Source organism: Alosa pseudoharengus, unplaced genomic scaffold (genome assembly GCF_046254945.1).
Source record: "Alosa pseudoharengus isolate Yale_2024_CS ecotype anadromous, Long Island Sound unplaced genomic scaffold, YU_APseudo_1.1 YU_APseudo_1.1_scf_16, whole genome shotgun sequence".
NCBI classification, from domain to species: Eukaryota; Metazoa; Chordata; class Actinopteri; order Clupeiformes; family Clupeidae; genus Alosa; species Alosa pseudoharengus.
Window position 1 is genome coordinate 36,613,009 of NW_027468630.1, and position 60,948 is coordinate 36,673,956.

Here is a 60,948-nt window from a genome sequence, read left to right on the forward strand (position 1 = left end):
GATCCTTTAACTGAGAGTCTGAGAACTCCAGTTGCTTCTGTAAACTGTTGACTGTCTCCTCTCTTTTGCCAAGTAACTTTTTCAGGTGATCACATTCATTTGTCTTTTCCAAAAGACTCTCTGAGAAGGACTGTTTATTCTGTTCCAGAACAGTGTTTAGTTCTTCTGTTCGTAAGGACAACTGCTCTTTGTCTTTCATCAGACCGTCTATAATCTTGCGGTTTTCTGAATGTTGCATTTCTAGGCAACTTAATTTGTTTTGTAAAGAAGAGTTCTCTTCACTTGCACTGGAGATCTGCTTTGACATGTCATCATTTTCTTGTTGGAGTTTTCTGCTTTGCTCACAAAGACTAGAGACCTGTGAGTCAAGGTTACCATTTTGCTCATTTAACAAGGTAATCTTATTATTAAGCTCAGATGCAATCTGTTGAAGTTCATTCAATTCTTTCTCTTTGTTGTCATAAAGAGCTCGCAACTGCTGATTCTGTGCAGTCACGGCCTGAACGTGGCTTTGTAATGCAACAGCTTCAGCATGTCTCTGGGCCACTGCTTCTTTCAACTTATTGTTATCAGAGACATGCATATCTAAGGAACCTTTCAAGCTGGTATAATCAGACTCCAACTTTAAATTGCTTTCATTAACATTAGCCAACTGACTGCTTAGAGAAACCATGGACTCGTTCCTTTTGTTCAGTTCCTCTGTATGGCTTTGACACTCCTGGGTCATGGTGCTGAGCTTTGCCTCTTTTTCTTTAAGGGTTTGATTTAAACGCGAGCACTCTGCTCCAAGATTCTCTGACTCACTCTGGAGTTTTGACACACAGTCTTTCTGATGCTGAAGCTCAGTCTGCAGTGAAGACAACTCTGTGGCTTGCTGCTGCAGCATGGTGTCCTTCTCCATTAGCCCTGATTTCAAGGCAGTCCCCTGCTCCTGAAGGAGAGCTAGTGTCTCCTGCAGTTGAATCACTTGGGCATGTTGAGTCTCCATTTGTAAATGCTGGTCAGCACTGGCTTTGTCCTTTTCCTGTGAGGTGATGTTAAGGCGGTCAACCTGAGATTGCAAGTTTTGAACTTGATCCACTAACTGTGAAGATGCTGTCTGGCTCTCCTGAAGCAATCTATTCAGTTCATTACATTCATTTGTCTTCTCCAACAGGCTTTCAGTGACCGACTGTTTGCTCTGCTCAAGTACCTTACTCAGTTCACTGGCTTTCAGATTGAGCTCATCTTTTTCCTTTGTTAGCGCCTGTATTATTTTGCAATTCTCAGAATGCTGCATTTCAAGACTAGACACTTTGTTGATCAAAGTATCTCGCTCTTCAGCAAGCCCAGAGATGGATTTCATTTTCTCTTTAATCTCCTGCTGGAGTTTGGCATTGTCCTCTTTTAGACTGTTCACTTGTAGTTGTATTTCACCATTCTCTTTCACAGTGACTTCAATTTTCCCTGACAGTTCTTCCAGATGCTGCTTCTGAACCTCAGACTCTTCAGATTTTTCCTCAAGACTTTTTTGCAATTTCTGTTTTTCTGTTTTCAAAGTCTTCAAGTTTGTTCTCAACTGGGAGACACTTTCAGATTTTGCTGCAAGTTCCTTTTCAAGCTTTTCTTTATCCAGATCTTTGGATTTAAGCTCAGCATTCAGTTTCACTACCTGACTCTCCGATTCCTCCTGTGTATTCTTAAGCTGCTGCTCTAGAGATGTTATGATTTCTGATTTTTCTTGCACTACCCTTTTGATGTCTTCCTGACTCTCCACCTGCTCCTGAAGTTGCTTTGAGAGGGACTGGAGGTCATTACTGTGCTTGCCAGCCTCAGCAAGTAGACTGTTCTTCTCATCTTTAATAGACTTCAGTTCTTTCTCATAAGTTTGCTCTTTCTCCAGAAGCTCGTTTTTCAGTTTGCTATTAGAGGCTGTTGCTTCCTTGAGCTGCAAAAGGAGACTCTCTGACTCTTGTAACTTCTGAGAGCCAAATGAGACCTGCTCCTTCAAGGATGAAACCAGGGGCTCACAGTCTGAGAGATGGTTTCGGTGGTCCGCCATCAGCTTCTGTATTTCAACATTCAGGCCTTGAATGGTTTGCCTGTCCTCTTTAACCTGTTTTGTCAAATCATTCACCTCTGTCACCTTCAAATCCTTTTCATTTTTGGCTTTCTCTAACTCACTCTCAGTGGACTTCAGCTGTTCAATCAGCTCAGATATCTTGGCATTCAGGGATTGCTGATCGGATGACTGAGAGTCACGGATAACCTGAGCTTCACGTTCAGCTTTGCTCAGGGCACCTTCAATTCGGACAAGGTCCTCTTCTTTATGCTTAATCTCTAGTTTCAGTACTTGGATTTGTTCTGCATACTCTGCCATGTTACCAGAAAGAGCAGATATCTCCTTGTCCTTGTCTAAGAGAGTGTCTTTGAGGTTGTCAATCTCTCTCTCACAACTCTGGAGATCATGAATTAGCTGAGCTCTTTCCTCCAAATGTGTAGAGTTTAGCTTATCAAGCTCATCATTTGTTTGATCCAGGTCTCCCTGTAGAGATTCTATAGTAGCTTCTTGCTTCTGTGTCTAAAAAGCCCAGACAAAAGCAGAACGTTAGTTAACATCACCTTTGTTCTGGTTACAGCATGCACATTAACATGCTTAAAATAAATAAGGAGCCTTGTAATGTCTGAACAGAACCAAACCTTTTCTTTGAGCAAACTCAGCTTCTGTGTGAGATCTGTTACTGTTGTTTTCATCTCCGAGCACTGTTTCTCGAAAGCACTGCATTTCTTGGTGATCACAGACAGCTAAAGAAATAATCATGGTGGAGAACAAATTATTAACTTGACCATTAGATACAAACAAAGGCAATAAACAGATAGATAGACAGACAGATAGAAACAGTGCATCCATAAATTCTTACATTATGCTCAGTTTGAAGAAGTTTATCAGACACCTCCTTGTGCTGCTCCTCCTTCTCTCGAAGGGCATCTCGGAGACTGTCAATGAGTTCCAGTTTCTCTGAGGTTTTGGCAAGTGTATGTTCCTTCTCGATTAGAGAAGATTCCAGGCACTCTTGTGTATCACTCAATCTATAGTAAGGGAAGAATGAGGCCAACACATGATCCAAGTGTAACAAATATTTTATTACATTAATACACAGGATTAGATGTTAAAATCCCTTGTGCCAAAATCCAAGGTAAAAGCACATTCAGAAGCCCCTGCTCAAGTTTAACTTTAAAAAGCACACTACCCATAAATGCCAACAAATGCCAACAAATGGTCACAAGCACAATACAAATGGCCCATCCAACAGCAGTAGCCTATATAGTATGCGGCATGTCATTGGGGTTATCAAGTGGGCACCCTCATTCACCGATGTTTCGTTAAGTTAGGCCCACGACACCTCATGAAGGCTTAACAGTGAAACCAGCGTCCTGGAGACACTCCCCTCCATGCTGCCACCATATTACCACATTGTCTACATTCTGCTGCGCCTGGCCATCTAACCCCAGGCCTATGACCATTAATCTTCTCCCTCCTTGGCTGACTGGCCTCTCTTTCTGCCTCAGTGCTAGAACTTTCCTCAACAACAGGGGTACTGATGTCCTGCGAACTGTGGGTTTCTTCCTGTCGCTGAACTTCAACCGACTGACTTGATGCACTTCTTAAGAAATAGCTATCAATGCAGGGACCCTGTGTTCCCTCTACCAAGCACTTCTTTTTTCCTTGATGAATTTTCAGGCCCTTTAGACTTGTAACCTTCTGCCAACCACACACACACATCTGCAGCTTTTTCTCAGTTTTCTCTGAACTAGTGGCTTCCACAAACATGTTTTCCTTACTTGTAATCAAATTCGTTCCAGGGTCAGTAACCATGTCTATCACAAGTGAGTCATCTTCCGCCCCTGCTCTCGCTGACTCTAGGGGTATTTTTTCATTATGTCGTACTGTAGCTTAGTAGGGTGCAGCCCATAGCTTAGTGAAGCCTGGGCTACTGCCACAATGAGCTGCTAACCCATTGTAGCCCCGGCGGGGTCTATTCCCTCCTGTCAGCCGTTATAATTAACATGTGGAATTAATTAATTTTTCTTTATTTTTATATATTTTGTATGTGTCTTACCCTTTCAGTTGCTCATTGAGACTTGTAACAAGGAGCTGGTGTTTTTCAGCATCTCTGGTCTGTTGACTACGGAGGCTTGCCAACTGAGCCTGAAGTTTCTCAGACTCATTCTTGATAAAGAAAGAAAAAGTGAAAATGAAAAAGTGCAAAATGGGACAGGTGATGTATTAAAACAAGAAAGCAACGCATGTTATTTCACAGCACACAAACACCCCTTCGGTTTTGACACATCCCCTCCTCTTAAACTGAAGGCACAGAGTGAGGAGGGACGCTGCACACTGATCACACCCTGTGACTGGTGGTCAATAAAGTCAGCAGATGATTAGACTAGATTTGTGAATGTACTACACCCATTATGTGGACACAGGAAAGTGAGTCTGATAAAACCAAACAGGAACAACCCAAGCGTTAAACATCACTGCTGGAGGTAGTTTCTCTAGCACACACTGACACAAACACACACCTGACAAACCCAATATGGCCTCCCTTCTTCATTTACATCAAACGTCACCTGTGTTAGAGGGCTTTGTTACAAAATCCTAGTACGTGGGCACAAGATTTGCAATGAACTGTAGGCAAATTTAATGTCTTGGAAAGGTACTGAATTGCTAACTTCTTTTTCATTAGTACAAGTTTGGAGGATGGCATCATATTGTGAGTATGTAGTAAGCTTTAATGCAACTATACACATATGGCTGGGACGGTAACCACATTACCGGGGTCGCGTGACGCCTACCGCGGGTCTGAGCTCGTCAAAAAAAATAAATCTGTGAAACATTTGGGGGATTCGACTTCATGTACCCTGCAGAGGTCTTAAGCTGACTGCATAACGTGATCTTTTCTGAGATTCTGATACGTTTTCAACCAGGACATATGCAAAATTCCGGGTTGAAAACGTAGCAGAATCTCCGAAATAATCACGTTATGCAGTAAGCTTAAGACGTCTGGCCTGCACATGTGTGCACGTTGTATGTGATGTCGTGATGAACCATCTTATGACATTTCTCAGAGAACCACAGTTATGTTAAGTAGGCTAACCTTCTGTTTTCAAAACAAAACTTCAAAACTTATCAAAAGATGAAGCAAACTCGACCTTTCGCATTTGTGTTGGGGAGCGCAATGTTCCAACCATATTTGTTTACTATGCGAGAGTAGGGGAGAACTGGCAGTCTTAACACTTTTCTATTCTCTCCGTTCAAACTCGATGTAGCCTACGTAAAGCTGTTAAAAGTGAAAACTGTGAAATTTGGCCATGAAAGAATTAAAAAATATGTTCTAGTTTGTTAAGAATTTAACTTAACAGCGACATGTAGGACCCCCTTTGTTACAACCTGAGGCAGCCATTAAAACGTGCGGTAGCCTACAGTTGTAACATCATGAATGTAACAGATCTAAAATTGTGATAGCCTTGTTGCTATAGCCTGCTTATTTCTTTCATGTCTGAAGCATTTGCTCCAGTAATCTTTGAAGTTGCTGCGGCTGTCTAAAGTTTAATTAGCTGTGATGGCTGATGGCGGCACAAAATTCATAATCCATAACTCTCAATCAGATTTATTTTTTTTTGGGAAACCGCGGTACCGCGGTAATTTCTTGCTTTCCGACCGCGGTTAGAAAACATCCATACCGACCCAGCCCTATATACACATTTTTTAAATGAAATCTCTAAACAATACTAATTCATACAAAGATTGAGGACTGTAGATTAGCTTTCTCGGAGTTAGTTGATACATGCATGGTGTGTCATTGCTTCTAATTACATGGACAACAACAAGAGCATTAGCGAAAGGGAGAGCAACCATTTTCCAGGCACTATCCTTGCTTAGATGAGGACAACACGAAAAACAAAACCTTGCACATGCACTTGGACATAAAATCATCAAATACTCAACAAACCTGCAAGGACTCAATCCGAGCTTGTAGTTGCAGCCTGTCCTCTAGATCTTGACAGCGCTCCTCAAGTGCAATGATTTGTTCCTGAAGTTGATTTCTCTCCACCTCCAACTCCTCTACTACTGACCTTAAGCCATCTGTTTTGCAAGTGCACATTCAAAAACAAAACAGATATGAGCCCAATGGGATACAGCAGCGTGAGGAAAACACTGCAAAGTGGTATATTTTTCCAATACAAATATAAACAACAAACATGCAATAAATGAGCAACATGGTATACAAAAGTGCTTTGAGAGATGATTATGTTCAGAGCAATTTAAATTTGCTTAAAACATATAATAAAAAGCTTTAACAGGTCAGGTTAAGGATTCTTAGTAGAGTAGTAGTGATGTAGTCTTGATGTAGTGATAATTATCTTCAGTCATATAGATGTAGTGATATTTATTTAGAGAATAAAACACTTCTCTATGTAAACAATGTTCAGATATTATTTCTTTTTTTAACAAAAAGCAAAGATCCTTAACCTAACCCGTGACTAAGAGCCAGCACATCACATAATGATAAAATCATCAAATACTTACCGACACTTGCCTTCAGCTCACCTACACGTTTAAGACCACTCACAAGTTCAATGTGTCCGATAAAAGGATGGCAGCACACTCTACTGAACCAAAACTAGGCAGTTCAATCAGCACGCACATGCTTCAAATAAATATTCACGGTCAGTGAAATGCAAACTAAAAATATGGGTCAACCAAAGCTATGAGCGCAGTAGGTTGATGTGTTAGATACACACAAATCCATGTTTCAGATGAAACACTGTGAGGTGGTTAAGTCAACATAATATGAAACATAAAAAGAATCCAAACTATGGTGCTATGGAGGTACACAAATGGTTGGTGGCACAAACGATATGCAATGTGCATGCTAATATGAACTGTCTAGCGGGCCTCACACCTGTATTAGGGGCAGAGTACTCTGGCCACCAACCTCCCATGTTCTCTCCCTCCATAGGAGTAGTGCTGCCCGATGGACTGGTGGGATCAGAGAACGACTGCTGACCATCAAACTCCAGGTCCTCCTGCAACGATTGCAGCACAATGCATTTCTCAACGATTCATGACTCCATTCTTAGTACAAATATAACATTTTTGACATGTTTTACAGATTTGTAAAGGTCAAATGTGATTAGGGGAAACACAAGCAAGTGAGTTGATCCTTTCAACAAACGCAATTTAATCAGATAATAATGTCCTGTAAAAGGGATTCCTGCATTGCATACCTGTAAGCTGCGGGTGGCAGGGTCTCCCAGCTTCTTGACCCTCTGCTGGCGAAGCCCTCGTGCCTGGGCCAGCTCCTCCTCCAACTCCTGCTGCCGATTGGCCAGCGCTGGATCGGAGCAGCCAGGAAAGAACCAGTCATCCTCAATCAGTTTTGTGCCACAGGAAGGGGTAGGAGTAAAACATATTTAACCAGGTGGCCATGGAGGGGTTGCGTGGGACAGGGCAGGGCGGGATGGGGTTTGGAGTCGGAGAGGGAAAGGATGGAGGAGATGAGGGGACAGGAGTGGAGTCAGGGAGGAGGACAGAGGCTGAGACAACTACAGAAGACAACAGCGAAAGAAAGCAAACTGCTTTCTCTCCTATGGTACCACAGTTGACAGGAAGACAACAAACAAACAATCACAGCACAGTTTACACAATTCCATGCAGGTTTCAGTGAACAGTGGAGGGAAACAAACAAACAAAAAAAAGTGCTCATGTATGCGTTTGTCAATGAGAGTTGCCAGTGTGCGTGTGTCTAAAAAAAGTTTGCTTGTGTGAGCACAGTAAAAGCTTTAGGGTGGAAGAAGCCATGCACAATTTGGCATCACAAGTACAAGTTTATGGCGAAGACTGAGAGCATAAAACATTAGGTAGAGGGGATGTGAAGACTGTTTCTAAGAAGAATTTATGACCTGTGCTGAAACAGGCTTTTAATGGATCAAGTCTTCCATGTTGAAGCGAGGAAGTCACTGAGACACAGCCCCAGCCAACTTAGTTGCTTTTGTGTAGCAGTAGTCATTTTCGTGTTGATGATTGAACTTCAGCAGGAGGTGCAATCACAACAAGGTCAAATCAGCATTGTAATAACAACACAATTAAGCAACACAAAACACATTCCCATCTGTTTTGTGATATCAGGGAGAGGGTCTATCTGAATGCAGATGCAGGGAGAGGCCTAGCCAGGTCAAGAGTGAGGGAGGGAGTTAATGCAGAGGTGGGGTCAATGCAAGCAAGCCTTTGGTGCACTGACCAAACGGACAAAGCTTTATAAGTGGCGTGAGGCTCAAATTGCTTGCATTGAGGGAGGTGAGGGATGAAAGGCTGGTATGTGTTAAAAAACAGGAATACTAAAGCAGCCATAATCAGAGATAGGAGGAAATACAAGCAGGATTACCAAGACACCAACAAAATTAAGGTATTCAGCTACTCAATAATACAAAATAAAAGGCATTGTTGACTGTGTGACATATTTAATCCAAATATCTGTTGAAGTTCTGTCACATATTCCCATGCAAAGCTTCTACACTAATGGTAGAGGACCACATTTTAATTATTTAATGCCCCAACGCTAATTATAAAATCAGCCGATTAAAACAAATCTCATTAAATCATTTGATGACAGTGTTGGAAGGATGACTTTGCAGGAAACTCCAATGGTCCTCTAAGAAGCTCTGCATAGGTGTGACATGGTTTAAGTGGTGTTAGTATATTATATACAGTACACAGACTGAAAGTAAAAGTATGTTTCATGAAAGAGAACGTATATGAATGAGGGACAGTTTAAAGCCTCAGCCAAGACAAAGAAACAATTATCACTGCTATATTGCTAAATTATTTATTAGCCTACGTTTATGGAATTACACAGTTCAGTTTCAGATAATAAATGTTGAGCAACATTTCAATAATATTAGAAAATGTGTAATTTCTGATCAATTGACTGGGGTTACCTGCTTAGAAATTAATTCAGTGTTGCAAAATATTGCTTGACAGCAAATGCTTAGATACAACATTTTAAATGCTGAACAGAAACATGATAATTACTTGAACTAGTAATTGTCTGAACTTTTGCTAGTCAGACCAGACATGCCAAAACTAAATGACATTTCCTTGGTTCACCTGCATTTTTGATTGGAGTTTCATTTACCTACAGCTTATACCTAGTTATATCCTAGCCAGGCACTGATGTTCAGGGGCTGCTGAGTGTTAATTACGCTACTTTATTCCCACCACCAGAGGAGAAACTACCCAACTGCATGTTAAGAAATTAAGTTTTCAGGACAGGGCCTGACAAAGAAGTAGCTAGGACCAGGGTATGAGGAACAAGGGAAGAAAAAGGGGGGAGGAGAAAGGAACAAAGGACAGAAAGACAAAACGAAGGGTAAACTGCCAGCCTCTACTGCACTGCTGTGTGTTTGCCCTCAGAGAGAAAAGCATTCTGGGAAACCCACAGCAGTACAGTAGGCGGAGCTAGCTGTTTGAGACAGAGGTGTGGTGGGGGGACCTGCATGCACAAAACTGATGGGAAACTGTTCTCTGTGGCTGCGCCCATCACAAAGAGCAGGAGAAGAGGTGGAGTGGGGCTGGGGCTCGGAGCAAACGCTCGCCATGTGGATGGAGCAGGAGAAATAAAGACACAAAATAAACACAACAGAAAGGAGTCATGCTTCAATGAACAGGCAATACAAAAATATTCAGGGGAGAAAAACACTAAATGAAACAAACTGTTTTGGTTGGCTTGGACTTATGTAGGTCAGGTAGGGGAGGTATGTTTTAATCAGCACAGAAGTGGTACCATGTGCTTTACAAGAGCATTATTGGGTATCAAAAGACAAACAAACACAGTGTCCTCACAAACAATATCTAGGGATAACAGTTATCGTTTAAGTAAGTAGACAATTTGAAATCTCTTCGTCATATACAGGTAACTCTTAAGAGTTGATGATTTAGAATTGTCACTAAAGGGGCTTTGTTTGGATAATTTCCCTTTTAAAATGTTGACCAGGCCAGTCTTATTTTTACAGCCTACAACAATGACTAAAATGAGCCTGACTTGTGGAAAAACTGGGTTGATAAGCTTTTCAGCCAGAAAGCCTCCAGTATTTGCTTCACATTTCTTTAGGATGTTTGTGGAACACAAAGGACCTTTTCAAACACTATTAACAGCTGCAAGCTGCAGGTCAATGAGTGAGCGCATTCTCTTAAGTCAAGCATACCATGACGTTTCATTTTCATTCTTTTCAACTATAACCCTACCCGCCAGTGAACACAGCGCCAGCGCTGGGGGGTAAGCTCATCCCCACTGACGTTCCTTACCCTCTCTCTCCTCTTCCATGTGGCTCATCCGGAGGGCCATGGCATTCTTCTCCTCGCGGGCCTGGTCCCGCACCGCCTCCGCCTCCGTCACCATGGACACCATGTCCTGCCACTCCAGGACGTGACTCTGCAGTTCGTCCACGCTGCCAGACTCACTGGCCTGCAGGCGCCAAAGCAAAACAAACAAACAAAATCAGGGCATGTGCCAAAGCAGATGTGGCGTTTGTGGTGCTGACAATGACAGGGCCAGCTTTTGGGGCTCAGTGCCCTGAGAATAAGAGGAGGGAGAGGTTGAGACACATTCACAGTTGATGCAGTGGCAGATGGGGGGAGATCTCGGACCTGAGAGGCAGCCCTCTTGGTGACCTGCTCCAAGTCAGCCTGCATCTTCCTCTGCTGCTCCTCGTACACAACCAGCTTGGCCTCCAGCAGTTCTGCACACATCAGATGAATTAGGTCCACACAACATGAAGGCTCTCAGGCCACAACAAAAGGTCACATCAAGTTTAAACAAGAAACAGTAATTAAAGCGTAAACAATTAATACTGTGCACTGCAAAGTTATGAGTGTAGCACTGTAATGACATTTTACCGTTTTTGGCTCTAAGGTCATCATACTGATCCAGTTTGCAAAGCATCTCCTCTCTCTCTTCTTCCAGTTCGGTAACACGGCTACGGAGGACTGAAATGTCTGGGGCTGAGCTTCCAGACTGAGGAAAGATAAAACAACGACAAAGTCAAAAACATCTACACTGAGGGCAAACCAACCAATCAAACAAACAAACAAACGGATAGGTTAACACATTTTCTGTGCCACTGCTTACGTGGGCCTTCTTCAGTTCATCTTCCAGTTGTCGGATGCGATTCTTAGACCATGCTTTCATCTTCAAGAACTTTGCCTCTGACTTGCTGGCCTCCTCTGCTTTAGCTTTAACTTGGGCTACAAATCGAAAGGCACAGCAAGAAAAAGACAGGTAGTGTTACATACACACTAACGTTAATTTACACCATGATAGAATGCTGACAAAGTTGACAAAACCAACAACGCAGCGATCTCCTCATTTCACTTTCTTCCGTGATTACTTGAAAGACGAGTCAAAAAGCCCATATATTGCTGATTGCACATACACATACAACAGCTCATCAGGATTATCTATGAACTAAAGAATATATGATAAAGAATATATATAAGAGATCAATAAATATGCACAGACACATGCAACCCAAACACATGATTTAAGTGAGCCTGTGTGACAGAGCCATACATATCCTGACATTTCCAAAGCAATGATGCTGAAGTGGTGAGAGTACCTTCCAGCTCCGAGAGCCTCTGTGCTGAGCCTGTGTTCACGTGTGCATCAGAGGCCGTGACGGGGGCAGGTGGCGCTGGGCTCCTCTGGAGCTCCTGAAGCTGCCCGCGGAGAGCCTGCTCCTTCTCGGACAACTCCTGTTCGTGTTTCTCTGTGATGCGCCGCAGCTCGGACTCATGCTTCTGCATGAGGTCCCTCAGCTGAGCACGCATCACATGCTTCTCAGCCTCCAGCTTGGACTGCAGGTTGTCCCTCTCGCCCTGCAGACGTCGCATCCGCTCGGTCAGCTCCTGCACAGGGCAGACACGGAAACATGGAGAAAAAAAACAGACAGAGACTAGGTCAGGTAGATCAATGGCACACTTAACATCATGCTTTCTGAAACTCCAATTCTGTGGGTGGAGGAACTATGGCATCCACTTGAATACATTAGGCTTGCCAAATTATAGGCATTAAACATTGGTTTACCAAGAACTGGTGATCTTGGTCACTGTTGAATTTAAGTTATTTTATGAAATTCCACTGACTACAACTGTCCAAATAAAACATCTTGTTTCTCCATCTTACTAACACAAATTCATTCTGTTGATTTCAAGGAGTCAATCCATTTTAATAGAGGAAACAATTTTTCTAGTACCAGAAGCCACACATTGATTCTTGGAAGTACAATATTCCAGGAATGGATATCAGATGTGATTTGATTTGGGTATTAGATGAGGACAGTAGGGAAACTGCAAAAGAAAGGCTAAAAGCATTAGCGCAACCACACTCACCTCAATCTGCTGGTCTCTGCCATCCACCTCGCCCTGGAGGACCTCGATCACCTGAGCCTTCCCCAGCAACACCTCCTCCTTTTCATGCAGTTTCTGCTTCAAGGCCTTCAGAAGCTGCAACGGCAACCATATTTGATTAGCAATTTCACAATATAATGTGAAATACCACATACTGAAACTTGGACCAAATATCAAGGCCCAAGGTCTTCATTATAAAAGTGAATTTGATGACCTCTGGCAACATTGATACACTTCTGCTTACTTGTTCAAGATCTGCACTGGCATCTGATTTTGCTGCCAGTTTAAAGAGTTCCTGCTCGTGCTGCTGGTTCAGTTCTGCCAGCTTATTGTCCTTCTGCATTATAATGTCCTTGAAGGTTTGGATCTGAAATGACAAACACACGTGCGTTCAGATAAACTCAGCCAAGTGATGATGTGTCCTTGATCATAAGAGTCACAAAACCACACACGACGACTTACATTTTGCTTGTACATGTTCTCCTTCTCTTCGTACTGAGCTTTCTCGGTCTCCACCAGGGCCTTAAGGCTGTCGGCCTGCTCCTGGAGTAGGCTGTATCTCTCCTCTCCATCCCCCACTTTCTTAGTAAGACTCTGTACCAGCAGCTGGAGCTCCTGAGCAGAGCCACTGTCTTCTGATGACTGAACCTACAGGACACATTAGATTTGATATGTCATAGTTTATACATCTATATATATCCCTGCATCACAGCACAGCACAGATGCAACAACACACCATAGTGAAACACATCTGACTAAAAAAATGCATATGACATACTGTTTTATAATTCACATTTATTTATATATTGCTTATTGCATATAAATCATGCACTTATATATTTATTTCCCTGAATGGGATAAACTACACAGATGCATTAGCAAAACACCACAGTGACACACATCAGACTAATTTGAGGGATTTAAGGGTCTCTTGCCTTGCTGTCCTGAGTGACTGGGGCTGCTGCAGCCTGAGGGTGCTCCCCAGACACTGCCACCTGCAGGTGGACTATGTAGGCCTCTTTCTCAGCTAGTCGCCGCTCTTTCTCCACCAGCATGGCATCCATTTCAGAGCCACGCTCACGCTGGGCCTCCAGCTCTCGAGTCTGACACAACACACACACACAGTTTCATAACTATAGATAAATAGATAGATATATAGGGAAAACAATCACACACATACTACTGTGACAGACAGAAACAAGGTGATATACCAACAACAAAAATCTAGAAATCTTAAAATAGAAAAAAACAAAAAGCAAGTGAACAATGGTCAAAGAACATGGATATGGCTGCATTTCTCAAGTCACAGAAAAAGCAAGCATCACATTTCCTGAGCTCATAGGCAAAGCTTGAAAGTACACCTGGACACTAACAGCCTTGGGGTATAAGTTAAAGAGTTATCCTTCACTTTGGCTCATTCATGGATGCCTGAGCAGTCAAAACTTGACTGAGCAACAGTCCAGTAGTAACGCAAATGAGAGTGAATACTATACAGTAGATGGCACAGAATAGGATAAATGTAACATTGCATGTAACACTTTATAACTAAGATTAACCAGAACATTATTAATCTCAACATCCCTAATTATGACATTCAAAAAGACTAGCCTATGTTTTCATGGACCAAAAATGTGCAGCCCCAGAAATGTCTGAAAATGACATTAAATAGACCGTTTGAGACACCATGAAGGTGACAAATTAATTGTGAACGTGTTGTACCTTAACCCCCAGCTCCTCATGTCTTTTAGACAGCTGCTGCTCCAGCTCCTCCACTTTCTTCTTCAGCAGAAGGATCTTTCCTCGACTCGCCCCTGATGACTCAGTCTCTCCGGTCTCCCCACTGCCACTCTGCGGGAGCAGACACAAGGCTTCCTGTGACCGTGAGCAAATCTGACCTAATATAAGTCAGCAGCCATCATGTGCCTGTGACTTGACTTGACAACCAGACACACTTATACACACATAGCACTTGCAATAGCAATTGTACAATACACTTCATGGGTGGCTTTAGTTCCATACATTCATAATTCCATGGAGTCAAGTCGAAAGCTAAAAGAGAACGTCACTTTACATTCTCCATTGTGAAAACGTTTAGTCTGGGGCTAGGCTTAAACCACGTACAGGAATCCGGCCCATGAGTTTTATTTAAGCCTTGAAGGGTACCGTTTGTTTTTTGGTACTAAGAGAGCAGGCACTAGTACAAGAGTGGGATGCCTACCCGTTTCATCTGGGGTGGGGTGGCCTTGCCAGGGGTGTCGCCCCGCTGCTTCTTGAGCTCCTCCAGCTGGGAGTTGAGGGAGGTGACCTTCGCCTTGTGCTGCAGCCTCATCTTAGACAACTTGGCCTCACCAGACTCTTTCTCTGCCTGAGAGGATTAACAGATCTTTCAGTGTGTGAGGCATGGGAACCGCCAAGGAATTACATCTTCAAGACTTTCTGGCCAGCAGCACGTCTGTGTACACAACAGCACACAGCACTACAGCACAATTCTCAGAACCAGTTCACAAAAAGGCACCTTCACATTAACTACATAGCCCAATAGACTGCCCTCTACTTACAACAGACTCAAATCTCAGTATTGTGTGTTTGAACTATGATCTGGTGCTGGTTAATATTTAACAGGTAGAATGTTAACACACAGTGGGGATGTGTGGTGTCTAAGTGCACAGAGAGAACACCATTGTTCCAGATGGAGGGAGCCTCTCTGTTTGTTTAACATGTTGGTCTGACTTAATCCACTCTGGTCACTTCACACTGAGCTGTTATTGAGGGAGTTTCAACTGAGGTGTTAATATTATCACTACCAATATTAATATCATCACTATCACCATCATTATTTTCCACTAAATCACAGCATGACTATTGTTTACAAAAACAGAAGATATGCCTTACCAAGAAATATAGTAGTTATTTGTTAGCCAGTTCAATTGTTATTTATCTGTTATTTGAGTTCAGATTATTTTGTGTATCACTCGCAGCAATTTATTATTAGGCTATTATTAATTACCAATCATTTTTATCACTTCAATGACACTTGTCAAATTACAGACATTTGTTTAGCCTCTACAAAGCCTACAAAAGCTACCAATCCACCTAACTGCTTCATTCATGCACTAAACAAACTAAACATTAATGATCATCATTATCAATGATCATTATCATAATCATTATTACCAAGGTCCAAAAACTGAAACAACTGGACACATCAGGGTTTGAAGTTGTAGAATTATTGTACTATCTGTGTTCATGTACAAGAGCACACTACCTTGAGCTGCTCGTCTTTGGTGCCCAGCACTGAATCCTTCTCCCGGATGAGCTCCTTGAGCTGGGCAACCAGCTGCTGGGTCTGGGCCAGCTGCTCCGTCACCTCTGACAGTGCTGGACTTCCTCCACCAGCGCTGCCCTGAGGAGAGCCTGGGGCCTGTCACACACACACACACACACACACACACACACACACACACACACACACACACACACACACGTGAGCTACAGGGCAGATTATAATGGCAAAGAAGACGGGATTGTGCATGGCTGGTACACTTGCTGCATTGAGTTAATGTAGGCCTAGCTGAAGAACAATACTGCTAAGTACATATCTCGGACAAGAGATAACACAAAACCAAAACATGGCATTTGTGTGGCAACATAGTCAAGGTGAGAAAAGAAATGAGTGACTCAGAGGAAGCAGTGGCCGCGGGTGAGTGTAGAGCCAGGATGCCCCAGTGAAAGCTGTGATGTCAGCACTTTCCCTAAAACCCTCTTAATCTGTTCCCTCTCCTGTTCTCCATGCAGCCTTAGGCCTCATTGACTGGGGATCAGACCTCACTGAGCAACTGATCACAACAGGATAAACTAGGAGCTGTACCATGAGGGCCTAGCTATGCGTTATAAACATAACACCACAGCATGAGGGAAAATACAAAACAAAACTCATAGTAACAGCTGAATTGACAGCAAAGAATCTAAACAAGCTTTATAGATGTTGGGTTGATATCTCAGGTTGAAGGTATGGTATTCAGAACAAGGCCTGACAGTTATGAGTATGCAGTAAAAGCATTTTTGATACTTACACCCTGGGCACCTCCGCCCTCCTCTCCAGAAAACCACTTCAGCATGGTTTTGCCTTAGGTGCAGGACTGAGATGACAGAAAGAAAAACACCTTGCCATTATTAATTCAGTACAAGCACACTCAGATGGCAACAGCATTAACATTGCATTATCTATTCCAACAGTTGGATTGAGAGCATTTAGCACATGGGGTATCATTTCTGCTTAGGTTAGTTTATCAGTGAATCAGCTATCAGTCGGCCATTCCGAATCAACAACTTTCATCCTCAAGTCAACTAAGGGGGCTTCAATAAACAAACAACAAATATAACATGGCAATTGAAATGATTCAGGCTACATAATGTCACATTACGATGCACTTGGTTGGAAGAGGGGAATCAGGCTAAACTTGTTTATCTTGCTCAAATATGCATAAACTCTGGCCAATCTCAACCTAAAACTGAGGACGCATGACACAAACAACACTGTTTCTTACTACTTCCTAAACAGGGGAATCCAAGGTTGTCCAAGGAATCCAAGCCTAAGTAATTAAATTAAAATAGTAGGACTGCCAAATGCCTTCCAGTCTGAAACATGAAGACATTTTCATAGATGGATCCATGTACCATAAACCGTGCACTTACATTATCGGCTAATCGGAGACAAGGAGGACCAATAACGTTACCATCAACACCTTTCCAAATGGGAAAATCTTAAACACGTAGTCCATGACGAAGATAATATCTATGGACGAAAACAGCCCTAACATTTGACCATTCTTAACATTACTTGCTAAACTGGACAGCAACAGCTAGGAGCCAGCTAAATCTGAATGGCAGCAGAGCGGTCGGACGTGTGACGAAACATTCAAATACGTCTAGATAAGAGGCTAATGTTTGTTTGTCAAGTTAGCAGTATTAACGAAGTTGTAAGGGAATGACTACGCGAGGGGATTTACTACGCTGAAAATGAGTAAATGAGCATACAGTCGCTGGAATCTGTTTCTGTTAAATGTCATGCAAGAACAGTAGCATAGACTGCTGACTAGTTGGAAAGGTAACTCGCTAACTAATGCTCTAGATAGCGAGTAGACTACTTTTTTGTGGACAGCTAAATGTCCCGGATAAAGTTATAACGTTAGTATACGGTCGAATAAATAAATTTTTTATTTATTGACATACTATGGGGACAGCAGGGACCTTATAATCTACAAGCATATTAGTAAAGTTACACATAACTGAGCTATTAAGTCAATCATAGCCTACCGACACATAGTTAGCTTAGCGTACTAGCAGCTAGCTGACACTAGATATGTTGTTAGCTCGCTAACGTTAGTTAGCAAACCTTTTGCTATGATTGTGCAGCAAATCAACATGGCATCCGCCATACCTTAACCTTACATTTACCTTCTTCAATGACGCATGGAGATTTATCACCGTTGTTTCATATTAATTGTGGGGTAAAAGAGAAAACAAAGTCTGCGTTACATGTTTATATCAGGCTTAAAGGGCAGCGGTATCACTTTGCTCCAGCAACCACCGACCATCTTCGTCAGGTGAACAGCTTTCTCCACGCACGCGCACTGTCAGACGAATGAGCAAGTGGACCGTCAGGACAAGTATTTTCCATAGGCTGCCACATCACTACGAAATGTGATACTCAAATTTACCTTAAATTACCCCTGAAAACATACCAAAACCACTTAATTTATATTAAGTGGCCCTTCATTTGTAAAACAGGCCCTTGATTTTACCCTAAATTTCATTTTAAGGTGTGACTCCTTAATCTACATTTAAGGTGTCAAGTCAGGGGTTCCCTTTATTTGTTGTGGTTAAGGGTGCAATAAAGTCAAGTCAATTTTTTCTTCTTCTATGTTTTATCTGTGAAGCGACCTTGGGTGTCCTGAAAGGCGTTTCTTTTTAAATAAAATGTATTGTTGTTGTTGTTGTTATTGGGGGCCAAGCAGCGAAGCTGCGAGGCAACCCATAGTGATTCTGCGTATTCTTATTCTTATTATTATAACGAAACGCTCATTTGCCATTGAACCATACAGTAAAAAGTTGAGAAATTTGGCACATTGATTCGTTACGGTCATATGTTTAATTTATCAAAGTTTCAAGTCTGCACCTGGAGTGCTCTAGCGCCACCAACGTTTCAAATGTTGAATTGCATCTATGCATTTACCGTACATCACATTTTGAACATTAAGGTATATTTGGAATCCTTGGATGAGACCGAACTCAACGCAGATGTCAATTTATGGGGTAAACGTAATTGATCAGGCTGCCATATTGGATTTAATCAAAAACACCTAAAAGGCATCAAAGTTGGCAAAGTTTGTCCGATTTTCACGAAACTTGACGCAGATGATCATCAGACCATGACTCACAAATGCATTGCTTTTTGGAGCCATATTTAAAACCCGTCGCCCGTCGTGACCAATCAAGTTTGGCAGGAAGTGAAGTGATCTCAGCAAGGCTTTCGCGTATCAACACCAAACTCAGTACAGGGTCTCAGTACCCAATAAGGAGGAGGCTCAATAAATGTGATGACTTTTGACCTATAGGTGGCGCTATAATTAGCAAAATTACATTTTAGCCTGTAACGGGTCATGTGTTTGGAATTAAAGCATATTAGTGATATCTGTTAATACCTTGAGAGGTCCTTAGGCCGACACATGCCAACATGTGACGTCAACATAATTGATTCGACCGCCATATTGGATTTCACCAAAAACATTTAAAAGGCATCAAAGGTCACAAAGTTTCTCCGATTTTCATGAAACTTCATCAGACCATGACTCATAAACGCATTGCTTTTTGGAGCCATATTCAAAACCGGTTGCCTGTGACGACCAATCACGTTTGGCGGCGAAGCCGCCAAACAGGAAGTGAAGTAATATTTCAGTAAAGCTTTAACGTATCAAAACCAAACTCAGTACATGGGCTCAGGACCCAATAAGGAAGAGGCTCAATAAATTTGATGACTTTTGACCTATAGGTGGCGCTATAATGAGCAAAATTACATTTTGGCCTGTAACGGGTAATGTGTTTGAAATTATAACTTGTTATTGGTGTCTGTTAATGTTAATGTTAATGTACTAGTGGTGTCTGTCGGAGGCCCTAAGGATGACAGATGTGATTTTGTGACATCAACATAATTGATCCGGCCGCCATATTGGATTTAATCAAAATAACTTTTCAGAGGTCACAAAGTTCATCCGATTTTCATGAAACTTGGCACAGATGATCTTCCGACCATGACTCACAATCGCATTGCTTTTTGGACCAATATTCAAAACTTGTCGCCTGTCACGACCAATCAAGTTTGGCGGCGAAGCCGCCAAACAGGAAGTGAAGTGATCTCAGCAAGGCTTTCGCGTATCAACACCAAACTCAGTACAGGGTCTCAGGACCCAATTAGGAGGAGGCTCAATAAATTTGATGACTTTTGACCTATAGGTGGCGCTATAATTACCAAAATTATGTTTTGGCCTGTAACGGGTCATGTGTTTGGAATTAAAGCATATTAGTGATATCTGTTAATACCTTGAGAGGTCCTTAGGCCGACACATGCCAACATGTGACGTCAACATAATTGATTCGACCGCCATATTGGATTTCACCAAAAACATTTAAAAGGCATCAAAGGTCACAAAGTTTCTCTGATTTTCATGAAACTTGACGCAGATGATCGTCAGACCATGACTCATAAACGCATTCCTTTTTGGAGACATATTCAAAACCGGTTGCCTGTGACGACCAATCACGTTTTGAAGTGATCTCAGCAAGGCTTTCGCGTATCAACACCAAACTCAGTACAGGGTCTCAGGACCCAATTAGGAGGAGGCGCAATAAATTTGATGACTTTTGACCTATAGGTGGCGCTATAATCACAAGAAGTGGGCTCATATTTCAGCAATGCTTTCACATATTGAAACCAAACTTAGTATATGGACTTGGGACCTCATCCTGAGGACAGACAATAATTTTAGCAACCTTTGACCAGTAGGGGTGCTATAATTTGCAAAACTTTCTCGTATCAACACCAAACTTGGTATGTGGACTCGTGACTACAACCTGAGGATGCACAATAAATTTGGTGACTTTTGACCACTAGGGGTGCTATAATTATCAACACTTTCTCATATAGACACCAAACTTGGTATGTGGACTTGTGACCACATCCTGAGGATGCACAATCAATTTTGCGACCTTTGACCACTAGGGGTGCTATAATTTGCGACACTTTCTCGTATCGACACCAAACTTGGTACAAGGACTCGGGACCACATCCTGAAGACGCTCAATATATTTAGTGACATTTGACCACTAGAGGCACTATAATTATCAACACTTTCTCGTATCGACACCAAACTTGGTATGTGGACTTGTGACTACAACCTGAGGACGGCCAATACATTTGGTGATGTTTGAGGTATGCGTATGTGTGGGGGGCTATTGGGGTGTGTGGGAGAGGAGGTTTATCTGTGTATATGTGTGTGTGTGGGATGGGGGGTTAATTGGGTGTGTGTATAATGTAACAACATTGGGTTGCCATGACAACTCCTGCTCAACTGCTTGGCCCCCACATTGCTGCTTGCAGCTATATTTATTATTATTATTATTATTATTATTATTAAGTCAAGTCAAGTAGGTTTAAGACAAAAGATGCCGGATGGAGCGACGTAGTCGCCAGTGTGCCCATGACATCAAGACATATAAGACAGACAACAAAACAAATAAACAAATAAAAAGTAAAATATATATATATTTAAAAAGGGGGGAAAGTTATGTTAAAATTAGTCCAATTTCCAAATAAATTTAAGTATATCTTAATAGTTTAAGGTGTTAATTTAGGGATTCCTTGATTGAAGCGATGGTTCGGAGTAAATTCACCCTAGGGTCCTTTGCACCATGACCCCGAGCCAAACACCCTCCCAGAACCTGTTTTCCCTTGGTCGAACCCTGGTCGAGTAGCGCTGTCAAAAACGAATGACTTTCTGCAGGCACTGGGACCTATAGAGTAGGCTATCTCGTAAATTACCCCACTAATAATGCCCTGAATGGTACGAAACTTCTACAGTAGTAGGCTACAACTATGTTCTTTACTCATAAAACGAGGCATTGAAAAGTGTGTAAGTACTGATACTGTGATTTAGAGTGGAGACATAGAGAGATAAAGAAGTTATGAACGTGTGTGAACTTACAGTGCCCATCTCCCGTCTCTTTCTTTATTTCATTATACAAGTACAAGTCTAGCATAGAACACAGTGCATACTGAGGAAAAAATAAGATTTCACATAATATTTCAGGGGATTTAAGTCTTTGTGAGTGTAGACACAATGACGTTCAAGACTGTGAAGATGACACTGGAACAGGGACCAAGCACTGCTCCCCGCACAATATAACATCCCCAGTGTAAGGTGGAGTTAGTCCGTCCTAGTAAGTTTCTGGAAGCAATCATGACAGTCTAACACCAACTCCATCTTCAAAAAGGCCCAGCAGAGGATAGCCTTCTGCAGCACTTGAGTAGCCTATATTTGTCATAAGATGTGTTGATCCTGTTCTACTGCAGTCAAATTTGAATCTGTCATCAGTGCACTTCCATCAGTCTGGATTCGGGGGGCAGCCCTGAAACAGGAATATACAGTGCAACCGGAAAGTATTCAGACCCATTTTGTTATATTTCAGACTCATCTTGAAATGGATTCAATATGTTTTTTTTCTCATCAATCTACACACAATGCTCCAACACTCAGGTGTTTGGAGTGTTTTGTAAATTTATAAAAAATAGAAGTCTGAAATATTCCATTTACATAAGTATTCAGTAGTTGTTGGTGCCAAAATCAAGGGCTTGCATGTCGGCTGTGTATGTTGTTGATCAGATCATAAGTGTCCACAGTAATGAAGAGGAATGACTGGAGAATTTATGATATTGCTTGGTATGTTGGTATGTTGCTGATCGGATCATAAATGGCCATAGCAACAAACAGGAATGACTGAAGAATTTGTGACAATGGTTGGTAGTTGGTATCTAAATATTTGTTGGTATTTGTTGGTGTCTGCATCAAAGGCTTGCGGTTTGACTGGGTATGTTAATGATCAGATAATAAACCACCAAAGCAATGAAGAGGATTGACTGAAGAATGTGTAGGTATTTGTGGGTGCCCACATCAAGGGCTTACAGTTGGTCTGGTTATGTTGCTGATTGGATCAGAAACTGTGGGAGCAAAGAAGAGGAATGACTAAAGACTTTGGTGGTACTTCTTGGTGCCCTCATTAAGAGTTGGTGTTTTGTTTGTTGTATAGTTGCTGATGGGATCATAAATGGCCACAGCAAAAAAGATGATTAACTGAAGAATTTGTTGGTATTTGTGGGTGCCCACATCAAGGGACTGCAGTTTGCTTGGCTGTGTTGCTGATCGGATCATAAACGGCCACAGCAAAGAAGACAAATTACCAAAAAATGTGTCGGTATTGGTTGGTAGACAACCTATCATGAGTGTGGAGGGAGCTGGGTCTGAGATGCCAGATACCACAGTTGAGCCTTCTGAAGGTCACCGATGAATGACGAAGACAAAAGTGCAAGTGAATATTTGTACCAAATTTGAAAAAACATCCCTACAGGCATTTATGATATATAATTTTCTCAAGAATGCAAGGTCCTTGACCTCGACCTTTGACCACCAGATTCAAATATTTGTTATCTGTGAGTCAAAGTGAATATTTGTATCACATAAGAAATTATGTCAGGGATTTTTTGAGATTTATCCACCACAAAGGGATATACATAAGGTCACAGTGACCTTGACCTTTGACCTTTGGCTGCCAAAATGTTATTATTTGAATCCAAGTGACTGTTTCTAGCCCTGAGATATGTTGGAGATATCACATTTGCAAATATTGGACCTACGGGTATACTGGTGTATGTCACCCAATGATGTCATTTTGAGCTACCTTAAAGAATATATTGCACTTAGGACATTAAATCTAGCTTGGATTTGATCAGTAGACATGATTGATGATAATATATCTCCATTTGTCCACCATAAATGACCTAAACATTATGTTTCAACCAATCATTGAAATAGATATGTATTTGAAATCACTGGCTGGATCGATCACACTATTTAGGCGGTTACAGCGACAAAAATAATAAAAAGGCCGAGCATTTTTCTTTTGATTTATGAAGTCCACAGATGGCCCTTCCATGTGCAGAAAGAATTTTGAAAAAAGGAGGTTGCTCATCGGAGATATTCAGGTCTGAATATTGCTATTTTTTGGGTATTCGCCAAAAGGCATTTGACATAGTGGATACGTGCAGTCCTGGACTGACACCAGTCACACCTTACGCCTTGTAACTCCAGTTTTAAACTAACCTTGGATGGACCTTTGATGGCATGGATTGTTACTTTGCTGTGTTTAAATCTGACAGCAGGAGGGATGTCAACATTTTATGCAATTTTGGGCCTTTTTTTGAGGTTTTTTGGCCTAAAACAAGGACGGGGGCCTAACTCCCCCTGGGTTGTTTCATAGTTTTGTACTATTTTGGCTTTTTGAGTTTTTAGGTGGACCCTTCAAACTGTCCAAGTTTCATCAAAATCGGTGACGTAGCATGTGTCACCCCCGCCTGGTCCTCTCATGGACACACTCTTAATACATGGGATCACAAGAGTGCCTCCCAATCAGACGTTTCAGCGATTTCGCTCAGAAATCTCAAAGTCATAATACTGTCGCGATCGAGGCGCCTGTCCCATACTCAAGTTTTTTTGGTGAATGCAGTAATCTTATTTGCTAGGTGAGGTAGGTGCTTGTCTTTGCCTTGTAACTGGACATTTAACTCAAATGTATCGCTAAGATATATCAAATATATCGCTAAGATAGGCCAGCTTCATCAAGAAATGTTCATTAGTGAACGTGCTTGCAGATTCAAACATGCGCTCTTCCTCCAAGAAGAGGCGACTCGGAGCTCAAACACGCACGACAGCACACCAACCCGCGCCTTGCCGTGCGGCTGCAGTCTACTTGGAAGCAGCGGGGAACATAGGACCCTTTTTTCAACTGGTCAGCCATCTACCAGTGGACCCGGGGAACATAGGGATGACCCCCAGGAAAATCAGCTTGTAATCAGAGAAATGATGGTTGAGTTTGGCTGCCAGCCATCTACCAGTGCTGCTAGTAATAGGGCAGAGGTGGTGGAGAACGATAGTGTGGCCCGAAAGAGGCACATTGTCAAGCAGCGAAAACAATAACAATAAATGTGCCATTTTTACCATAAGAAAATGTTGTCTTTTCCCTTTATTTTCTTCTGGGAGTACACCAGAATGCTTAATTTACATGTTAAAATAGCAAAATCTGGCTGAGGGGATGCCCCCAGACCCCCCTACAATGGTTTAGTCTGTCACCTTTTTCAACCCTTATGAGTTTGCAGGTATGAATGATATGAAGGGAATTAATGGATTTTGTAATGTACCATGTTTACACAGGAACCATCAGCAGCTACTCCCATGATGATGATCCGCTGCGAAAACACAGCGCTGGATCCAGATACGGTCTCCATCAAGATGGACGGCAATTTTGTCATCGGCCCATCCCCGGATATTGATGTCTCCCTGGGGCTTGCCTGCATTTTTTGTTTATATTTTCTTTTTAATATTGATATATATATATATATATATATAAATAAAAGTTCTTTTCCATCAATGTTTTTTTTCTATCACGCGTCGCACAAACTTTTAGGCCTATCACTCTGGAGTGTGGTGGCCTACTCTCTGGGATTTATGCACCAAGGTAACTGAAGTAGCCAAAATATTTGTGTCTTGAAATTATGTTTGAAATAAATGTTGGGTAGCCAAAATATTTGCGTCTTGAAATTATGTTTCAAAAAAATGTTGGGTAAGACTTGTATTTTGTAGGCCTAAGTTAGTGAAAACGAGTTGATTAGTAGGCTAGTTGAGTTTGTTATCAATAAACATAACAGCTATAATGTCGGGATGAGCAGGAGACTAGGCTACCATAAATCCTCAAATTATATGCCCGGGTCCCCGGGATTGATTCTATTTATAGCCAGACAAATAAAGGCCGGTCTCAAAATACAAGACGGGGTAATAATGCCTACCAGTAGGGCTATTTCTGTCAGTTTAGCCCAGACGAATAGTTTCGATTTTAATCAGGCGCTGTGCACGTTGACATGAATGTGTCTGTGTGATGTCTTCTACATTAATAAAGATTCTAAGCAGGATTGTTGCAATGATAACCATGCCTGTAGCCCTTTTTCCATTAAATTATATGCTTAAAAACAATGCGCATCAAAAAGTTTGTGCGACACGTGATGGAAAAGAACTTATATATATTGATGGAAAATAACTTATATATATATATATATATCACTGCAACGTCGGTTTTGTCGTGCTAAATTAATTTGCTCGACAGAGGTGGATTAGAGTGATGGAAAAAGGTTGGAGCGCTTGAAAATTTTATGGAAAAAGGGCTCGTGACTGTCAAAACATTTCCCATCTGATTCAATAAAGACTCAGTCAAGTACCTTCTTAGTCAAAACATTCTTTTTTGATTTATTACAATTCAACATACAACAATTTAAAATGTAATGTAATTAGCCGATGTAATGTAAATGTAATTCATAATCTACCCCTCCACCTCACTAATACACACACACGCACACACTGGTGGACAGTAACTAAGTACTGGGAATGGGTATCTAATTTGATTATTTCATTCTTTGGAAGGTTTTTAACTTCAACCTTCAACTTTACTTTTAGTGTTAATTGTAATATGAATTCTTCTGCTGTTCATTTTTATGGTAATGTTGCAAGTCTCTTTGGATAAAAGCATCTGTTAAATTTCATAAACATAAAAACATGCTATGATGGTCCGTCATTCTTCTTTGTTTCGTGTTGCACTCCAGTTATGGTGTTTATACTTTACATTTAGAATGATAATTGTCCCGGGCTATTGATATAACCATGGAAGTCTGTAGAGATGTGCAGTAAAGAGCAAACCTGTGGAAAAATAAATGATCTATGGTTAGGCTACGTCCATACAGGATCTTAGGAACAGTTACTTCACAAAGTAGGCCTACACCCTTATGATGATAAAGAGTGTCCAACATTGAGGGTGGACAGTGAGCAACATGTAAAACTCATGAGGACAACATAACTAGTGTCAAGCCTTAGAAACTACCTCCGACTACAGGAGGTGCAGCATACACTGTAGCACTCTCTGCGGGCATATCTCCAGACCAGAGATTGGCTACTGCTACAAAATCCATCACTAGATGTCCTTGAGTGTGGATAGAAACAAGGAGAACATGATTATGCAGCAGTCACACCAGATCCCATTGCACCAGACTACCTTCTGAAGTTTGTCAGCTGCAACTGTGCAGGCGTCTGTGACACTCTCAGGTGCTGCTGTAAAAAGCAAGGAGTCAAGTGTATTTCTGCTTGTTGGAACGGTCATGGTAACTCTTGCCAGAACATCAACCAGCCAGAAGATAACAGGAGTGAGGAAGTGCAGGGGAGTTGTGGGATGAGGTTTGTTAAATTTTAAACTGATTAAGAAAGTTTTGTTTTGTAATTGTTCAATAAAACCACTTGTTATGGATTTTTTATGGACTTGGAGTAATTTTTACTCAAAACTAATGGCTGGGATAGATTCAGCACCCCTAAAAACCCCTAGACATCTCAAAAGCTAATATTGGTCAACAAAATGTTTTCATTATTTTCGCCCAGTCCCTCTGGGAACCCCAAACTTGATGGGCTCTCCAGGTGTTTCCCCGAGGATTTGGCCGTGGATAAATTGGGAGGTGTAACTAGACACTAGAAATTTTTTTGCAGATTGGCGGAAAAAAAGTCTAACTTTCCCTAACTAGGTAAGCTATTTTGTTGCTCTGTTAGGTCTATCCAATTGAGTGCAGAGACATTCCCCCCCTGTATCGGTTGAAACACGCCCCATAATTACGTCCTAATGGAGCAGTATCAGACTCATATTCTGACTAGAATGGAGTATGACTACGTCAGGCTATGTTTCTACAACATGTTGGCACAAAACGTAGGCTACGCTTTTTCTCCATTATCAACGTGAACTATGACAAAGTCCATGTTCAGTAGGCTCTATGTCTTTCATTTACTGTAGTCAAGCAGTGACATGTGGTTTAATGCATGGGGCAACATGACGCGAGTCAGACAGAAGATGGGCCTGTCTTTAGTAGCCTATACCTGAATCCTGTCCCTCTCAAATCACATTAAAATTATGTGATTAGCAACCAGAAAAAAAAATCCCGCGGGAGACACACCCCGGACCCCCGTGTTATTATTAATAGGCTATTGGTCCAAATTAAGCTATAGGCAATACCTAGGTCCTATGAGTCTAAGCCTTAGTTTTAAAAAAGGTGTAAATAATGACTAAAAGACTAATTGTGTTGTGTGTAAATAGAGGTTAAGAAAGATATTCTACTTACTATGAAATGTCATGTATTCATATTGTAATATAATTATTGGGGGGGGGGGGGGTCTATTTAATATTCGGTCAGAACTACTGGTAATGTTTTTCATGGTATGTAAACTGCAATTTCTTCAATAATTATTGCCCAGATGTAGGATAGACTACCCGAAATGCGCTCATTAAAGCCCACAGCATACCAACCAAGCGTGTTAAGTCCTAATGATTAGAGATGCACCGATATGGAATTTTAGGGCCGATAACGATAACCGATATTTATTGGTTTGTTGTGGCCGATACCGATACGATAACCGATAATATTACTCTTGGAAAAAAAAATGTGAAAAGTGATTTGGGGAAAGCATTTAATAAGCATAATTTTATTGCAGTAATTTTACCTACCAAATGATGGACAGAACTCATAATAGTCCTCAATAGTACGGCAGTCAACAGTATGTGTGGCTCCTTTAAGTGAACCTGACGTCAGTGAATTGCGAGTGAGTGGCTAGAGAGTTTGAATCGTTTTCATTTAGGACTAAACGCTCATAAACTGCTCAGGTTGGAATAAGCTACAGTATAGCGACCAAATCAGAGTTTGTGAGGGAAACTTAGGTTTAGTTTCAACTGCGGGTAACTGTAAAGCTGCAACTCCTCAGACTGTATCTTATGTCTACTCTGTTGCGCACAACCTGCTGCAGCAGAAATGAAAGGCGTTAGCCCCGAAGGTTTTAATAACTTATTATGATGACCTGTCTGGAACTAAAGCACGAATGGTTAGCATATTTCTAGGTAATAATACAAAACCCAAGCTAAAGTAATGCAAATATAATACTGAAGCACGAATGGTTAGCATATTTCTAGGTAATAATACAAAACCCAAGCTAAAGTAATGCAAATATAATACTAAAACACAACTTAGAACTAGGCCTACTTATGTACTCGTCCCACTAACGAGTTTGTTTATTTGTTTCCCCGACCAGCGCGGTAAAGTGCAAACACACCAGCACAAGACGGCTCTAGATAGGGCTGAGCTCCGCTCTGTTAAGGTTAAATGGCGGATCATTCACGAGAGGATTTTGAGATGCACAGATTCCCGCATATCCACAGATTTTGTTAGAGTGGTGAAATACATTCACACCGCTAACATTATATTGAGGAAAAAGTATAGCCAACCAAGCTTAAGTAGCTCAGTGTAGCAGGACGGACCTTACGTAGGCCTAAATTAGGACTTTAAAAAATATCGGCGCAAATTATCGGCCAGAATTCTGTTATGGGAACGATAATAATATTTTCATTTTTTCACTTATCGGCTAATAATATATCGGCCGCCGATATATCGTGCATCCCTACTAATGATATTAGCGGCTTAGTCAGTTTTAATCAAATTTTGTATTAGTTAAAGGTGTTCTAAGTGATGCTGGGTAACGTCAATTCTGTTGGCGTTCAAACAAAACAGAAAGCTAGCTTGCTACTTCCTCCCTCTCCCTCCTGTGCAGTGTTGGGAACGTTACTTTAAAAAAGTAATTAGTTATAGTTACTCACTACTTGTTCCAAAAAGTAACTGAGTTAGTAACTGAATTACTTTATGATAAGAGTAACTCGTTACCAGGGAAAGTAACTATTTGCGTTACTGTTAAAAAAAAAAAAAGTTGCTATATGTCAAATAATTTGGATTTCTTTGAGCAGTTTTGAGCAGCCAGTTGAAATGAGTAGAACAGGCAGGTGTTTGTAGGCTACATAACTTTTGATATTTATTAGATAGATAGATACTTTTTTGATCCCCAAGGGGAAATTCAAGATATTGCACATCGACAGACCTACGGTTGACTTCAGCCTGTGTCATAGGTTTTTGTTGTGAAGCAGAAAGATCTAGCTTTTGCTGCTTGGAGGACTTTGCTCCGATCCTTCTTTGCTAGTGGAGGTATCGATGTTTTTGGCTACTAGCTTTAGATGCATGAGATGCTTCATTAAATTAGAGTTGCTTACAATGGATGTCGACAAAGTCTTCGCTCCTGGACTTAATGTACACATTACATGCACTTTCTTGCCTTTGACCACAATGAATTTAAAGTAGTGCATATATCTCCACCTCGAAAATGCCAACTTTTCATTGGATTGATCCTGAACTCTGCTGTTTCGTCGAATCTCTATTTTAGCTGTTGCGTGTGTGTGTGGCACGTGTGTGGCAAGTGTGTAAACACTGGCTCTGATTGGCTACCATAAAACATGACTCTGCCTTAGCCAATCATAATCGCTTACGTCGTTATTAACCCACCTCCTCACTAGCTGTGAGCCAGGGGTGCGTTCGGATTACAGTTATTCAATCAATGCATAGTAACGCACCACATTTAACGTCCAGTAACGTTAGCGGCGTTGTAACAACGGGAAAAGTAATTAGTTAGATGACCTCGTTACTGAAAAAATAACGTTGTTACCTAACGCCGTTATTTTAACACTGCTCCTGTGCAATTGAAACTCTGCTGAACGCGCATCTCGCCGGTGATTTGCTGGAACAGTTTGTTGTCGGTGTCCACGTTTTTTTTACAGTGTATTCAGGACACAGGCAGCTAGCCTGTGAAGTGATGGTGAAGTGATGTCTGGTGTAAGTGACAAACATCACTTCAGAAGTGCCCGAAACTGGGCGCATTGTTTAAAAAATCTGCTCCAGTAAAATCCTGGTAAAAAATGGACGGACAACCAATCTGAACACTGAACACACAGTCAAGTTTTAGCCTATGTTATTCTACTGTTTGATTCAGTTTCCCAATGTGAAGGTTATTTAGAACTTGCAATTAAAAATCAGTTTGCACGGCTATGGAGTAGGTCCATTTTTTTGATCTTCTTATATATTTTGTATCAATTCGCCCATGTTCTTTAGAACATTCAGTGAAAATTGCTGTTAATTTGAAACATTGTATCAAACAGCAAAGCAACACCGCTGCGCTGAATACGTCTGATTAGCCTACGGCCTACCAGAAATTACTTTCAATGACCACCTGCTGCCGCGCATCAGTGAGGCTGTTGGACTAGAGAAGGGCCGCCGTTCAGCTGCTGTCCGAGGCTGGACTGGAGAGCCGCAGAGTACAGCGGCGGAGCAAACATTTCATGTCACAGTTGAATTAATAGCCTAATGTTAACGGCGACCGCGAGTTTCCGCGAGACCCAGCTGTGCTCTTACATTATTAAGGTTCTTATGCATGTTGCTGCTGCAGCTTTGCCTGTCTAACGAATGTTATCTCCGCGATTTAAGATTGTTTGTGTAATGTATAGGCACAGTACGCATTTTAATTTCCCTATTTTTACAATCGGCTAGCCTAACAAACGCGTTTCATTTCAAAAGGCAACCTGGTCAATCGAAAACAAACAACTAAGTGCAGGCCCGGGGTGGGTAATCGGGAGAATCCTTCACTCCATTAGATTATCCGAAAAATAAACGCACTACGAGGTTGAACGGCCACTCCGCTGCGCGTTGTGGCCGCATTACAACCTCGAACGTGCGTTTATCTTCGGATAATCTAATGGGAGTGTCGTCTATTATCCCTTACTTAAACCAGGGTCTATAGAATTAGTGCGTGTCTGGCATGTGGGGGCGTGGCATCACAATGGTTGCTTTCCATAGTGATGTCGGTCAACCATCAAGATGGACTTGGGAGGCTCACATTACACAAACATGCTGACCATTATTTTAGATCCATATGATGTAAAAAGAATGAAAAGAAATTAAAAATAAATGTTCATACTAGAAAGCATAATTTTTGTAATGGTAGAAAGATTTTTTTGAAAACCAATCTTCTCACTTGTCTGAATTTGGCTCGGATCTGCTCCATATTTTCTTGAAGGTTTTTGTGCTGTGGGTCCTCAAGGGGAAATGTTTGAATCAGTCCAGTAAGCATTTCCAATAGCTTCATCTGTTTCCTATCAACAAGTTTAACAATGTGAGAAAAGCATAGAAATTAGTAATTAATATCTATTTATCAAATATCTTTTGGCTATTTCACCTTGCTTTGGAATTCATATCATTTTGAAGAAGGTATTTCCATGTCACTGCAAAACCACTGTAGAAAGAAACCTAAAAGGAAAACAAAAATAGTATTATGATTTTATTTATTTATTTTTATACAAAGCTGGAAAAATAAATAAGAGACCATTGCACATTTTTCTGATGTCATCTTTCTCTGCCAGTTGATTAAAGACTTCCTCACCAGTAGACCCCAGCACGTCTCGATCAGCCACCACATTTCCTCTAGCATTATTCTCAACACCGACGTCCTCCAGGGCTGTGTCCTCAGTCCAGCCCTATACTCGCTCTGCACCCCCTCCCACAATTCCAACACCCTCATCAAATTTGCAGATGACACAACCATAGTGGGACTCATATCAGACAACAACGAAACAGCCTACAGGGAGGTCCAGACCCTTCTATCGCTGCACAATTGAGAGCACCCTGACATACTTCTGTACTGTGTGGCACTCCAGCTGCACAGCAGCAGAAAAAAAGGACCTGCAGCGGGTTGTCATGATAGTGGAAAGGATCATTGGCTCCCCTCTACCAAACCTGAGTGAGAATTACTCATGCCATCTTCTCACACGGGCCACGAACATCAGGCAGGACACCTCACAATCCGGACACTCTCTGATCACCACCCTCCGCTCAGGCAGACTGAGCAGCTACTTCCCCAGAACTGATCCATCCATAAAATCATACACACACACCTTATCCCCTCAGTGCAATCGGACTCTGTATAATAACTGCTGTGTTTACTGTTTCTGTTTTTAGCTATTTATTTGAGAGCATGGAATGAATGTGTATGTGTGAGATGTGCTTGGGTGAGAATGTCCTGGTGTGTACGTACGTACACACACACACCGTTTTTATATAACACACACCGTTTTTATATAACCCCAAGTCAGAAAAAGTTGGGACGTTGTGTAAAATGTGAATAAACACAGAATGGAATATTCTGCCAATCTCATATTTAGTTGCAGGAAGGACACAGACAACATATCAAATGTTCAAAATGACAAATTTGACTATTTCATGGAAAATATATGTTCATTTTGAATTTGATACCAGCAACATATTTCAAAAAAAGTTGGGACGGGGGTAACAAAATGCTGGAAAAGTTGTGTAATGATAAAGAGAACAAAATGAGGAATGTTTCATAACTAATTACATGATCGGGTATGAAAAAGAGCATCCCAGAGAGGCAGGGTCTATAAGAAGTAAAGATGTAGGGGTATTCATCACTGTATGTAAACCTGTGTGGACAAATGTATGTAAGTATAAGTATACCGGTATATATTATTTTTTTGATCCCGTGAGGGAAATTTGGTCTCTGCATTTATCCCAATCCGTGAATTAGTGAAACACACTCAGCACACAGTTAACACACAGTGAGGTGAAGCACACACTAATCCCGGCGCAGTGAGCTGCCTGCAACAACAGCAGCGCTCGGGGAGCAGTGAGGGGTTAGGTGCCTTGCTCAAGGGCACTTCAGCCATGCCTACTGGTCGGGGTTCGAACCAGCAGCCCTCCGGTTACAAGTCCGAAGCGCTAACCAGTAGGCCACGGCTGCCCCTAAATGATGAAACAATGTAATTTGAATGCTTCTTAACATGAAATTGTGAAGTATTTGGGGAGTTCATCTACAATACAAAATATGATTAAAATATTCAGAGAATCCAGGGTGTGAAAAAAAGTGTCCACCATCTTGTTTTTTAAAAAGATAAAAACAGGACATTCTTTGGTAGAAAATATCTTCTATCTTTAATTTATCCAAATGTTTAAAAATGGACAACACACAATAACTTGCACATCAATCAGTCCGTCTCCCCCACACCAACACACTGGCCCTTTTTAAAATATCACCTGTGGCCCAATTAACTTAATTAACAATTATTACTTTCACCTGCAGACAGTTAGTCAGTCAACACACAGACAGGAATATGTGCAAAAGTGCATTCAATTAAAAACAGTGTCCTAAAACAGGGAAGATGTAGTCAGCATCCTCACAAAGGGATAGAGCTGAAAAACAATATTGGATGGTCACCTAAAGGCTATGGCGATTTTAGAACTGTTACTGTATATATCTATGACTGTTACATTCTTCATGACGCTTCTGCTACTGTTACAACAGTAGGCTATCGCACATTTTAATGGCTGTGTCAGGTCGTAACAAAGGTAGGCCCTAGGCTACATGTCGCTGTTAGTTAAATTCTTAACAAACTACACCATATTTTTTAATGTTTCCACTTTCAAGGAGAAAACATGTATGACTCCTTTCTGGCCAAATTTCACAGCTTTCAAGTCTAACGTCTTTGTGTAAATCAAGTTTGAACGGAGAGAATAGAAAAGTGTGCCAGTTTGTGCCAGTTCTCCCCTACTCTCGCATAGTAAACAAATGGAATGTTGGAACATTGCACATCTGGCAAGGCGCAAAACAATGGAAAAACACGCTCATCACCTCCTAAGTCTTACACACTGGGTGTTGGATCCTTACATGTAATTCACTGAATATAAAAGAAAAAGGACCGCACCCTCAGTTCCTTTTAAACAACTTTGGACCCACAGACATCTGGCAAGGCACAATGAATTCTGAATGATGTATATAGGTTTTGAGCAACATATACTGCCATCCAGGCAATGTTTTTTTCAGGTAAGACCTTTAATATTTCAGGAAAACAATGGCAAAATTATTTTTATTTCATTTATATATTTAATTAATTACTTATTTTTTTGCACATAAACAGTATTTCTCCATAAAGGAAGAGTCCAGGTGCTAAAACAGTCTGTCTGCAGTCCAGTACTGTCAAATTAGGTGCATCATGAAAAACATGATTAAGAATACCCCATACTGTTGAGCAACTGCAATCCTATATCGGGCAGGAATGGGACAACATTTCATTCTCAAAACTCTAGCAGCACAGTGGTAAACATTCCCCATACCAACTTTTTTTTAAACATGTTGCTGGCATCAAATAGTCCAATTTTAATTTTCAACATTTGTAATGTTGCCTATGTCCTTTTGGCTGCTAACTATAGGTTTATGAGACTTGTATATTATCACATTCTGTTTTTATTTGCATTTTACACGTCCCAACTTTTTCTGATTTGGGGCTGTATATCTTTCATCTTACTCTATGCTTCTGTTTGGAGAGGATGGCTCCTACAGAATTTTGTTGTATTTTGTTGTATCGCATATAGGGTTGCAAAATCCCGGGAATTTTCAAAGTTGGAAACTACATACACTCAGCACGTACAGAGAGTGCATGTAGTTCACTTACTCGTTTAGTGGACCACATAGCCATGAAGAACACTGTCTTGTGTGCGAGGAACTTGAGACTGGATTGCTCCAGTAGCTCGTATGGGCTCTTGGTTAAAGATTTCAGTACCAAGGGAAGATCCCAAGATGGGGCTCTCAGGCATCTTCGGGGCGTAGGTGCATAGTGCCCTTCAGAAACTGGGACACCACTGGTTGTTTTCCAATTAAAAAAGACCTCCTATCGGGTCATGGAAATAAGAGATAGCTGTAGCATAGCCTCTTAAGGTGCTGGCAGCCCTCCCTGCCTCCAGAAAGGACACGAGAAAATGAAGAACAACCTCCACTGAGCACATTGTGGGTTCTACTTCTCGATCATGGCACCATGAAGAAAAAACTTTTCATCTCTGTTGATAGTTTACCAGTGTTGAGGGAGCCCTGGCATTATTGAGGGTCTCTAGGACAGCCTGATCTAGCGTGTGAGACAGGGACTTCACAGCGGCCAAGCCCACAGCTGCAGCACAGCTGACCTGGAATGCCAGATTTGGCCCTTCACCTGAGATAGAAGGTTGTGAGAGGTAGGGGTAACGGTAGGCTGTGAACAAGTTGTAGGAGAGCTGAAAACCGGGGGGGGGGGGGGCCCCCAGCAGCCCTTCCGGCCACTCGTGAGATAGTGCATCGAGTCCGAGTGGGCCCCTGGGAAAACAACCTTGGGCAATGGGTGGTCTCCCTCGATGCAAAGAGGTCGGTCTGGGACACTCTAAAGTGTGCCCATAAACTGGGCACCACTTCTGGGTGCAGCCTCCACTCCCCTGGATGGGGTCCGGACCTGCAGGAGGTTCACTGCCTGGTTCAGATCACTTGGAATGTAAATGGCCTTCAGTGAGGCCTAGCGTGACCAGAGGTCCGGGCCATCTTCAGGCAGCGGAGAGACCTTGTCCCTCCCTGATGTTTGATGTAGCAGACTGCATGGTCTGTCCGGACAAGGACATGCTTGCCTTGAATGAGGGGTAGGAGGGTATTGAGGGCAAGATACACTGCTCGGAGTTCTTGAACATTTATGTGTTCTGTGTCCCATTTAGGTTGCCAAAGACCCAGCCCCCCATCTTTTTTCAGGATGAGGAAATACATTGAATAAAAGCCAGCCTGCTGATCGTTTACCCTGGCAATGGCCCTCTTCTCTAGCAGTTTCTATTTCCTCTGCGAGGCAGTCTGTCTGGACTGGATCCTTGACCGTCGTCATTCGGACGCGGGTAAAGGGAGGTGGCCACCGCCAAAACTGGAGCCTGTGTTCCCTGGCCACCATCTCCAGCACCCAGGGGTCTGCAGTTCCCTCTTCTCTGCTTTCCAGGCGTAGCTGGGAATGGACCTCGGCAGCTGCCCCCAATATCCTATGTACGACCCCCTGGGTCCTTGGACCCCTGAAAGGAGGCCGGCCTCTGTCAGTGCGCCTTGCTATTGACCTTGGCTGCCCACGCCATAAGAGTACCTCTGGCTAGCTACTAGTAAGCAGCCAGTCGATTATTCCAGCCAATAAACAGATAATAAGGTTATAGACATGTGAGGAGGGTCGAATTAGATAGATAGATAAGACCTTGAGGGAAATTCAAGGTCTCAGTAGCATACAGACATCACACACAACATGCACTTACAGCAGAAATGGTAAATATAAGTATAAACATATAACAAAACTCCACTGTACAATAGAGACAGTAGAAGATAAGAAAAACTAACAAAACTAAATACTAAATATACTATATAAATTAAATTTTTAAAAAAAATCCAGTGTGCTTGAGGGTGATCAAGCATGAGACGCTTGCAGTGACAGGGCCGGGCCGGGACTGGCCTGTAGTTATGTGTGCATGGTAAGGTGCTCAAGAGAGTGAGTGTCAAGGTGAAGGTGCAAAAAGTAGTCCAACAGTAGTCCTGTAGTTCTGTGTGCATGGTAAGGTGCTCAAGAGAGTGAGTGTCATGGTGAAGGTGCAAAAAGTAGTCCAACAGTGCAAGAATAAGGTCTAGAGACCAGCATAAATAATATGGACAAATAAGAGAGTAGAGTATAATGTAGACAAGGTAATATAAAAAAACTATGTCAGTGCAAGAATAGGTTGAGGTAATAGGGTTACAGCCATTCAGTATTGTAGCAGAAGCCATTGGTCATGTGTGCTAATATAGCATGAAAAACAGTGTAGCAGTAAAACAGTAGTAAAAACATTAGGCTGTGGACAGTAGTAAAACAGTAGTGGGCAGTCAGTACTCAAACATGGAGAGGGTGGAGAGGCAGACAGACAATGCAGAGAAGTCTATCTCTCCTCCTCCCCTTTAGTGAAGCATTGAACAGTTCAATGGCCCTGGGGACAAATTACTTCCTCAGCTTTTCAGTTGTGCATGGCAGTGAGCGAAGTCTCCAGCTGATCAAGCTCTTTTGCTTTTTAATAGTGCTGTAGAGTGGATGACATTCATTGTCCAAGATGTTGATCAGTTTGCTCAGGGTGCAAATCAGATGAGTTATATTCTGCGGGACCAGCCTCCCGTCAGTCATGTGACTGTTGATATTCTGGTCTCGAGGCAGGTGCCAGGATGGCATTGCAGTAAGACCGTGGTGACAGTCAGAGAGAGGTCAAAATAGATTGTGCTGCATGTAGTGCTGCCACTAACGACTAATTTTCTAACGACTAATCTTTCGACTAATTTTTCGATTAGTCGACTAATCTAAACGACTATTTTTTTTAAAAAATCAAGTGTTTGTTGTTTTGTTGTGTCCGTTTTATTTTGAACTTAACTAAAGGGAAAACGTAAAATATATATCACCCTACTTTTGTTAGAAGCTGTAAGTAACTGTACTGTAAGTGTTCAAAAACCTTATGTATTAAAAAAAAACACCCATTTAAAATGCTACCTTCAGATCTAATGTCAGACCTTTGATAGACTTTATTTGTATGCCAGTGTTGCCATGGACATAGACAACTTCTTTGACCTGAGGCCCGGTCATGGCATACTTTGGGGTCATAGGGCCCACCTACATGAACCCACCCCCCATCAAATTATCATTATATCACATCACAATTATTACATTTTATGCTATATTGTTATACATGCACTTCAAAGCAGCCAGTGTTTAAAGTGCTAACATTGTTCACAAAAAGTTTGTGAAAACATGCACATCAGAGGACTGCTTTACTAATGTAAAATATAATTACAATAGTTCCATTGATTTTGCATGGTTGCATGATAAATACTTCTCAAAACAATAGCAATTATATGGGTGTCATCGTTTTGGGATGTTTCCCTCATGCAAGCATCATACACTGGTAGGCAAATGGAAAGAATATTGACATATTTAATTATGCCACAAGCATTTGGCCACGTTATTCAAATTTGACTATAGGCCTACAATACTCTAGATAGTGTATTATAGTCTGTGCTCTGTTTTTATGGAAGTTGCACAAATCCACATTGTTCTATTAAATGTAGTTTCATAATTAAATAGCTTTCCAATAGGTTGAATTGGAGCTTTGCTACCAACGTTATCAAGTGGTTTCGGTTTCTCTCGCGCATTGAATGAACGCTCATACCACCATTTAATTGTATGCCTCTATGTTTGATGACACCAAATTAACAAGTATTTCCTACTGATTGCAGAAACGTTGTTTTCTTTTTCTGTCGGTCCGCGGTTCCTTGATCAATTGCGCAGTAAATTATCAGACGAAACCCCGGGAATAATTTCAATCCGCGGCTCCGGACCAGCAGTGTCCACGTTACGGCCGGTGCTGGCCCATAGTTTGAGAAACGCTGGACTTTGAAAGGCGACAGGAGTTGAGGACTTTGCAAATGAGCCTAACATCAGCATGTTCAAAACAAGTAGGCTACAGGTACTTTGCGCGTCTTACCACATAGGTTACCTCACTTTTTCAGTTGGCTTGAACACTAAAAAAATATGCGTCGTGACTTTTTGACCATTGGAAATGACGCGCACCTTGATTGTTGATATCACGGGCGACGGCATGTTCGTTTTAACGTTTTTTTTTGTATGAATGAATTACAGTAATGACACGCCGTTGCGTTGTCAACGTGAGACACTTCACTTAATTTATTTCAATTTCCACAATACTATATTAGTCAGAGTCTGGACTAGCGTAACCTACTAGCTTAGCTCCCCCCACTTAGCTCTGCCTAATAATGAATTGCGCTGAAAGCAGGCAGGCACGCAGCTTTGCTGCTGGCGTTAACACTTGCGTGCATAGCGGGGTTTAAAACATGACTGCCAAAGTCTTAGTAGCCTGTTTAACATCCAAAGACAGTCATTGTAATTTTCAAGAGTTAATAACATAGAGTTAATATAACATTACAGTGAGCCGTTTGAGACCAAAAATAAATAGGCGGTCAATAGTAAAACGACTCTTCGACTAAAAAAATTGCCGTCAACTAATTTTCATAGTCGACCTAATCGACCAAGTCGACTAATCGCGGCAGCACTAGCTGCATGTCTGCAGTTTCTTTGAGCTGCTGGGCTTATTTGCAGTGTTTTCTGAAGTCAGGTCCCCCACTCACCGTTTTTTGTTTTTTCTGTCTGCTCCTTTCAAGAGATATTTTTCTTGATATAGATTTTGCACTGAGGTTTTGGATTTGGTTAAAAAAAAAAAAAAAAAAAAAAATCACCTACCTTCGTTGTCACTGTCTGTGCTTAATTCCTCTTGACCATGAGGCTCCCTATCAACATATACCGTAAAACTTCAAATAATCGGCGAGTCCCTAAGAGACGCCTGTCTCTTTTAAACGCCTAGCGTGGCTACAGGTTTGGGTTAAAGGCCGGTCTCCAGTAGAGGCCTGGTCTGTTTTTTAGTTTCGGGTTGTATTTAATCTTCTAAATATTCTTCCAGTCAGATCGTCTGTTTAAAGATTCGCAATGACACGAAACCGTTACAGAAAGGAGGTTACAGCAGTGTGAATTAGATGTTGCACGTCGTTACATGCCGTCGCAAAGCATTCACATGTCTGGTCACAGTTCCAAGGTTTTAGAATGTTGCATGAAGTTGCTGCTCATCTCGTTGCGAATCTTGGGTGTGATTTGGGCTTAAGTATGGCGCAGACTGCGCACATTATGATTAGATGGCATTAAAAGACTGCTGTGGGGAAAAGATAGAGTTCCAAATTGTATAACTTTTTTTTCCAATATGAACTATGCCTATATGTCCGACTTCGTCATCGTTCAATTCATCCCTTGTGTTTAAAATTTGCGGATAGGTCGATGGTAAGCTTGTTTTTATGCCGGCAACAAAACCAGAACGGTTCGCGAACGTTATTCTTTATTCTAAATGCCATGGCGATAAAGAGAAAGAAGTCAGAAAAGGAATTTACCTTAGACTAGGCTATATCAGAGCCCGTCTACGGACATTCTCTGGCTATATAACCTACTGAAATAGGTTAATGATGTAAAGTCAAGTGCGCTTCTATGGGACTGCTGTGTGCGCGCAGTTTTTATTGATGAGTCGGAGTGGTAAGTGCTGCGCATAGTTGCAGTGGAATGTGGCTGCCCAGGGCATTATAAAACTTTTCATTCTTGAACCTACTCATACACGGCGGTGAAATGGCGTATTTAGCTGTCTAAATTCGAATCATATGCTGGGGGAGAAATCGTCGGACATCCATGATTATTTTGTTATTCAGCACCCCTGGTCAAAAATATGTTCCTGCGAGCCTGGAAGTATGATTTGAATGTAGACTGTTGTCAAATTTGGCAAATACAAAACGGGAGAAACAATATGGTTCATGCTCTCTCATGCGGTTTCATTTGTGCTGAAAAGGAGGGAGAATGAAACATTAAGCACGTTCCACTTTTGCATAAATAATTCCTGAACAGTTTTGGTCAGGGCTGATAATGCAACTGTATTTGACAAAGGACCGATATAGGCTATTTGCTAGTGACAAAGTATGAGCTTTCAGTGTGATACGATCTCTTTGCAGATTACGTTTAATTAAAACGCGTTTCATCTGTTCTGGCTATCCAGCTATTTGGATCTTACTGTATCTCACAATGAACAAAATCTCAACACTAAATGAATGATGATCCGTAATTGTCATCAGATAGCCTAGTCATATAGGTACACATAAGATGAAATAATTAATTTGATAATATTTTCCATCTTTGCAGAGGAAAAGTTTTGTGTAAAGGGAATTAAAGGCCTGTCTCATATAGACGCCTGTCTCTAATACTAGCCTGTGCAGTTTGGCGATTTGGGAAAATAAAAGCCCGGGCTATTATTTGGAGTTCTACGGTAGGCCTACTCTGTGATTAATTAATCTAAATTAATCGCATGCATCAATTTATGCTGTGAACGTATTTTAAAAGAGTTTTAATTCAAATACAATTTGCCAGATGAGTGAATCAATGACAGAATTTCAACGGGTCTTATTTTCACTACTGGGAGTAGGAATCGCCTGGTCTCAGTTTTTAGCATGGTTAGTGCAAATTACTGTAGTTTCAACTCACTGTCAACGTGGAACTCTGAAGGCTAATACGTGGAAAACTTTCTATGGATAAAGGCAAGATAGCAACTGGTATCATAATTAATTTTTGCTGTGTGTTGATAATTGCCAGGGCTGTAGTGAAGGCTAAATGCAAGTAAACACCATTTAATACCACTGGTATTGTTATAAACATTGCACAATTATCTCCACTGTCATCAACCATGTTCTGAATGCCTTTTTTTATAAATCCTTAATTAATTCATTGGACATTATTAGGTGAGGCACACATCTCTCTATATATTTATACGGTCTCACCAAGCCACAAGGTCAAGAGATAATTGTTTGTAAACCTGTGAGACAGGGTTGTGTGAAGACACAGATCTGGGGAAGGATGCAATACATTTTTTTTTATAAATTTACAAAACACTCCAAACACCTGCATTTTTGAGTATTGAAGTATTGAGAAAAAAGGCATTGAATTCATTTTAAAGGGACACCAGGCAACATTTTTGTGTTAATTAATCATCTTCATAAGTTGGTATATGGTTAAATGACTCATTACAGGGCGAATGAAGACTCTCTCGCCCGCCCCTACTGCCTGTAGGAAGAATATCCCGCTTGCAAGTTCGATGTATCCTACCAGTGACCATCATTCTCACAAAGTATCAGACATTGAGAGAAGCAGGATCAGTTTACATCCGGCATCCCCAGCACAGAGGCAGGCTTACGAAACCCGGCTAGCGATTGTTGCAAACGTGTGTATAATGGCAGAGCCGGCGAAGAAGCAGCGAAAACCCTTGATAGAAGGGGGGATTATCAACAAAAAAGGGCCTAATCGTTATGCGGTGGATAGAAGCACCAAAATTGGTGCAGACACTCTTTATGATGTATCATTTGAGAAGGGGTGCCCAAAATTTCTGGTTCATTTAGGTCATTTTTTAAGGGAAAATCCAAGATGGCCGCCTAAAACGACCCAAGGATAATAAAACATTAGAGTTGGGCATCATGGTTTATTCTGCCACTTTATTATTTTACATTTGTATAATATATATAGATGGTTAACAAATAATATGTGCAAGATAACCCATGAAAATAATCTTACATGCCTTTTATACAGCTTTAAAGGGGGGGAAACAGGCTTAAAATGGTCAAAATGACTGACATGAATCCTCATCTGAGAAGTTAATTATTTATGTATGCATAACATAAATATTTTTACAACTTTTGGAAGAATCACTTAATAATTTTCAAAAGACAGTTTACTGCTAAAATGTCCACATGAGCAGAGATCAAGCCCTAAATAGGGACACAACTCATTGACCAAATGTCATGCCAGTTAGCGTTAGCATTAGCCAATGTGGAACCACTAGCTGGGTTCCAATTATCAAGCTAAATGTAGGCAAACAAAGGCATCCCTGGGCTAATTGTGTCCCCATGATCACCTGGGGTGCGTATTTGTGAATCTGTGGGGCTTCCTGGGGGGTATTGTACCGTTATTTCGGGAGTAACATTAGAAGCTACGCAATTTTGATTTGTACTACAGTAACGGTAGCCAGCTAGTATTTAGCTGTGCAGTATGTACATTGAGTAAACCTCCCTCATGATACCTTGACATGCTAGTGAGAGAACTAGCAGCCTGGGCTTTTAGCTCAACTACTAGCATGCTCGCCTCCCGATCCGAGGGGCTGAGAGCAAATATACATTCAGCCCGCTCAAAAAGCACAAAAATATATGCTTTGTCTTCCAGAGAAGTACACTACAACTCCAGCTGTTACTTGTCAACCAAAGGCCATCTTAGTGCCAAAAGTTAACCAAACCAATTCCTGTGGTGAACAATTAGCATGGGAAATAACAGGAGGTGGTAAAGTGGGCTGAGCATGCAATCAAACTGATGCTTCACTTCAGCCAGAACTGTCTGACCCACCTGCTATAAACTCACTCCTTCCTCTCTTTCATGAAAAAGCTGCCATCTTTGCCATGGTCAGACATGGCATGAATGTTGTAAAACAATTGACAGAGCACCTAAATCCCGGCCAGGCCCCAGTTATGGCATTTGACCTACCACTATATATTTACAAAAATGGTTCAGTGGAGTGATCCAGACTGTTATGGAGAGAGATTTGTGATGCTTGGTGGGTTACACATAGAGATGGCTCTATGGAACACAATCGGAAACCTTTTAGATGGAAGTAGTTGAAGAACTGCACTATGTGATGCTGGGGTGACTACCACTGGAACAGCAGACTCCTTCTAAAGGGTGGGCTGCATGGAAACCATTTCCAGAAGTAATGGATGCCTTCATTGCTATGACAGCAACTGCTTAGCCAGGAATCAAACATGTTTGATGGAGAAGTACACGTTTGTTCTTTACGATAAGAAAACGGATCTTGAAAAAGTCAATGATCTCAGGAAGGACACAGGCTGCACTGATACAGCATTCAAATAGAGCAGTGTACCAAGCTAGCATTTGGTCCAAAGGTCTGCAGGCTACCCAGTCAGTGCCTTTTCCTGAAAAATATGGATGGACCAAATTAGATGATTTTTGGATACCTTTATTGACACTTTTACCAGAGGCAGCCAAAGTATGTGGAGAACCTCTTAAATGTGGCAGCAAAGGTGAGCCTCTCTGCTCTCGAAAGTGCCAATGCCAGGATGCTGGGTTGCCTTGCACAGTATTATGCCAATGTGCCAGAGCATGTGAATAGATGCAAATATGCAGTATGTAGAATAGGACTAATGTAATCTAGTGTGGTGTTTTACTGTGTCTTAAAGGACAATTCCGGCGCAAAATGAACCTAGGGGTTAATAACACATTTGTACCGAGTTCGACCGTTCGCTGGGATTTATTTTCATGCTAGTCGAATGTGACCAGTTTTATTGCAAACCGCTAATTAGCGTTTAACGCTAGCCTTCGGGGCACACATACAGTAAAAAGAAATCGCTATTTCTATACCACTAACAAGGCTCAAAATAGCACCACACTTACACAGTAGCATAATGAGGGTCTCTACATGTAAACCGAAGCATTGAGAACTTTGTAAGTGTACAGGCAGTTTATTAAAAAGAAACACATTACCGTTCACGTCTGGTTGTTCACATATACAGGCAGGCGATGTGAACTAAAATCAAAACGCAATTTGCTCAATAGGCCTATCAGAAATAATAGCTCCGATGTAACATAACTTGTATAGTGTACTTACTTAGTGGATGTCCATCTGGTCTCTCTGGTATGGATCGCCGCCCCCAATTTCTTTTCGGGACATGGAAAAAAGTTTCAACTACAGCCCTGTTTATCAATGAGGGGAAATCTTCAGACTCTACAAAACACTGCGTCTCTTGGGGGTCGCGACGCAACAGGTCCCACTCCATGCAACACAGGCACTCCTCTTCGGTGGCTATAGCTTCACAATGTCCGCAGGTAGCCTACAGTTTCCAGAAGTGTGAGGCTGTGTGCAGCATTGACTACAGGTAGCGCTCTCTCTCTCTCATAGCCCTTTCACGGCGCTCCCGCAGCTCTTCGTTGGTAGGCTATATTCCGACGTCCAATAAGGGTTTATCCTCGATGTCTTCAAATTCGTTCAAATAACCTGCCATCTCTTATGTCTCCTGTTGCATTCAGTGCTTCTCTTTTGCACAGTCCTTTCTTTCAGCAACAACGTTTCACACGAGATTCACTTCACATCCCAGAGTTCCGTTTTCCCAAGGCGCCTGCCTGTATGTGAACCAGACGTGAACGGTAATGTGTTTCTTTTTAATAAACTGCCTGTACACTTACAAAGTTCTCAATGCTTCGGTTTACATGTAGAGACCTTCATTATGCTACTGTGTAAGTGTGGTGCTATTTTGAGCCTTGTTAGTGGTGTAGAAATAGCGATTTCTTTTTACTGTACGTGTGCCCCGAAGGCTAGTGTTAAACGCTAATTAGCGGTTTGCAATAAAACTGGTCACATTCGACTAGCATGAAAACAAATCCCAGCGAACGGTCGAACTCGGTACACATGTGTTATTAACCCCTAGGTTCATTTTGCGCCGGAATTGTCCTTTAAGAAGTTGCAGGGGACATGTGTGCTTAATTGTATGTTTTTATGAGGTCTGCATGAGGTGCTTGAGTGTCTGTGTTTATACAGTGGGCGTTGCTTTCAAATGGCCACTTCAGTCACGCATTACGCGGCGTGAAGCTGCGTGAAACTTTAGTACCACTTTCAGCCACTGCGCGTCGCTCTGCCACTGTACATCGCTCTGTCAGTAGTCTGCCTGCCGCCCCTTATGAAAAATCAGGAGGCTACCGTTAAACATAATTGTTGCCGAGAGGAATCCCAGCCTACGAATTCAATAACAAAATAAATCATGCATAATTAAACATTACCTCGATTTAGGCTACTTGGGTATGGCTTAAGGCTTGACTACACGGTCGTAATGAAAATCGAAATATGCTTTTGATAGCCTACCGGTGCCGCTCCACAAAACGAAAAAATATCTTAATTTGCTGTCTACGTTATTGTCAGTGTTCGGGGTAACGCATCTACGCAAATCAAAACAGTGTCTTGTGTGATAATTGAGCAGAGAAATAACTGTTCAGAATTAATCTGTAGCCTTGGGTAGGCTTCTGCAGAAAACAATGTTGTTGGCGATTTAATACTATCTAGCAACGTTTTTAACAGGCTCCGCAATAGAGGCTTAGACAACTATGACCCACGTTTTAGTTTCGTAAATTAATTTGCCCTACTTCTTGACTGCAATGTAATCAATTGACTGCTTGACATGTCATTTTTATTTTTCTGTACAATAAACTAATACATCTGCTTGTAATCACAATAATTTAACACACGACAGTTGGATACTTCATCATGTTCCCATGCCTACATTTTGGTGAGTAGCATAGAGATTGTTAAAAACAATAAAGTATGGCTCTCCGTTTGGGACATCGAAAACTTATATTTTTAATAGGGTAGACTACCGTTGGAGATGCTGACTTGCAAAGGCTTCGGGATAACATGTTATCTCCACCATCATCAGTCAATGCCCCCTTGATCAAAGTGGGGAATGAAAGAAAAAGTTTGAGAACCACTGGCTTAACAAGTTACCTGCAGTCCAGAACACACAGAATATTGCAACAGAAAGTTGCCTTTATAATCAACTACTAAGGGTGTCACGATTTCGATTTTATATCGAAATCGATCGAAATTACATCTCAATCTCGAACTTCGAACTGAAAAGTAGAATCGACGATGCAGCCACACCCCCAATGTCACATCCAGCATGTATGCCAAGACGCACAAACGCACACGCACGTGCTGAACTGCAGCATCAACACTCCTCTAATTTTAGGCTGCAGCCAGTTAAAATATACACATCAACCTACCGAAATCAAAGCCCCTCTTGCTACTTTGAAATCACCGGTGTGGAAGTATTCGTTCATTCACGTCAATTAAAACTAACTTTAGCCTGTTTGACACCCATGTCAGAAGCGTCAATAATTATTACGTTTTATTAATGTTGGTGTTCAACAGTTTTATATTTCACGTGTTCACCGTCGATTTCGGTGCAAGGCTACAGCAACTTTGTTACCTTACTAGTGTAGCGTCAGATAGCAGACGGTTACTTTGTTTGCGTTAGTATCAATCTGTGGTTTGCGACATTTTGTCGCATTTTTTCTGTAGTGTAGCCATAATGTTCTTGACTACAGCACCCCCAACCAAAACTCACTTCCCACGGCCCTGGCTAGGAGTTTCTCTTATTACGTTATTCACAAAGCCTTTCAGACCTACTCTTAGTAAGGAAAAATGACAACTCCTAAACTAAGAGCAAAGATTTTGGAGCGGAGCGCTCTAGAATCTTTGACTAAGAGTGAGTGAGTCTTCGTTGCAATGGATGACGTTATTACTCATGCACGAGCTTGACTGAAGTGACCACCTTGATTGGCTGATGATTGTAACGCGGGAATGATTCCAAACATCTCCCTTACGATGATAAGTGACAGGTGACGGGTCTGAGAATGCGTGCGCTACACAAGGACGGAAGACGATGAATAACTGAATAAAAAGGCCTAGCCTAAATGAATCAAGAGTAAGGCAAAACAAATAGCCTAGTAGCCTAATGAAACATACGGATTGATGTAGTATCTTTGTAACATTATTAAATTAATCTGTTACTATGCCTATGCCTACGTTTGCAAAAGAGAACACTTTAATTTGATTCATAATAATGTTATATTTAATTTACATGTTGACAATGAGTAGCCTAGTTTTGGTTGTTGTTGGTGGCATTATTGCATGTTAGTTATGCCTACAATTCAAAATTGCTTCCTCACGATTGGAAGCTCCTGTAGCCGCATAGGATTTCAAAACATGGCGAAATGCCACAAAAACCGGTTTGTGAATAGGTCTGTGAGTTAGGAGTCCTCTCGACTTCTTTTAAGCTGTCACAGAGGTGGGAAGGTGTGATTTGCTCTACTGAATAAGCACAAAGTCAAACCTTTAAATGAAAAACACTCTTTAATAATCAAAAAAATAAACCGCTAATGAAGTAAACTTGTGACCATCAAAAATTGAATTGATGGTCACATTTGATGGCTTGAATTTCCCCTGGGGATCAATAAAGTATCTATCTATTTATCTATCTATCTATCTAATTGTTTATCGCCTGTAACTCCGTGACAGGACGTAACAGGAAGGCATTTGGCTGAGCAACGGAGGTTAATATGCTCTATATTTTGTCCAAATGATGTCCGTCTATTATCGTTGCACTCGGAGAAAAACGGGATTCTCTCGCAGTTAACTAAATATTTCTTTATTAGGGCAGGCATATTTCTGGCTATTAAATTATTTCTAAACCAGTCTGCTAAAGTCTGTAGTGAAGTCTGTGTAGGGTTTTCCAGGCTCCATTTCTGCACCCTGCTCACAAGAGACATCTGCCAGTTGTTTGGGTTGTTGCAGCGCCGTTGCAGCGTCACTGGAAAAACACAAATTAAAGTTGTGTGATAACCGCGTGATCCCGCATGCGGACCGCGAGGGAAGCTGGCCAAATCGAAGCAATGCCCACTGTAGTATCCTTAAGACAGTTGGTGGATATATAGGTAGCCATCAGTGGCGGCCGGTGGTTAAAAAAATAACGGAGGAAGAAATGTCCGCTTGATTGGTGTTAGTGGCAAATGTAAGTTTGTGATGGTGTTGGTGGCATATGTGAACGAGTATATAGGCCACCTACCCAGACACATTTATAGCAGCAGAATGTACTATGTAGCATTTTAACTGGCAATGTTGTGCAATAAATGGGGGGGGGGGGGGGGGGGCACCCTTCTAGGATGTCTTATGATCACCCAAGAAACATACCAAATTTCAAGCTTTTAAGAGGGGGGGCAGTAGCCAGAAAAGTTGTGGGTTCAATTCTTGGCTTCCACTATTGTGCATTTGAGCAAGGCACTTAATCCCAAACTCCTCCAGGGACAATAGACTTTGTAATATAATTTAAATATACAAGTCACTTTGGATAATAGTGCTAAATTAATAAATGTAAATGTAAATAAATGTAAGTTTAGGTCTGGGAAGTCAAGGAAGATATGTAGGTCTAGTTATGAAACACTGTTTTCCTGATGTGCAAAATTATGAGGTTTTGCTCAATGTAATACATTTGCAAAAAAGTCTATAATACTAAAAATAGACACTTGTTTTATAAAACCATGTAACTATTGACCATTAAAAATAGACCTTAAAAGTGGTTATTTGTAACATGCTAATGTTTTTAAAGCCAAATTGCTATTATTTAATGACAGGTTGTAATAGCTAAGTGGGAATTTATACTCAAAAGGCAAATGTTATTGAAGACGTCATTAAAGGAATGCATCATGGTCTGAAACATTCATTAACAATGTAACCATCCAAAGATACAGTTAGAACGAAAACAAGAGCATATTAACAACAAGAACAAAAATTTAACAATTGTTTTGAGGCATAACTTGGATGATTATAACAATGCATAACTATCCGAAAATGTTTTTATCACCAAATCCCTGAACTGTCCACGTTTGTGACAGACCAGTGCTAACGTTACCAGTTAGTCACGAGTAGGCTATTTGTCATACTAGCCTACGTAGCATTCAGTAGCCTACACTAGCCTTACCATCCTTAATTTTTGGATCTGGTCTTCCTGCTTTGATCCTAACTTTTGCACTGTATTTGAATCTATAAAAGATGGACTTTGTCCTCTGATTCCATTGTACTGTTTATTTCAGGAGCAAAAAAACAAGCTTTACGTTCAACACAAGATTCTTAGTTGTATGACTGCAGATAACGTTCTTGCTTGCAGAGCAGCTAGCTGCTCATTAGTTCACTGTTGCCGCTAAAAACAGCACCCCCTATCGCAATTGAAAATTACTGTACGGAGGAGCTACCTCCCTTGGTCATTGAAAACGACGTGATTCACGAGCCGCTGGGGTCCGAGGCGTTTATAATGGACTTCAATGAGGGGCTTGAGGAGGAAGCTCCTCCATACAGTAATTTTCAATTGCGATAGGGGGTGCTGTTGGCATTTTGACCTAGGGGAACAATTATGTTCATTTAAAGTGTTCAAATAGTAATATATTAACAGTAATTTATCAGAATAGTAATTCACTTTATATATTTTTTATTTTTCTCTGAAATTTTAGGGAGGGTGTTCCTCCCTTTCCTCAATGAAGGAGCCTCCTCTGGTAGCCATTGTGTAGCCGTATTGTCTGCTTAAAACAGAGACATATCTACAATACACGTATACCTAATTGCATGCTTTTAGGAGGTTGTTTAGGTGTCCTTTGAAATAGCTGCCAATTTTGTGGATAGGCAGTGCAGCCTTTTTTTCAATTTTTTTTACAAATTCACTTCCCGTTTGAGATTTCTTGGAGTAATCTTCCAGGATAACTTAGGATCACCCAAGGTTGTTTTGGTGGCCTCTGAATCAGCTGTCAATTATATGGGTGGCCATTTTGAATTACTTCCTGTTTGGTCACCCCTTCTAGGATGTCTTTGGGTCAACCCAAGGAATATATATATATATATATATATATATATATATATACCAAACTTCAAGCTTTTAAGAGGCTGTTTAGGTGGTCTTTGAATTAGCTGCCAATTCTGTGATGGGTAGTGTGACATTTTTCAATTTCTTTAAAAACTCACTTCCTGTTTGAGATAATTTGGGCACCCTTCTAGGATGTCTTATGATCACCCAAGAAACATACCAAATTTCAAGCTTTTAAGAGGCTGTTTCGGTGGTCTTTGAATTAGCTGCCAATTTTGTGATGGGAGTGTGATATTTTTCAATTTCTTTTAAAACTCACTTCCTGTTTGAGATAATTTGCGGCACCCCTTCTAGGATGTCTTAGGATCACCCAAGGAACATACATACCACATTTCAAGCTTTTAAGAGGTTGTTTAGGTAGTTGTGAAGGTGGCTTTTGAATCAGCTGTCATTTGTATGGGCAGCCATTTTGAATTTCTTCAAAATCTCACTTCCTGTTTGAGATATTTTTGGGCAAACCTTCTAGGATGTCTTAGGATCACCCAAGGAACATATCTACCAAATGTCATGCTTCTATCCACCGCGTAACGATTTTTCACATAATCTCCCCTACTATGAAGGAAGATGCAAAGAAAAGGAAAAGAGCTTCAGACCAAGCGAGGGCTCGCACACGTATCAACACGTACAGACACTAGGGGGAGCTTCGTAGAGAAAAAGCACTCAGGCTTGCCTGGTGTCCCTTTAAGATGAGTCTGAAACATAACAAAATGTGGATGACTTGAAAGGTTCTAAGAACATTACAGTTGCACTGTATTGATAATTTTTTTATATTTTTACAAATGTTATTTTTTCTTTTATGTTAATTTTTGAAATTGATTTGTTTCTCTACAAAAGAATAATGTGTTCTCGTTATTGAAATTGATTTACAAACATATGGTATCGAAAAACATATAGTTTAGGAACCGGCCTCGAAATCAAGATATCGAAATTTGCACCAAGTAGCGCTTTCTCATCTGCCTTCATTTTTCAGTCACTGTGGCTAGAACTAGATAGATAGATACTTTATTGATCCCCAAGGGGAAATTCAAGACTGCACTGGGTCAAAGCTCACCACAGAATGTGATTAATCAGAGTTACTTTTTAACATGTTATTTTTTTTCTGTGATTAATTAACCCTTAGAAAGGCTAGGCAATCAAGGACGTGGGTAGATAGATGGAGGAGAAATAAAAAATAATAAATAAAAAGTTACATGGAGATGTGCAAAGTTGGAGAAAGTCAGATATGTGTGTGTGTGTGTGTGTGTGTGTGTGTGTGTGTTTTGACGTGTGATTAAATAAGAAAATAAATAAAAGGTCTGTAGCAGGGGGATGTAAAAGTGCTAAAAGTCATGTAGGTGTGTGTGTGGGGGGGGGGGGGGGGGATCATGAGTGCTGAGAAGTGAATGAGTGCAAAGTCAGTATAGTGTGAGTTCAGAGTTGGGAAATGTTTGAGAGTGCTGAGGAGTGAATGTGTGCAAAGTCAGTATAATGTGAGTTCAGAGCTCGGATGGCCTGGGGATAGAGTCTCTCAGTTCTGGCTTTGTGACTACATGGGCGTCTTTTTGATTTCAGCGGTAGAAATAATCCATTGTTAGGATGAGAAGACTCCTTCAGAATCTTTTGGGCTCTTAGGAGTACTCTTCTGGAATAGATATCTTGTAGAGCAGGGAGTTGAGTTCTTATAGTACGTTCAGCTGAGTGCACTACTCTCTGCAGAGTACTACAATCTCTAACTGTGGAGTTCCCATTCCAGGTGATGATGCTACCAGTTAGAACACTCTCAACCGCTGAAGTGTAGAAGGCCTTCATGATGGATGTAGAAACTTTGAATTTCCTTAGCTGACGAAGGAAGTAGAGTCATTGTCTGGACTTCTTCAGAACATATTGAGTGTTAACAGTCCATGTTAAGTTCAGTAATGTGGACACCAAGGTATTTAAAACTTGTGACTCTCTACAGGTTGCCCGCTGATCATTAGTGGGGTGTAACTGTAGTTCTGCTGCTGCCTTCTGTAATCCACTACCATTTCCTTGGTTTTATTGACATTCAGTGTCAAGCTGTTAGATTGACACCACTGTGCCACCACATCAACCTGATCCAAGTAGAGCTGTTCATTGTTGTTACTAATCAGAGTAGAGAGAGCCCAAGATCACTGTGTTATCTGCAAACTTGATAATGGAGGTAGGACTACTGTTGGCTTTGCAGTCATGTGTGTAGATGTTGTACAGCAGTGGACTCAAAACACAGCCTTGGGGAGCACCAGTGCTGATGGTTCATGTGTCAGATGTCAGACCCCCCACTCTAACCACTTGTGAACGGTTGGTGAGAAAGTCAAATATCCAGTGACACAGGGTGGTGTTCAGTCCTAAGGCCTTCATCTTTGTGACCAAGGTGAGAGGTACTATCGTGTTGAATGCTGAACTAAAGTCAATGAACAGCATCCTCACATAATTCCCATTCCCCTCCTCCAGGTGAGTTAAGGTGGTGTGCATGAGGTTTGAGATGGCATCCTCTGTAGACCTGTTGGCTCTGTAAGCAAATTGGAGGGGGTCAAAGGAGGCAGGGAGGGATGAGCAGATAATGTTTTTCACAAGCTTCTCAAAACACTTCATCACTGTAGACGTCAGGGCTACTGGGCGGAAGTCATTCAGACATGATGGACTTTTGTTTTTCGGTACTGGAACAATAACAGACTGCTTGAGGCAAGTAGGAACTGTCTCTTGAGCCAATGATGTGTTAAAGATATAAGTGAACACAGGAGCTAACTAGGCAGCCCAGGATTTCAAAACCCTGTTAGAAATTCCATCCGGTCCAGCAGCTTTTCTACAATTAACCCTCCTAAAGGCATTGCTCACATCGACCTCAGAGACACAGAAAGGTGCATCCTCATTTGCTTCACATGCTGCAGCTAGTGCAAGATAGTCTGTGTTTTTCATGTCAAAGCGAGCATAAAAAGCATTAAGTTCATCAGGGAGGGCTTTACTCACATTCATCATAGGAGGGGACTTTCTTTCAAAGCCAGTGATGGTTCGGAGTCCTTTCCACACTCGTGCTGGATCACCCTCCAAGAAATCAGCTTCAACTTTGTCTCTATAGCGCCACTTAGCATCTTTAATAGCTCTACGTAAACTATAAGATGCAATCAGTCATATCCCCTGAAATAAGCCCAGCATTATAAGTGATGGTGCGTGTCTTTAAAGGGGAAACTTGCCAGGATTTCCCCCTCTGCTGGAGAAATTGTGCATTATGCTATTTAAAAATGTGGGAAAAGGTAACGATAAAGCACATGGATTTGTTTACAAGCTAGCGAACGGTTAGCATAAGTTTGGCAGAACTATGTGGATGTTACAAGGTAAGAAACACAATTTAAAATTAGTTTCTTGTTTCTCACTTCTCTTTCCGGGACAGTAGTCTCAATGTTGCAAGGTTGGTTTTCCACCTGGGGACGATAGGCGCAGCGGGGAAAGTCACCATTTTCACCGGAACAGGTCATTTAACCATCCAAATGATTTCTATACGGGTTTATTACGTTGAAATAGTTGCCAAGTTCCCCTTTAATGCCGCTCTCACTTCTCTATCCACCCATGGCTTCTGGTTAGGGAATCTTTACAGTTGGGATGATGGAATCAGTTAGCACAGTGGTCCCCAAACTTTTTCTTCCGAGGGCCAGCTCACTATGCCTGGCTCTAAGAGAGGGCCAGAGACTCAGAGTATATCAGTAACCATAAATAGCTTAGTGCTGTGAACAACAACAGTCTACCTTAGTTGAATATTCCATTACATTTAATCATAGGCTACTGCAATTTAATAACATTGTTAGCTGTGTTTATATTGCCATCATACCATATAAAATGTAGCTCAAATGAAATAATACTAATAAAAAGACTTTAGCATTCCCAAAAGTATTAGCAGGGAGTCCCAAAAGTATATTTTATTTAAAATGTGTGAACTCTGTGTCTTTGCATACACAGCAATATGAACAAGCAATATCCTACAAATAATTTAAAGTTCTCAAACTATGAGAGTTGCTGGCAAAAACATCTGAAATGACCACCATTCTAACTTTCACTCACCTGATGAGAACTTTGTGAATTTGTATGAACATTTGAAGAGTGAATAAATAATTATCCCAGAAAGTCCCAGAAATATGACTTGAATAGAAGTTAGTTAGTTTTTAACAATAATATTGATAAACCTTTAGAATACTTTGAGCACTGATGCAGTCAGCATAGGCCTCTTACATTGTTTGCAGGTAGGTTCATTCCGTTTTCGATGGCAAACGTGAAACAGCGCCAAAACAACCACCAGTGGACAAAAATAATATTACATGTGTATTGTTAGACTCGCCATAGAGAATGAATGGGGGAAATTACGGAGGTTATAGTTTGACGATGTCGTACTCCCGTGCGGGCCAGATGCTATATACCACAGACATGTTTTGGGGGGCTACCCAAAATGAGGTGGCGGGCCGTATCCGGCCCGCGGGCCGTAGTTTGGGGACCACTGAGTTAGCATATTGATGTAACTCAATGATACTTCCGTAAACTCATTGATGTCAGCAGAGTTCGTCTTGAACATCTCCCAGTCAACATTGCTAAGGGCGTCCTGTAGCCTGGCTTCCGATTGGTCAGTCCAGCGCTTGACCTCCTTCGTCACTGGGGGGTCCCTCTGACTTCTCTGTTTGTACATAGGCAGTAGGAAAACAGCGGCATGATCTGATTTTCCGAAAGCTGGTAGAGACTTAGCTTTGTAACTGCTCTTGAACTGTGTGTAGCAGTGATCCAGTGTGTTGTCACCACGTGTAGGGAAGTGAATGTGTTGAATAAATTCAGGCATGGACCGGTTCAGATGTACTTGATTGAAATCACCGGCCACAATAACCGCAGCTTCAGGGTGCGTGTGCTGTTGTCTATTTAACACTTCTTGCAATTCTGAAACCGCAGCATCTGTGTTGGCTTGTGGAGGAATGTAGACAGCGTTGAATATTACCAAAGTAAACTCACGGGGCAGGTAGAAGGGTCGACAGGCGATCGATAGATGTTCTAGATGAGGCGAGCAGGACTTTGAGAGAACGGTGACATTTCTAGGATCACACCACTTGCTGTTCGTCATGATGCAAACACCGCCACCTTTCGATTTTCCAGATTCCTCAGTCCTGTCAGAGCGAGCAGCAGAGAAAAACTCCACCGGAGTTATGGCACAGTCCGGTACAAGTTCAATTAGCCATGTCTCAGTAAAGCATAGAATGTTACAGTCCCTGATGTCTCTTTGAAACTGTATCCTCGCTCTTAGTTCATCCATCTTGTTCACAAGAGACTGGACATTGGCTAGGAGAATGCTAGGCAGTGGAGGCCTATGAGCTCTATTCCTCAATCTGTTACGAGCCCCGGCTCGTTTTCCTCTTTTTTTTCCTTCTGCGCCGAGATGCGTCTCCATGGTTCCATGATGCATCTCGGAGAATCTCAGTCGGCCAGGTAGAATCGTCGATTAAAACATCCCGAAACAAAAAAGGCAATTCATTTCCGATGTTTCTGAGTGTAACGCCATCATACGTAATCAGTGCAGTGGAAAAGTGCAAAAAATTAGGGGTTAATAAAAGGTAAAAGAGTAAATATAAGCACAAATTAGGCGGAGCAACCAAAAAGGCGTGCGAACGCGGCGGCGCCATGGCGCAAAAAAAAAAAAAGCATGTTTATAATCCAACGCTATTGTGTGTTTCTCTATGGCAAAGAATGTTCATTATCCGGTTTTGAGATCCTAGCAAATTCCTGCATGGCATCCAATTCAAGGCTCACATTGCATCCCAATTTGTTCGACAAAGAAACACCTTTTTTGCCTTTACTTTGTTCATGGCAATGCAGTAAAAAGTTGTAGAGAATCATGAGTGCAGACACCATAGGCACACACAGGCTAACACGTAAACTCGGGTCAAGTCAGGTCAGATCAGTTTGTGTCACAGATATGGAGAGAGGTCATTTTTAATCACTAAATAAAAAAATGGCATTTATTTCTGTAAGGTGCACACCACATATGTCTGTAAATTGCTCAGCCCCAGAGAATCCCTCCACCATGGCAAAAAAAAATAGAAGGTTGTGTATGACAGTCTGCCCTACACACACATGAAATGCATGTAGAGCTACGAGCTTGCTGTGGTGAGATACATGTCAAAATATAAAAACATTTATAATAAGCTTTTTATATTTTAATTCTTTAAAATCTAAATAAAACAATATATAACATGTGTGTGTGGCACTTACAATGACCAGAACAAATCCTTATGAATAAAGGTAGTGAAAATGCCCTAAAACAGCTTAGGGTTCTAAGGGTTAATGTAAATGAATGCATTATTTTGACAGCCCTAATTTTAAGCAAATTAAGACCGTCATCAGGTATGGATAACAAGATACTTGCCTCTGCAGACAGCTTGGCCCCATGAATCCTGCCATGGTTTTGACCCTCATGCCATCCCTGTCGCTTGCCTTCATCAAATCCTTCATGATAGCCTTGAATGTGATACCTAGTAGAAGCAAAAGCAAAACATTGGCTGTGTACAAATATGGACCCCATGGCATTATACAACATATAATGGAGAGGATGTGTTGTAATGCAGTCCCAAAAATCCCAGAGGATCTTTATTAGCAAAGAAGCGACCATTGAATAATCTTGTACTTCCTTGTCAATTATTAGTGTAATCCATCTGATATATTGTGTTTTTCTTTGTTCCTTTATAAATTGTGGTGTATTAAACTAACGCCACTGATTTATTCCAGCAACCAGTTCACTTTAATAATAAACTACATTTTGGTACAACATATATAGAGCAGAAATAACAGAATTGCCTAAACCCATTGCCTAAATTTGTGGTCGTTCAATGTCGAATGTCAGAGTAATTACATTCCAAAACGTATCTTAATGATACTCCACAATTTATAAAGGAACGAAGTTTAAAAAGAAAAAAGACTATATCAGCTGGATTACACGAATAATTGACAAGGAAGTACAAGATTCGGCGGTCGCTTCTTTTCTAATAAATATAATGGGCTACATTACATATTTCAGGCCACTAGATGGCACTACGGGACTTTTTTTTATTTATTTAAAGGCATGCAGTCAAATGGCGTTATCTGGTGGCCGCGCAGCGCAAGCGCCATTTAATTTAACAGGAAATTACGGTATAAATCTTGTTTTTTCTTACTAATTATCAGAGCCCGTCTACGGAGAGCCTTGCCACTCCGTATTAAGTCCCATTGTACCGAATTTTGGTTGCAGTTCCACTAGATTTCCACTGGGGGCGATCGCCATGAGTGCAGAATGAATGGGAGTCAATGGAGCTAGACGGCTAAATTTGCCTCTTTCACCTGATTGTCGTTGACAAATCTCAGATTTGATTGTAGTTTGTATAACTTCAACATGGGTTATAGGTCAAAAGTTGAATGAACGAGTACTTATGTCCTTTTGATTTCTTACAGGTTGGGTCGTTGTTGCCCATAACACGCTAGCATTGTGCTAATGAATGACGTCATTGACACGTTTGAAAGGCTTTTTAGAACAATTAAGTGACTTTAAAAAATATAATACTCAACCAAGTGTATTTTCTTTGCCTCCCCTTTCGAAAACAATATTCAAATTACTTGGAAAAAAATTATATCCAGATAAAAGTGGATTTTGAGGGGTACAGCTCCATAGACCTCCATGCATTCTGCACTCGTGGACGAGCGCCCTCATGTGGAACCACAGAAGGAACTGCAACCAGTTCAGAAACCGGAAGTTTTCCGAGAGTGGCAGTTCTCCCCTTATTAGACATTCTCTGCTAATTATACACGGGTTTCCCGTTTACCAACAAAACTAGATGCGCGCACAGCCTTGAGGCAGAAGTCGTTTGGTGGCCGTCCACAACGTTATCAACTTAACCTAAATAGTCGGCTGCTGTAAGCTACAATCGGGTTTTTTTGTATACCCCTGTTGTCTCAATGATAATAACATCTCATTTCAGACTATATTTCAAAGTTTGACGTTCATTTGGATTATTAATATAACATCGTATTTTGTCATTTTTGGCGAAGACATGCATTCCGTTAGGGATTAACATTCTCTAACCATCGTGATTTCGAATTGGTGCAGTTTTCAGCACAAAAACTCATTTTATTCTTTTGCTCTTTTGCATTGCTCTATGCTGTTCTATGGTGCTTTCTGCCTCTTGGTTGCGCACGCATGTTTTCGTGACGTTCCATAGAAATCCATGTATTCTGTAATCCCTCTGATATATTGTGTTTTTCGTTCATTTATAAAGTGAGATGTAATATGAAGGTATGTTTTTGAATGTAATTACTCTGACAAGAGATAACGGCAGCCAAGGTAATGGACAGGGACGTTGCTTGATTCAAATTATGTTATTTTTTGCTGTAGCCTATGTTGTACGAAAATGTACTTTGTTATCAAAGTAAAATGGTTGGCATAAGTCAGCGGCATTAGTTTGAGCACATAATTGATGTTTTGTTTACATGTGTTCAATGGAAGTCAATGGGTGCCGCAAATCGGTCAATAGCGGTGACCAAAGAATATTTCTGCGGATAGCGTGACAGCGGTCACATAATTGACGTTTTGTTTTGATGTGTTGAATGGAAGCCAATAAAGCGGTGTCCAAAGAATATTTGCCGGATAGCGTGACGGCGGTCATAGCCACCGTGTTCTAATTGTCAGTTAGAGAATCACAACCAGCAGCGGGTTGCCGACCCTAACCCACCCCTGACCCAGCATGTGCTTGCTAACTTGACAGTGCCCCCCACACCACAGTGGCATACCAGGTTGCCGACCAGGGCTTAGTCATTACCCTTAAAAGTTTCTCGAGCCATCATTTTTCCTCCTTGAAAAAGTCAAAATTGGAGAACAATGCCTCGTTCAAAAAGTGGTAGGCTACGTGGCATCTTGTGTCAGATAAGGTCTGATCTTCTGTTGTAAAGGATAGACCGTCATGGTATTGAGGCTACACAAATTAATTCGGTCATCACTTACGACGCCCAAGTTAGGCTGACTTGGAGTCAGTGAACTAAACTGGATGCCCTGATCTGTCAGCCAGACTAAAATATCGTTAAGGCATGCAGAAATACGACCTGAAAACGGTAGAATCATCATATTCATCATGTTATAAAATGAGTTTTGCTATGTCCTACCGGTCATCAGCCATAAAAATAGTGTCAAACAAATCATCTCCAACATTGTCCATCTCATAGTTTGAGTTCTTCAGTCTGCAGCCATAGACAGTGCAGCCAGTGAGAATTTCTTCTTCTTCTTTGAGGTTTTACGGCAGTCGGCATCCGTATTGTGTAACTGCTGCCATCTTCTGGATCAGTCCATTATTACATTGCTAATAAACCCTGTTCTTTTCATCCCCTCGCTTCCCTCATGTCGCTCCTTATCCACACCCATCCACACCACTAGAAACCCGGTAGTATTTTCAAAATGGTTGTGCTTCCCTCCTTCGTTTTCGATCTGTATTTCTTGTCTGAAACAAAATCCTCTGGTGACGCAAAACTTATTATGCATCATCAGAGGAATTTATGGCCAGAGACTGGAGACTACATCACTAGTTTCACATGTTTTCAACTCCCAGATAGTAGTGTTTCTGTTGCACAGCTACAGAGACTGACAGGTCCGGTGGTAGAGCTAATGATATGAGAGTATTAAAATTCGGGAAGACAGTGGGGAAAAAAGTTAAAATATGTGAGAAACCTGGGAAAAAGGGGAAAGAGGGGTTGACAGGTATATGACACAGACAGAGACCTAATCACATTTCTCTGTTTTACCCCTTCCCCTGTGTTTTGCCCCTGGCCATTGTCCCAACAGAGTGGCAAGACATAGCCCAGGTCAGTGTTTTTCAACCTTTTTTGGCACACTTTTGACACTTAAAATGTCTCACGGCACACTAACATCCTGTGTGAAGAAAAAATAAACATACCATAGCCTAAAATTTCAAATAATACACAGATATGGCCTTATTATGGCTTCTATGCAAGACCTACTCAATAAAACAAGCACCCTCTGTTTCATTTGTAGGTGACTATATCTAATTTAATTGTTGTTATGAACTGGATATGTGAGGATTCTATGAATACTGGATATGGGGCCCCCGTTGTACAATGCCTGCATACCACAAATAGTGCAATCATACAATCAATGAGAGCATGTGTTTATAAATTCTTTGATACAACAGTTGCTTTTCTAGACCAGTGAGTGAC

The 60,948-nt window shown here is 41.3% G+C and overlaps 2 protein-coding genes across 6 annotated transcripts in view; both read right to left on the reverse strand.

Annotated features, from left to right (window-relative positions):
* LOC143126010 (uncharacterized) overlaps positions 1-18,063 on the reverse strand; it is a 31,764-nt gene extending 13,701 nt beyond the window's left edge. For 2 of the 5 annotated variants that reach the window (XM_076287929.1, XM_076287925.1), the window contains exons 1-21: positions 17,906-18,063; positions 16,522-16,587; positions 15,714-15,869; positions 14,667-14,813; positions 14,168-14,296; positions 13,384-13,551; positions 12,911-13,096; positions 12,693-12,815; positions 12,431-12,544; positions 11,659-11,947; positions 11,172-11,287; positions 10,940-11,057; positions 10,691-10,782; positions 10,349-10,508; positions 7,273-7,379; positions 6,948-7,071; positions 5,994-6,127; positions 4,101-4,210; positions 2,901-3,069; positions 2,680-2,784; positions 1-2,560 (exon numbers count right to left, since the gene is read on the reverse strand). The exon at positions 1-2,560 is cut by the window's left edge. In XM_076287929.1, coding sequence (XP_076144044.1) covers positions 1-2,560; positions 2,680-2,784; positions 2,901-3,069; positions 4,101-4,210; positions 5,994-6,127; positions 6,948-7,071; positions 7,273-7,379; positions 10,349-10,508; positions 10,691-10,782; positions 10,940-11,057; positions 11,172-11,287; positions 11,659-11,947; positions 12,431-12,544; positions 12,693-12,815; positions 12,911-13,096; positions 13,384-13,551; positions 14,168-14,296; positions 14,667-14,813; positions 15,714-15,869; positions 16,522-16,566 — 5,152 coding nt within the window. In that variant the 5' untranslated portion in view covers positions 16,567-16,587; positions 17,906-18,063. Of the gene's footprint in view, positions 2,561-2,679; positions 2,785-2,900; positions 3,070-4,100; positions 4,211-5,993; positions 6,128-6,947; positions 7,072-7,272; positions 7,380-10,348; positions 10,509-10,690; positions 10,783-10,939; positions 11,058-11,171; positions 11,288-11,658; positions 11,948-12,430; positions 12,545-12,692; positions 12,816-12,910; positions 13,097-13,383; positions 13,552-14,167; positions 14,297-14,666; positions 14,901-15,713; positions 15,870-16,521; positions 16,588-17,888 lie in introns of those variants that run through there. The other 3 variants (XM_076287927.1, XM_076287926.1, XM_076287928.1) reach the window with 3 other exon arrangements.
* Positions 18,064-26,059: 7,996 nt separating this feature from the next.
* lto1 (LTO1 maturation factor of ABCE1) lies at positions 26,060-59,990 on the reverse strand. The gene is made up of 5 exons (XM_076287932.1): positions 59,884-59,990; positions 57,125-57,230; positions 31,957-32,027; positions 31,756-31,873; positions 26,060-26,520 (listed from the first exon to the last, which is right to left on the reverse strand). Exons 1-5 carry the CDS (start codon positions 59,934-59,936, stop codon positions 26,449-26,451), a joined length of 420 nt encoding a protein of 139 aa, XP_076144047.1. The 5' UTR covers positions 59,937-59,990; the 3' UTR covers positions 26,060-26,448.
* Positions 59,991-60,948: the final 958 nt, after the last annotated feature.

Excerpts from the sequence above, each read along its gene's own strand:
- lto1 (XM_076287932.1), bottom strand. The coding sequence starts at position 59,936 with ATGGACAATGTTGGAGATGATTTGTTTGACACTATTTTTATGGCTGAT. Across the intron at positions 32,028-57,124 it reads GGGCCAAGCTGTCTGCAGAG|GTTTCTTTCTACAGTGGTTT; the intron begins GCAAGTATCTTG and ends TTTTCCTTTTAG. Across the intron at positions 26,521-31,755 it reads TCCGAGCCAAATTCAGACAA|GTTTGCTCTTTACTGCACAT; the intron begins GTGAGAAGATTG and ends ATTTTTCCACAG.